The following is a 61,979-nucleotide window of genomic DNA, read 5'->3' on the forward strand; positions in this document are numbered from 1 at the left end:
TCCTCATGGATAAGTTTTCCTTTTTGTCCTATCCTAGTATGTTTTTATTGAAAAGTCTATCAATATACCTTATTACATGGATGCATTTGAAAATGAAGGTAAGATACAGCCTGTAACGCTTTACTGAGTTTTGGAAGAATTTCAGTTTTTTCTATATTTGAGAGCCATAATGCTCATGAATTACTGTATTTTCCATATTTCATGCATGAACAAATTGACAACTGCATTGTTAAAATCTGCATTTGCTCCCCACACAGAGCAATATATATGGTATATATCAGATGGTATAGGGCAATAGCATTTACTCCCACAAACCTTCACTGAGATGTGGCAACCTTAGCTGGTCTGCCCCTACAAGCTGTTGAGAATGCTGCATGAAGTACTTGGGCAGAAGCTGTGTAATACCACGTACGTGTGACCTGGAGAAATAGGTTTGTAATGGCTGATTGGAAAGGGAGGGTGGGTAATGGGAGCTCAAATAAACAAAGTCTCTGACACTGAAAAAAGTTCTGCAGTGTTCAGAATTATTTTTTTTTTGTAATTTGTCAATAGTTATTGACCAAAGTTTTGCTGACTTCAGATAAATAAGTTTTTCTTTTGAACAGTCATGAATTTGGCAATAAGAAGAAGTGTTTATGGTGCTTGCTGATGAGTTTACAGGACATGTTGCTCTTTTCACTCAAGCTGATTTTTGTATGAGATAAGCTCTATTTACCCAACTTCATCTTGTGTAAGCCTCTATTCTTGGCAAAAGGATGAGGGATTGACTTGTTTACTTGAAGACATTGTAGTAAAAAGGAGATGGGTTTTCACTGAGCAAACCACAATTTTTGAACAGGCATTTTTCCATTAGTCCCACCAGTCTTGCCTTTTGCCTGTTACGTGCCTCAGGGAGAGAAATAAGCATACATGAGAGCTAAATTCAGCTTTATGAAGGTAACTTTCCTTGGCTCTTTCATTATTCAGAGCTTCCACTGAATGTTAGAGTCTCAAAAGTGTTTTCACCTTTTCAGTTGGCATTCCTGGTGAAAGACATGGTGCTTTCATTCAGAGAGGAAGACCAGTGATTTTTCTGTGGAGTTTACTGATGAGGTTTCTAGTCTGTTTCACTAGACACAGCATAGAGACTTGGTCAAGCGTTAAGGAGATAAGGTGTTAGAAGGGAAGAGAAGCCAGGAAGGAGAGGATCACTTCATTCAGTAGCAGCTGTTCCTTACTCCTGCTTAATGTGATGATGAAAACACGAGACATGCTAAGGTGCGTGGTTATACAGTCTAATTGTCTGTCATGAAAAGGGACGTAGGCCCAAATATTCTCCCCTCATTGTAGGGCAAGATTAGAGTTCACTGTTGTGTCTTGTGACTCCATGGCATTATACCTGGTTTTGTGACATGCTGCTGTGATCTGACTTTCAACTTGCTTCTCACAGAAGTGGGCTAATAGCTGAACTGGCCCCAACAGTTCCGACTTTAGTAACTAAGTGATAGTCCTTAAAGCTCAGTCTGAGTTATCCTCCTCGAGCCTGGAAACCCATTCTTCTGATTCCCCTCTGTTTAGCTCCTCTCAGGTGAAAAAACTCTTATGGATTGACTGGAAGAAAGTCAAACACTGACTGACTGAATAGAAGTGCCTTAGTTTACCATGAAAGCTTGTCCCACCAAGCTGTCAGGCATGTAAATCAAGACAACTAGGTTGCAAGTGGGGCCTTGGTAAGCTACATTTCCGAGGGTAAAATGTGTTAAAAATTACCTACAGCTCTGCCACCTTCTCTCCTGCCTCATTCGGAGTAAAAGTGTTTGTATTTCAGGCTGTAAAAGTAGTCAGCAAAAAATAATTTGCAATAGTTTTAAGATTTCATTAGACTGGCATGGTGCAATACTGTTCTTTACCTGAGGTTGCAGTTAAAATGTTTTTTCAGTTTACGTAAGTTCTTCATTTGCAAATCTATAATGCTTGGTGCTCTTATTAGTTTAATTGTAGACATTGTTCTTCCTGCTTCACTGTTTGGACTTAATTAAATCTAACTAGCAGTAATAAGCACTGCTCTTACAAATGCATACTGTTGGACCAGAAGCATAGTGTGGTGATCGCACAGAGTGAAACCTCTATTTCTGGTTGCAGTTATGTAACTCAAGCTCAAAGAGGGTAGATTTAAGTTAGATATAAGGAGAAAGTCTTTTACAGTGAGGGAGGTAAGATACTGGAACAGGTTATCTAGTGTTGTAGTTGATGTCCTGTCTCTGGAGACTTTCAGGGTGAGGCTGGATAGGGCCCTGGGCAACCTGATGTAGCTGTGGATGTCCCTGTTCATTGCAGGATTGCTAGGTGGTCCTTAAAGGTCCCTTCCAACCCAAGGATTCTATGATTCTAAGATTTCAAGCAGAGCGAGATCTTTTTGTAGTCTAACTGTTGGGGCTTGCCATGTTAAAGATATAACATTCTCTTCATTGTATGTGTATATTGTATATTGGGACTACTACTCCTAAATAGAATTTATTTTGTTTTATTTATGAGAACTTTTAAATAAAAGGAATTGAAAAAGAGAAGTGAAAAGAATGTGAAGTTTGTTGCAGTGAAACAGACTGATTGTATATGGATAGAAGTAATTGTTTTGCTGGTAGGAGAGGGGGAAAAAAAAAAACAACCAGTACATCAGCAGAATAAAATATCTATGAAGTATTCACCAAATGCATTTTCCATAAGGATTTGTAATAGAAGTGAGACACAGCCTGAAGTTCTAATCTCACCATGTCCAGGTATTCAAACTGAGGTTCATTTGTGGCAGACAATAGTCTGAATATGAGTCTTGGATCTAGATAAACATATCCCAAAATCTTAGGAGTGTCTAAATTTAGGGCTATGCTTCGAGTGTGCTGTTAATGTTTCATCTTAACGCATTGTATATGTAAATGCAGTCATAGGAAAGGCTGTGTTTGAGGAGAAATCATTTAGGAGCCTGAAAAACTAGGCTTGAAACATTGGGTCAGTGTTTCAGTTCAGTATGGATGAATGTGCAAATTAATATGAGAGCTTTCTCTTCTTGATACAGCATTTAGCACTTTAGGAAGTTCAGTTTTGACGTACAAACTCAATGAGAGACCAATTTTTATTCACCGTGGGATAATGATTGTGTTTTGTGGAACTGACAACAAAAGTGTTTTAATGTGGAATGTATTACTCATATTGTAAGCTAGCACCACGTTTCACACATAGTTGTAACCAGTTTAAGAACAGTGCCACTTATAAACCTGTTAGGTTTTTGTTTGTCTCCTTGGTCTTTGAAGATTTTTTTGAAGTAAGAACTGAATGCAAGGAGGAGAGCTGTCAAATACTCAGTTAATTTCTGTTGCATTCCAGGTGGTATGCAAAGAAAATTAATTCTGAAAACATCACTTCTTACTGTGTTTCTCAGTTCTAGTGTTTCTGCACATTACAGTGTCTCTTGCAAACAAATCTTAGTATTTGTTGTGAGAGAAATTGTCATTTCTCTCCAACTATTTTCTCACTTATGCTACCAAATGAATTAAAGTAGCTAGCAATAGGAGATTTTAGAATTTTTATGCTAGATGGAGATCATCTCATATGGCCAGAAAGTCCTCAAACTGGTGAACCAAAGGATGCTAGGAAGTCAAGCATTGTGTTTAGGATTTACTCCTGTAGTATGCTGGTCATTTTCTATTCCTGCTGAGGTCTCAACAATATTAAGATTTGATTATAAAGTAAGTTTGCAGATGTGAGTGCAGTTAAAAAAATATATGTGTGCATGTTTATACTTTCCTAGGCCTTTGATTGTAATTGGAGGCTCTTCTGACAGAAATCAGGAAACCATGGGAGCTTTCCAGGAATTCCCACAGGTATGCAGACATTTCCATTTCTCCAAAATGGCTTCAGTTAAATAACTGGTGATATTTTTCCTTAGCATGGGAGTAACAATCCCAGACGCTGGCATTTCCTAGCAGATTTGATAATGCTGTTGACTTGCTCCATCTACTGGTTTAAAACTGTCACTGTGTACTTCACCGGACCAATTGGAATTTCTTTGTCCATAGCCATGCTAGAATTCGTGCTGGGTTTTAGATTCTCAGCTGGGATAAATCACCCTTGTCTGTCTCATCTGAGATGAAAGAAAGCAAAATAAACTTTCCAAGAAAAAGAAACACCACTTTCTGGAAACAAATATGGAAGAGCCTCAAGAAGAAGTATAGCTTGCCAGTTCATACCACAAGAGGAACTGCATTTTTCTGTGTGGCATTTGACACCTTGTTGCTTTTAATTTGACCTTTTTTCAATTTATTCATGTTGAAGCGAGTTGGAAAAGAGTGAATTACGTTGATAAATCAGTGTAATGGTTATATGCATTTCTTTAGGTTGAAGCTGCTAGGCTATACAACAAACTATCTGTCCGTCCAAGCAGCCTGGAAGTCATTCCTGCTGTTATTGAAAAGGTATGGAAAAAGTACTGAATTAACAGCAGAACACCAAGTAGATGACTCCTACTGCGTAAGGTCTGTGGGGTTTTTGTTGTTTTCGTTTGTTTGCTTGTGTGTTTTGGGTTTTTTGTTTCTTTGTTTTGTGAAGTTGTGACTACAACTACTTCGGTCCTGCAAATGTTTGGCAGTGGTTAACTGAGTAAGATCACAACCAGAGAGGTTCTTGTATTGGTAGCGCTATCGAATATGTTAGGAATAGATGCTGGTCTGATATTTATTTTTATGAGAAATGCTTCTAGGGAAATGTGCAAGAACTAGAAATACAACACCATAAACTTCAGCTCTGTTAGCTCTCAGGCTCTTCTATGAAGTGCTTTCATTATGTGAAGGAGATTTGGAGGGATGGGGGGTGAAGATGGTTACGTTTAGTTTTGGGGGCGTCTTTTTCGCTTGTTTGCTGGCTTTTTTTTGTTTGTGTCTGCATGAGAGAAAGAAAGATTCTTATCTTTGTGCTTCGGAAAGAGTTAGGAAAGTCTCTTATTTCTGTAGTAACGCTTCAACCACGTCAGCCTAAATTCTGCAGGCATCGTAGCTGTTTTCAGAAGTGCAAATTCAGCAGTGTGTTTACCTGTAACAGAAGAACTGAGAACGTAATAGAAGATAGTCATCTTGGTTTTTTTCTTTGTTCATGCTACTTGAAATAAAAAGTCAGCATAAAAGTTTACTTTAGTGTTTCCAAATACAACTGCTTATAATACAGTTGTCTTATGCCAAATTAATTAAAGAATATAAATCTAGTGCTGTTCACAGACAGAATTGTAAATAACAATCAAACCTTAAATGAGTTGGTATAAAACAATCGAAGGGAATTTTCCTTGTGATGATTCAGTAATCTTAAACAGCGTGTTCCTTCACTGCAGACTGTGATCTTCAAACTTAGAGGTTTCTAACAGCCATTCAAACAGTGGTTAAAATTCTGATCATCTTTTTTTCTAGGCTGTAAGAACCAGTATATATGGCCGCCCAGGTTCCTGTTACATTGACATACCTGGGGATTTTGTGAATCTTCAGGTGAATAAGAGCTCTGTCAAGTGCGTACAGCTTACATTTAGTTTCCTGTAGTTTTAAGTTATTTTGCCTTAGGAAAAAGATAACAAGAGATTAAATGTTTTACTATAAGGTAGCAATAAAAACATCAAAAATTCAACCTTGAATTTTAACTTTCAGTTATAGCATGTAATATGGATTGTAGTTTATGTTGAAATGTGTGAAAATAAATAAATTCCTGTGATGGTGTCTTAGTTGCATCGTTTCAGAGATTCGCAGATTGATGTATGTTTCTTTACTCGTGCAAGTAGCAACAAAAACTTCAGAATCTGTTTTAAAGATATGCTTGTCCTGTTCTGATAAATTCTGTGGGTAATGCAGGGACTTTTGTGCTAAGCAATAGGTTTTATTTTTTGTTATTCCTTGTTTTGATTTTTTTCTTTGGTTTTTTTTTTTTTTTTTTACCTGCTTCCAGGTATGTAGAATGCTGCCCACCACCTCCCATCAGCACAGCTGAGCACTCTGCTGTATCTGAAGCAACATCTATCATTGCTCATGCCAAGCAGCCTTTGCTAATCATTGGAAAAGGTAGTATGCTTTGACTGTGTAAGTACAGGATGAGAGCAATGACTAAAGATATTTCTTTTCCCCTCCATTGTACATTCTACATAAAAACATTGAAATTTGACGTTAAAATCTTCCTTTTTTTTTTTTTTTAAAGCATTTTATTTTGTTCTGTTTTTCATCTATGTTAAAAGAAGAATCAACTTATGAAATACAAGTTTTTGTTTGTTTGTTTGTTTAAAAAAAAAAAAAACAAAAAACCAACAACCAGATAACTGTGTTCTTAACTGTAGAGCCAGTACAGGAAGTTCGAAAGTTCTAGGCAAATTGTATCAGAATACAGAAGTGATATTTTCTACCATTGTCAAGAAACAAATTAACCAAAGGTCACTTTCCCATGTGGACTTACTGCAAGTGCCAGGCTGTCTGTCATGAAGCAGCACAGCAGATGTTGCTGTTACTGCTGCTTCGTAGATTTTCCATCGTACTCTGCCAGTCTGCTAGTGTATTTCATTTCTGAAAGAGGAGTGTCCCTAAAGACAGGGGATAATTATTTTCTGTGCTGGTTCACTTATTTTAGTCACTTCTTCTGGAATGTCAATCCACGCAGGGGCATTTCTATGAAAGATAGGGTTCATTAGGGTGCAGTAGAACTGAAATAACCAACTAATTTCACCCACACAGTTCTCCTTCAGACTTTGGAATAATCTGAATCTCAGAAAAAGGTTCTGTGTTTAACCAGAAACTGAAATAATTGAGATTAGATGGGTCTTATTATTAATTAGGTAGTGAAACAGTAGATAGTATTTCAGAAGAGTTTGGTTTGTATTTTCCTTCCTCTGACTTGATACATGTGAATTAACGGGTGTTCTGTGATAGGTAGAAAGCTCAGTGTGTTTTGTTGATGTCAGCAATTGAGAAATGCTGTTTCTTCTTCAAATGTAATCAACAGATGTGTCCAGATATTCTTTTATATATATTCTTGTTAGCACAAACTCATGGACTTAAGCAATGGCACAGGGACCAGTCAATTCTCAGCTGTCTGGGCAACCTTAATTCAGCTGTTTGTACTGCAGAAAGCACCACAGTAAATGTATGCACAAATACCTGTCTTCAAATCTTTTTTGAGCTTCTCCTGTTTTCATTAAAGGCTTACCGTAGACCTGCTGGGGTAAATCATTATAACACCTTGTGATACAAGGCCATAAACAGGGCAAGCAAAAAAGGACATGATGTGACACAAATGCCATCTCCCATTGTTGCTGCAGAGCTCTCTGTACTGTAATATAGAACTTCACCTATGGGAAATGTGAAACCAAATGCCTTTTTGGTGTGTTATCTTTTGAATTTTCCAGAGTGAAAAATAGCAGACAGCTTTCATAATGGGAAGTACTACTCTTTCTGCCACTAATGTAATCTAATTGAAATTCAGGTGGATGCAGTAGGTTTCTGTAGTGTTAAGCTTCCCTTTTGTTTCATTCAGGTGCTGCTTATTCACATGCTGAAAACAACGTCAGAAAGTTTGTGGACCTTTCTGGACTGCCTTTTTTGCCTACACCAATGGCAAAAGGAGTAGTTCCTGATAACCATCCAAATTGTGTAGCTGCAGCAAGATCCACGTAAGTATAAAGCAAGACTTCTAACATCTGAGGAAACAACTGGGAATTGGGGAGGTTTATAAATTCCAGGGAAGACAAAATGTATACATAAGAAATTGTTTCAGCTATATTTTATACTTCATTATAGAGGTCTGAGGATCTTGCTTGAAAAGAAGCAACAAATTTAGGTGTATTGCTTCTGACAATGCTTAAAATGCTGGCCAGGAAGATAATTCATCTGAGAGATAATATTCTGTAGCTAATAAAACCTATGTTGTTATCATGCATTTTATGACGTTAAAGGAAACTGATGAGCAGTTTATCTGAAATACTTAGCTTAGTGGTCTAGAAAAACTATTAGGCTTTTATTTTAACACCTTAAACAGAAGCATAAGAAGCACATATTGCAGCTCAAGTTCTGCTGTCTGCTATATTTGCATGGTGTTTGCAGTACACCTTTTACAGAACAGAAGCGGGGAGCAGTGGATGTCAGCACAGTAAGATGGTGGGTGGCAAAACACTGTTCATAAACAGTGGGTCACTTCTGCTGGTGCAGAGGTCTATGAGCACAGTGTGCAGGCTCATGTCCATTGCTGGCAAAAATGCATAGCTAATGGTGGTGACTATGTCAAAAATAGTGTTTTGTAGCTGAGATCTTGCTCTGTCATGTAGTGTTCTCGTGCTCTTTGCATCTGTTGTAGTTTCCATGGATATAAATAGGAATTACTTTCTAAGCAACCTATGTATATTCTTGTGCTTACTGCAATGGTTAGGATTACTTGTAATTTTGAAAACACTGTTAAATTTATCAATAGTTCTTCCATCTAATTCTCTTATTTACCTTGGTAGGGCATTACTACATGCTGATGTAATCATCTTGCTTGGTGCGAGGTTGAACTGGATTTTGCATTTTGGACTTCCACCGAGGTTCCGACAAGATGTAAAGGTTATTCAGGTGAGGAAGAAAACAGTTGTCAGTTAAAGGATGTCCTCTGTGTTCCAGCATTGCCTACAGTAGTTTTTGCTAATTATTTTGGTAGCATAGTTCATGTGAAAAATACTGCCATGCAGACAGTGCAGTTGAGTGCATATAGGTGTGGTAGTTCTGTAGCAATAGTTCTGATTTCTTTAATTTTTATTTAGTTTTTACTTCCTTGCATTTTTTCAAAAAACGGTTACAGAGTTTTTCCAGCTATTAAGGACCTGGTGTTGGTGTCGTGGGAAGAGCAGATGCTTGTGTGCAGTTGACTAATGCAGGATTAGACTCATGATGTGTATATGATATTCGGAGCACTGGAATTTCAGTGATTGAAAACAAATTGTCCTGAAATTTGAAACCTTTCTCACTGTTTGACTGCCCTCAGCTGGATTTTTTCAAAATACAATTAGCTTCAGATTCAGAGTCAGTCAGTCTTTGCAACAGCTCAGTCACTCAGTAATGCTCATGGGAAAAGAGAAGGAAAGGCTGTTTAACCAATTAATTATTTGGAAGTGTGCCAGCTCATAGAAAAGTTGTTAAACTGATTATGCCCTCAAAATCTTCTCTTGTAAGAGTTTATGACTGAGTAGTAGTTGGCTTATTTTGATGTGCCTCTCCAGCTTGCAGTGGTCTGGAGCTTTATCTCGGTTTCCCGAGGAGTAGCAAATTTTAAAGTAGAATTCCTTTTGACTTTTCAAATCAATATATTTTTTTATCTTTTCTTTTTCTTAATAAATAAATAAATAAATCTTTTTCTTAAAAATACTTTTTAAGCTCATTTATAGTTGGTTTTTAACTGTCAAAGGTGGATATTAAAATTTTATTTTCAATAAAAAACTTCCTGATGTTGTTTCAGCGAAGGAGAAAGAAGACTATCTGGCCAGAACAAGGTATAAAGAGAGTCAGACAATGTTCCTCACTTGAATTGGGGAAAAAAAATGTCCCTTTAATATCTTTGAGTTAATGGTAGTCTTTCTTTTTGAAATACAGATTGATATTTGTGCAGAAGAGATGGGGAATAATGTGAGGCCAGCTGCAATGTTATTAGGTGATATAAACGCCATAACTAAGCAGGTAATGTAATGTCAGATGTCTTCCTGTTTTTACTGTAGTTGTATCTTACATAATTAAAAAAAAAAAAAAAAAAAAAAAACACGAAGAAGCCTTTTTTTCATGCAACATTTTCATGCTTTGCATCTGGTTTAGTGGTAAAGATTCTGATTTGTGCAGGCATAACATTCTTGATGTGTGTGGTATTTTTTAAATACGTTGAAAGAAATCTACATCATCTCAAATATTCTTCCAGCTTTTAGAAGAATTCAGCAAAAGACCTTTGAAATACCCCTCTAATTCAGAGTGGTGGAAGAGGCTAAGAGAGAAAATGCTGAACAATGAGGAAAGATCAAAGGTAGTATTATGTTAAACAAATCCATTTTCTCACCTTAAGAGGGACTGATACACAGTTTTATCACTGCTCTGTACTCAAACTTATTTACTTTGGACATCACACAGGATGGATTCATTCTTTGTTTTCTTCTGTAACTGTGCTGTTTAGCAAGGCTGGTGGCAGCATAATCTATGTCAAATGCAAATAGCTTTTATGCCAAGATGCCACAGACACTTGGAATGTGTCTAGCTTTATACAACTCGTGTTCTTGATGATGCGCTTTTCCAAAGTGGATTTTTAAGTAGATTAATTGCAGCAGATCACCCTTCAGAACTATCTCCCAGTACACAGATGACAGTGTTTAGACTGATCAGCAGTGGAACATGTGGTTGAAAAAAAAAAAAAAATCATGCATCTCTCAGATTAAACTGCCAGCCAAGGGAGCAGGTTGCTGACCACAGTGAGCCTCAGATAAATATATTATGTCACCAGAATAGGTAAAGCAGACCTGGAAGTATAGCATGGAAGTCCAAATAACTTCATCCCTACCTAACATAGCACATTTCTATTTCCATAGTATTATTTACATGTCTCAGTTCTTCACCTTATTCTAGATTCTTTTATTTTTAAGGATTTAGCATTACAAAAATCCCTGCCCATGAATTATTACACAGTCTTTCATCACATCAGAGAACTGATACCCAAGGACTGCATTTTGGTAAGCGAAGGAGCAAACACCATGGACATCGGGCGAACTATGCTTCCTAACTATCATCCCCGTCAAAGGTGTGATATTTTCCTTGTTGTGCTGGCTCAACAGACTAGATTTATATATAAAACAAAAGCATTATGGTCCAGAATTTCTGTCATGCTTTTTAAAGACTCTAAGTAAAATAAATGTACGTATGTTGGAGAAGGTCTGAAGGATGTTATACACACCTATACTAATGTTCTTCTGTAGATTGTAATCGTTCTCCACGATCTGTCTGTGTAGTTTGCAACACAAGAGTGATAGTTTCTCCAGTTTCTTTGAAACAACACTTCAACAAACGGGAAAAAAAATGCCAGGCAAAGCGTAAGAGGAAGGACCTCACTTTGAAAATGGTGTTATACATTGAGCATACTTTCATGCAAATCTGCATGCTTAAGATGTAGTCACCCAAATTTGAAAGCATGGGTATGTCATTTTATGGACAGCTATCCCAAACTTATGATGATTGTAAGTGGGAATTAAGTGCTATTTTTTTGAACAGGAAGAGGAAGAGCAAGTTCTGACTGTTGAAGTGATGCTTCTGATGTGACTGGGAAGCTTAGAGCCGTTTTTGTGAAATTAGCACTGAAGTCTTAAGCGACCCTAAAAATATTTATTTGTAAGCAAAACAAAAACTAATCAACTGACCAAAGAAGCTTACTTCCAGTTAAGTTGGGGAAGAGTTTACATTTTTTTCCTCCTTTCATAAATAAGGACACCATAATGTTAATTGTTGCCTTTTTCGTACGGGATCGGACATATCTGAAAGCAAATTTTAAAAGCTAATCCTAGAATAATCTAGTTCTTCTTTTGTATCCATTATGTGCTTCTGATTGAAATGATCTAACTTAATTGCAGACTGCAATTTGATTTCTAAAGTTGAACAGAAGGCTGAAGTTTGGACAGCATTATTTAATTGATGGCCTTCAGACTAAATTTTCAAGGAATTAAATATAGAAAGATTTCGTGTAGTCTGCCTATCTCTGGAGTAACCAAATGTCTTTTAAAATATTGTTACTATGCAAGTTAGGAGCATGTAAGAATAGACTCTCTTTATTAGAATACTACTGGTGTATAATAGTTCTCAGTTTTAATTAGTTCTGGTATGTTTGTCTCAAGACATTTGCAGTCTTATCTGATATTTAACTGACTATTATCATCCATATATCTGGTATCTCTGTACATATGTTTATGAGACATTATTTTAATAATCTGTGAGGAATTATTAAAAGTTGAAATAAAGCTTGAGTAGTTAACTTGGAAAGTAACTGTGTGTTCTCACCCTTAGGCTTGATGCCGGAACTTTTGGAACAATGGGAGTTGGACTGGGTTTTGCCATAGCAGCTGCACTGGTGGCCAAAGACCGAACACCTGAGAAGCGAGTCGTCTGCATAGAAGGAGACAGTGCTTTTGGATTTTCTGGGATGGAAGTGGAAACTATTTGCAGGTAACTGCTTTTTTGCTCAGAGATGCCTTCTTCATATATTGCCAGTATCAATTAAACTAGAAGGCTGAGATGCTGCTATTAGACAGGGTGCGCTTAAAAGCACATGAAAACAACCCAAAAATATACAGAGTAGTTTTTCTGTTCTGCCATGTGATGAATAGATGATTTTTCAGATTGATGTGATAGATATATATATGTATATTCTATTAATCATCTTATTTTTGCTAAAAAGGGATTCTTTTAATGCCTTAAGAAAAGGCACAGGTATTTCCTAATTCTTCCAAATACATCTCTTTGTAGGTACAACTTGCCAATCTTGATTATCATAGTAAACAACAATGGGATCTACACTGGTTTGGATGCAGGCAGCTGGAAAGAGATGTTACAGTATGGAGATCCTGTTACAAGGTGAATGACTTCTAAGTATGTCTTGTTAATTAAAGTAGAAGTGGCCAAAATGGTCATTCTGTTTCACTTTTAATGCTTTGTGATCCAGATGGAAGTTTTTCATGAAGTTAATTTAGCCCTGGGGTAAGTTCATGTAAATAAGAACCTGTTACCAAAGGCGAGGAACTAATATTCCAGACTATTGTTTGGACAACTGTATGGCAGAGAAATTGCACACTCTGTCATCTCAGGTTCAAGCTCCATGGTATGGAGTTCATATTTGGTCAACCTCCAACATGCCAGTCATCTCCAAAACTACCTGAGGCTTTTGTTTCAAGTCTACATTGGACTTCCCTGTACAGGGGGAACTAGGCTAAAAGACTACTGATGAGTGTCTCCAGATTAAAATGCAGCCTAATAGTGGTATAGGAAACACACTCCTCTAGCCCAGAAGAATTTATCAGGCTGGAACAATAATAATCTCATACTTGAAAATCGGTGCTCAAGTAATTAAATTTGTCAATCTGGCAACTCTTCCCTATCTTTTATCAGAGGTTTCTATTTCTTCACAGTGTACCTCCTGTTTCCCTCCTTCCAAATGCACGCTATGAGCAAGTTATGTCTGCCTTTGGTGGTAAAGGATACTTCGTTAATACACCAGAAGAACTGCAGAATGCTGTGAAAGCAAGTTTGGCTGACAAGCGAGCACCTTCTCTTATAAATGTAATGATTGATCCACAGTCTGAAAGAAAGAAACAGGTATTTCTGTCTTCAATTTTTTTGTGAGCTTCATGTGGGGATACATCTTAAGTACTTAGGAAGCATCACAAAAGCTGCAGAGAACGTTGAGGTGATTGCAAGGCAAAAAGATTCTCTTCAGATATGGGAGATTTACACTGTGTTGTCTTTTTTCCTTGTTTTTTTTTTTTTCTTCACTGGCTCTTACCAAAACTCAGTCTCTTTACTGTTACCAGAAGTAGCAGTTGTTCCTTTTCCCTCTTGACAAAAGGGGATAACTTTTTTTGTGATCAGACATTGTGAAGTAGATTCCATCTGGTAGTTAATACATCTCTGTATCCTATTCCTCTTACTGTGTAACCATTCTGATGCATATTTTATTCTATTGTTGTTTTGGGTTTTTTTTGCTTCCAGGAATTTCCCTGGCTTACTCGTTCTAACCTGTAAAAGAAGATGAAGTTGGCCATGGTGCAAGACATGCATGAAGCAAAGCTAAATTGGTTTCTGGAAGAGGAAACAATGCAACTCTTACATAAACAGTGGAACAAAATGGAAATTAAAAATTGATATCAGAGTAATCTTTAAATGATGAAATTAAGTAACTGTGTAGTGAACAGGACGCATTTTAATGTATATCAGACTCCCTTAGCAGACTGCACAGAAAATACGGATGATGAGGCTGTATAACTTTTCATTTACTCAAACTTATAGTCATCAAGATTTGTGAATTAAAATTTTAGGCGTTCTGGAAGAAGAGAATATGCTGACAGTTTTACACTGTTAGAAATACAGAAATTTTAGGCAGTCTGGAATTAGAGTAGCTTCGTTTTTAACTGGTGCTACTTGTTTTGAGACCTTATCCTGTGATTACTGAGATGAAGTATTGTGCAAGTGCTCATTGGAATAATTGTGCTTTGGAGCCAATTGGGGAAACAGTCACTTAATGATTTTACATGATGCTTTTTTAGCTTCTACTCTAGGTAGAAGCAGTGTGTGAGAAATAACTTCTTTACTGTAAGGGTGATGCAGCAGTGGAGCAGGTTGCCCAGAAAGGCTGTGGTGTCTCCTTTTATGGAGATATTTAAGACCCATCTGGACAGCTACCTGTGTGACCTATTGTAGGGTCCCTGCTTTAGCAGGGGGGTTGGGCTTGATGATCTCTTGAGGTCCCTTCCAACCCCTGCAATTCTGTGGTAAGGACTGATTTTGTCTATTGCACTTGAGTTTGAGATTTTGAAGAGGTCAGATTGGTCTACTTGAGGCTGTATCTACTGCATCTTCATCTGTTGTTGCATCTGGCAACCTGAACTAGAGCTCACGCTTTAAAAGGAGCTTTTTCTCTGTGCTTCTGTCACAGTGACCTACAGCAACTATACTTCTGCAGTGCACTACCAAGCAGGTTACTTCATTTGTTCTTAAGTGCACTGGGAGGTTCTTTGTTATAGATGTATAAGAGAAAATTCTGGCTCTGATTGGGTTTTGGTGTTTTCACTGTCAGTAATTTCACTAACATTAAGTGTTGCTTAACCAATCAAAGACATTTGGATGAATGAAGATAGGGACTGGGCTGGCATGAGATCCTTGACTACAGTTAGGTTTGCTGTAAAAAGCGAACCTGAGTTCTTAAACTTCAGTCTGGGCCTGGCAGGAGGCTGTGGATTACTATTAAGCAGCATTATCTCCACACACTTCTCACAAGACAAAGATCACTGCAGATCACTGGAGATAAGATTATACGTGCAATGTGTTTGGTGATATTCATAGTGCTGCATGGGTACTTGAGTCTATGAAGGTAATATCCACAGGATGGGTAAGAACTGCAAAAAGATAAAATCCACTGAGGAGATGCAACTCATGAATAAGACAGGAGAGTTTTGTTCTGTGGGGCCTTCTGCAGGGAATGTGGAATGACATTGGATCTTGTCACAGATTTTCTTTCATTCTTCTTTCATGCTCTCCACAAATTGATTTTAATATGTTGCAGCAATTAAACACACTGCATTATGGTAATTCAGAATGTCTGTAAAAGATAATGCTGGTCGGAGGGGAGATCATTTGTATTAGATAAGCAAATACAGAGATTCTTGTTTTATATTTTTTAAATCAATAAAAAGTGATTTTCATGGTGTTTCTTCTTTAATGATAGAATCATAGAGTCATAGAACTAACTTGAATTACAGCAGCTTTTTATGTCAGCTGTTAGAAATCAGTTTAAGTTGGATTTGTAGAAAATCTTGTTGAATAGCCACAATAGCATGCACTGTTCATTTCAATAGTTTAGACAGATGGAAAATGGAAAGTAAAGAATAGAAACTGTGGAGAGGTGATAATATCAGTTTAGATGTCACTGAGCTTTTGAAAGTTCAGAAAAGAATTTGGCACAATTTCTGATAGTTGTTAAATAGACTAATGCATGACATAATACAAACTTCTACACTGTAACAGCTAAGGATATGTATTCTACATTTCAGTAGAGATGGAATGTGATTTCTTCACAGGGGAAGTGACATTTGTACTGCTTTGTTTATGTGGCGTAGCTGCTTGATGCTTTGTTTTACACCATGGAGCTGCATCTAAGGGGGATGTTAGGCAGATGAAACTGTATGAAGGACAGAGATGAGACAGGAAGATGGTATGTCTGAAGCGCCCCCATATTATTAAAGGGAGCGAAACCTCCTCAGAAGGTTTAGGCCTGAGTTTAAATAGGTACTTCTCTGGGCTTTCAGGTAAATACCGACCGTTTGAAATTTTGGTATACCTGCTTAGATGGGGAAGGAAACCCAGTGGTTCAGGTCCACAGCACTTGTCCTCTGTAAAGAGAAGACAGCGTGCACTGAAGGGGCCTGTCATGAACCTGTGACGTACAGGAGGTACGAGAAACGCATTACAGGTAATCTAAGCGTGGAACCACAGTTAATCAGCCAAAACAAAACCAAAAAAGAGTTGCCAGGTCAGTGGAAATGGGGAATAAGTGAATTTCCTTACAAGATACTGTCATGTGTTGACTGTGTTTCTGCAGTCTCTTGGAATGCTCGGCTTGCTAGCAGTTAGTCTGTAGTAATTTCTAATTGTTTTGTGTGAATTTTAGTCCCTAGTGAGTCGTGTTCTGCTTTGGAAACATTTGGGCATGTGATGAATGCTTGCCTTCACTTGTTACAGCCTTACAGTGCATATTCATCTTGATGAGGAATCAAATGTGTGTAGAATCTTTCTAAATTTGTTTTTAAACACCAATGCAAAATCCCAAATACACCTGAAACAAGCTGCAGTGAATCTTAAGGCCTGCCACAGTACCCAAGAAACCAGCAAATGCTGGCTGTAAGCCAATGGAAGACCAATTAAACGTGAGCAACTTCTGCCCTGACCAAATCATGGTGTTTTATGTAGAAATCAAAATCCCCATTGCAGCTTTTATGCTATTTACAGAGCTTGGTAGCTGCAGTTAATACAGAAAAGCATGTTTTGTACCCCCATGTTCTTAATGACCTTGTAATATCAGACACAGGTATCAGATCTGATCATTGTAACAACATACTGGCAGTGGGACTGCTGACTAATTTAATTATAACTGGGTACTGTAATGAGTGAGGAACAGTAATTCTGAAGGAGATGTATACTGTTTCTTTTGATGATTTGGTGGAAACCAGATGGTTAAGTTTAAAGAGGCCCTCAGTAAAGCAGACCCTTCTTGCTAATTATGGCACATGCTAATATAAATGGAAATGATTTCAGTGTCTGTTCTTTCCAGGAATATCTAGCCTGCCTGCAATAGTGTAGAAATAAGTAAGAGAAATTAATAGAATGACAATTGACTTACTTGAGCTAATAGGCCAAAAAAAGTTTTTGTTTTCATGCATCTTTTCAAGGCAGGAAACTACAGGAAACACAATACTGAAAAGGTTGCATGGAATAATTTATTTCAGACTTTTTGACTTTTTAAGTTGTCAGCTCCAGCAATCTGTGTAGCTGTGTAGTATCCTGGGTCAAATTCTAAATGGGATGCGATAAGGGATACTTTTGAAGACAGAGTTTGGTTACTGTGTTTTGGAGCTGACTAAATGCATTAGCAAATAGAGAACCACGGACCTGAAAGTCAATAATGGAATGTCTTTGCACCTAGCTGATGGGAGACTTGCCTGTAGAATGTAGTGTTTCTTATGCTGCCAAATGAGGAAGTAGTGAAAGGCTCATGTAAGCCAAATGTACACAGCAACACTGATTTTTTTGTCTCTTGCTCCCAGAAAACAATCACTATTTTTGAGCATTTCTGTGCAATGACTGACAGCAGCTGTTTCAGCATGAGACAGCATAACCTGCATGCCTACGTGAGAACCAAATATGTTGTCAGGTGGAGAGGCCCTCCTGCTCTCTATGTGGCGGCTGCTCAGGTTTGTACATCCCTACACCTTGCACCTACAGTGGTGACTGCCAATATGCACTCAGACATTCATCCAAGCCAGAGCTCCACACTGTCTGGGTAAAAGACTTTCTCTAATGAAATCAGTACATCAGAAGTATTTAAAAAAAAAAAAAAAAAAAAAAAAAAAGCTGGCACTTTTTTAAGTGCTTGAAGAATTTGTCATCTGTCTGACTCCTTGGCACTTGTCATTAAGGTAATGTGCACATCTGGTGTTTTGTAGACCTTGGCCGTGTGAGATGCTGATATATTAAGGCACACCTTGAGTTTCAGTCAAAGCAATACATCCTCCTTGCAGCAAGCAGGCATGGCTGTGGTCTATGTATGAAAGCCTCATTAACCAGGCCATAAACCTACTCCCTCTGCAACACTGGGATATCATTCAGGTGCTCAGAAAATAAGTAGAAATTACACTGGTAAAAATTACCATTTCAGCCCTAACACAGACGTTAAACTACCACAGATAGGTAGCTAATGCTGGGCCTCACTCTGTGCAGATGAAATAGTGAGGCCTTTTTACTGAATTTATTCAAGTGCTGACTTTATTCAAAGTTTTTATCCCTGTATGCCAAACTGCCTCTTGGCGTGGATGTCTTTGATACAAATTATGGAACCTTCAAGTATAGGACTTTAAAATGGAAATGTCGGCACAGCCTTAATAATAGCTCTCTAATTCTACAGAGGGAGCTGGGAAAATGCATTTGTCTGCTTTGATTAGGCTCAGCAGCATCCTGCATTTGGAATAGGACAGCCCTGGTGTACTGTAATGACTGGGCAATGTACAGAGCCCAACCACTTTGTGTGCTGCTTGGGCTTCAAAATGTGAACCATCATAAAAATGCAAAGCTTCTCTACCTGTTGTCTGACCCAGCAGCCTTAGAAATCAGCAATCACTTTATAGAAACAGCAGATTCAAGTTGTGGATGTTGGCTACCCATCCAGTACTGTGCCAGAGAAGTCTCTTTCATACTACATGGGAATTCTGCCTGCTATGCATAGCATCTTGGTTAGAGTTTATGGTCACCCATTTGTTTAAAAATAAACAAAAAGCATAGCTGGTTGGTCACATCCTGCTGCTCCTTCCTGCTGTTCTACTGAGATCTATTTACCCCATTTCAGTTTTATAATACAGGACCAGGGAGGTGGTGGAGACATTGTCCCGGGAGATGTTCAAGAAACATTTAGGTGTTGTACTAAGGGACATGGTTTAGTGGAGAAATATTGGTAGTAGGTGAACAGCTGGACTAGAGGATCTTGGAAGTCTTTTCCAACCTTGGTAATTCTATGATTCTGTGATTAGGCCTTTGGCTAAAGCAGGAAGCACTGTCTTCTGCTGCTGGTTTGGGGTTCTGTAATGCATGGGATCCCTTAGTATTCAGTGTCCAGAGGAGTCCATGAGAGGAGAAGAAAACCAACCACTGGAAAACAAGACTTCAGATACTTTGTCTTTAAAATACTATGAAGTTTTGTGGTTTTGTTTTTGGTTTTTTTTTTTAAGCTTTTATTTGGCAAAGACACCCAGGCACATCCTTGATTTCAGGAGCAGCTTCATTGACTTCACTTGGATTCTTGAGATTGTTACACTGATGACCAAGTCCTTTCCTGAATCTCCAGCAGGGATCCCCTGCAGAAGGCTGTGGAGCCAGTGTTAAGGTGCATTTTTCAAGATGCACATGTCCCAGTGTTCAGCTGCATGTTTGCCTACATCTTAATGATGTAATGGTCTGCAGTGCAGTGTGGAAATCAGGTGCAGGGTGCTGCATTGCCATCGTCTGTGTTGCACTCCAGAATGGAGAGTACTGAGACAGAGAGAGTGCTAAAGCAGTAATTCTGGTGATTTGTTTTGTTTTATTGGCTTTTTTTTCAAGCAAGAATTCTTCACAGAGGAAAAAGAGAGTGGTGCATCATGTTTTTCAAGTCACTGGGCTTCTTGCCAGGCTGAATGATAAATCACTAGAAGTAGGAGTCACGAGAGCCAATTATTGCCAGACACTTCTGTTCTCTGCCTCCAGCAGCAGGGCTAGCACAGGCAGAGACTTCTACTTTCTGAATAGAAAAGAGAAACAGTGAAGAGTTGAATGAAAAAAAGATGAAAAAAATTATCCTGAAAATTATTTCCATCTCCTCTGGATTCATGTGGGATGAGTGCACTATGTCTAAGGAGCATTGGGTATTGTACATATCCTGCACAGCAGTCTGCTCCTGAGCAGTAGGTAGAGCATGAGAACACACTGAAGGTGTGATATAGGCACCAAATAACCTTGTACCTAAACATCTTTAGGAGCCATCAGGCTTTCCATAGGTTTGATTGACACATTCAGCAACTTCATGGGATTCCTAACCGTGTATTTTTTTTTACAGCACATGCTTGCATTTAGCTGTGTCTTTCTACATGTCTGCCACATTAAGTATGCACGCATTTCTGCCTCGGACAGCCTTGCTATTGTACAAAATTGTATACAATTGCACAGCAAATGCTGAATGACTTTCAGTTTGAAGAACAAGGTCTAAGAGGCAGATGAAACAGACAGGAAAGGGGAAGAGGAGTCATGTTATAAAAGTCAGCAGCTGAATGATTGTTTGAAAATTGTCCTTTGTTGTGCCTTCCAAGATTACAAGGGTACAGTGCAGTTCTTCTCACAGCTTTGATGGAAAACACTTGGCATTATCCCTTAATGTTTAATTATAGCTCTTTAATGCTGTAGGAGGTTGCTAGGCATCAATGTGCTGTCCTTAGAATGCACTCATGCAGTGGCTCACCTCAAGACTGGGTGGTGCCTCACCCTCAAGTCTGCATGGGGCTCTGGTACCTGGCTGGGGGGCTGGCACAGGGCAGCTGGGAAGTCAGAGTTTGGTGAGTTTTCTCCATTGCATTTTGTGGGTCTGTTTCTGTACAGGCTTCCGTATTAAATCTAAATTCATCAGCAAAGACATGATGAACATTAGCTACACTGTCCAAGTACTAAATCCAAACGTTAGGCATAAACAATGCAGGTGTGTGAACTTGAGCAGATATTTTTACTGTGAAAAACTATTGTTGCTAAATAACTAACAAGTTTTGCAAGGAAAACCTAATTACAAAGAATCTTCCATCTCCCACGCTAATTGAATGAGCAGAATTCTTCTGTACTACTTTGCAGACATCATGTCATTGAATTATTGGATTAACACTGGGTTGCTGTTTTACCTTTGCCCCACTCAGCAGAAGACTGTTGAGTCTTTTGAACTGGAAAGCCTTGATTATCTTTTTCCCTTTCAATAGAACTGTGCTCATTCAGAACCCTGAGTTTAATGATATTTTGTCTCAACTCCTGCATTTTCTTTGTTGATAAAGAATCTGCCAGTAGAAAGTGAATAGGACTGAGAAACAGCCTTCTTTTTAACAAGTATTCATTAATTCTTAATTAAAACAGAAGAGAGGGGTTTGTAAATTCTATTTACATGGTAGATCAGCAGGATCTTTCATCTGCTTCTAAGGGCTCATCTCTGGGCTGAAAAGATCAAGCAACAACAGGTAAAGTGGTCAGGCTTTAAATGAGAATATATATGTAAAAGCTAGTTGGCTTTTGACGTTTTATTAGCTGTTATGGCATCTACTCAAAATAGGATTTTTAAAACTGCAGTTGATTCGCTGCAATAACACTATGGCATTCCATTTCTTTGAATGTCAGATTGGAGATGATTTTTGTTTCTGGGATTCTCACAGTTGAAAGATTTTTAAGCCAACTCTTCCAAACAGTGTTATTACTTTAGGCCATGGTGGTATCTCATAAGACTTGGAAACCACATGGTGTCTGTACTGTCCTGTGTTTCTTTCTTAAGCTAACAGCATCTGAAATAGAAATCCTACTGAAAACATGGCGTTCTATTTGATGATTACTACTAGCGTTAAAGCAACAGTTCTGGTGGGACACAAGTACGCACAAGTACACACTCCTCTTTTTCCTAGCAACTGAATAATTTCATGAAAAAAAAAAGACTCTTTTTATTCAAAAAAATGTATAGGATTGTCAGCGTTAGATCACTTTAATCACATTAATGTTGATCTTCCCTTCAATGCTGATAGCACTTGCAGTGAATATAGAAGGAAGATAAAAATATTATTGATTACTATATGCATGATAGAGACAAGGACTTCTGTTCTCAGAGCAGCGGCCTTCACTATGTCATGCAGCTCCCTCTGAAGGGAGCAGAAGCTTTCCATTGACTTTATGAGCCCATGGGAATAACTGAAGGCATGAACTGCTTGGCTGAGCAGGTTCACAGAGCATAGATAGCTCAAGGGCTGAAAAACGTACATCTGTCAAGCTTCTCACACTGTGTAAGACACTTTGCTATGTGGTAGCACTTCTCTTTGGGATCATCTCTGTCACGTGAGCAAATGCCCCAGAGGCCAGGAAGCAGCCCTGTGTGCGTGTGTCCTTGTCATCTACTGTGGAGTGAGTGCCAATTATCACAAAGTCATATAAAAAAGCATACAGCTGCTGTCTGCTTTATTTCTAATTGACTTCATTCTTCTCCTGCTGAAACTCTCAGCAGCTTTGCCAGCAATTTCAGCTGGTAAGGCCGATGCCTTAAAACCAAAACAAACGCTTGCACCTGCTGATTGCAACAAGGGCATTTATTTCTGATGACCTCATGGTAGTTCCCCTAAAAACTGTGGTGAACTACAGCTGCATCACAACAAAGAGATCTCTTCAAATTTAAACCTGAACATGTCCTTTCAGGCTTTCTTTTGGAAGATGGTGTGTTTGCCTCAGGTGTGCACCTACAGAAGGAAATCTGGCATTGACTGAGTTGGTTTGAGTAAAGCAGGCTCAGGCTTTGAAGTGGTGGAGATGTTAAGACAAAAAAGAGAAGAAAGCTGACAAAACATCTATTTTCGATCAGGGTTCTTCACTGAAGAACAGATGGACCAAACGTTTCTATTGAGAAATGACTGCAAAGTTGACTTCTTTTGGAGCTCAGCTGTAGCCCTCGTTTTCTGTTTTGCTTCTGGCCATTTCAGGAAAGCACTCATCCTTGTGAGGAAGAGATATTTTCCTTGTCCCTACCTTATTTTGTGTCACAAGGATGAATGTAGTTTGTGATGGAAATCCTTGCACTATTCCTTATGCAAGATGTCACTGCATTATTTTTTTTTTACCTGATCATGCATTTCCATGTTCCATTTCTAGTTCAGAGACCGAAGTACACAAGCTGATAACAGGGTGGTGGAAGAAAGGAAAAATATGTGTCCTGCTGTCTGATCTTGGTTCTTCATGGTACTACTGGATTCATTAATTTCCTTTTCAAGCAATGTATTTTGTACTACAAACTTCTATTTCTCAGTTTCTACCAGACTGCAGGAGGATTTCAGAGGGATTTGAAATTACTCAGTCACTGCTTCAAATGAGTGTTGAGCTGGTCAAACATTTCCAGAGGTGAATCTTTTACATTTCAAGGACTTTTTTCCATTGTTCATGCATCTTCTAGCCTCTTATTCTCATTATGAAGCTTATTTGCAAAGCCTTGCTGGCTGGACACCAGAGGGACCTCAGACTGCCGTGCAGGTGACAAAGGCATGGGTTGCTTTTCCAAAAAATGTGAGTTTTGTTTTCCTCCAGCGGTGCTGCCATTGCTACAGAGCTGACTGCATTTCAGCCAATCACAAGTAGTGATTCTTGTATAGTTTCTCTCACCTGTTGCATGCTGTCAGTGCACTGCTTGCAGTCGTACAATGCATCACTAGTAGGGATGCTGGCATCTTCACTTACAGCACCAAATACTGATCTGGTCTGTGTCTGCAGACCCTCAGTGGTATCGCTCAGCTCTGTGCGCGACTGCAAAGCACTGTCATCCATAAACACATCAGATCACAGTTAGTCTCGTTCATTAAGCAATTAATGACCTGTAGAAGATGATCATTCAGGGATTTTAGCCCTCCTGACGTTGGTGTCTGGTTGACGGCACCAACGGATGCTGTTTATAGTCGAGTTGATAATCTCTCTCTTTCCAGCTCGTTATTATTATCATCCAAATGATAATCTTTTTGCTTCTGTGACCCAAACAGAATCCCCCCCGCCACCGTTTTAGCAGCTAACATCTACAATGGGGGCAACTGATCCAGCGCGGGAGTTAAATATAACCGTGCCTAGTGTAAGGAGAAGAGTGAATGGGAAATGGTTGGCATTCCTTCTTCCTGAAGGCACGGCGAGAGAGGGAGCGGGCGAGAGCCGTGCACACACACAGCCGCACAGACGCGCGGCCGGCGAGGAAGAGGAAGCGAGCAGGAGGCAGAGCGGAGCCCGCAGCTCGCCGTGCCCGCGGCTGGCAGCAGCATGCCCACCCTCCGCATGGCCACCTGGGGACTGTACCTGCAGCTTCTCTCCTGCTGGGCTTTCTCTCACAGCCCCTACGCTGACAATGCCTTCTCACTCTCAGCAGGTAAATCGCTTTTAGTCTCTTTGCTTTGCCTCCCTCGGACCTGCACGCTGCTTCTTGCACTTCGCAGCAAGTGAGAGCATAGGAGTGACAAATTCCCTTGCAGATCTGGGACGTATTTCTTGCTTGGTGGCTTTTGCTTTATTACTTCTGGTTTTATGCCCTTCCCAGTGAGAAATAACAGAGAGGAGCCCCAGCCACATTAAAATGCTTTTTCTCTGACTGGTTTGGTGCTGCACTAATGCGTGCTGCCAGAGGACGTGGCCCAATTAATGTATTACTTGCACGTCTGCCTGTTTCTTTCTATTTTGGATGATCCTAGGTGGATTACAGCAAGGGAAAAAAAATGAATCTCAATGTATATCTGCTTCTATAAATAAAGCCCTGACCTCAATGTGTGCTGCTGGAGCTCGACTGGATGTTAGCAGAATAAACATCATCTGGCTCTGGCTATGACACTAACAAATATTCGGATGGCTCACATAGCAAACAAGAGTCCACTGCATGGAAAATCCCTGCTAGGCAAAGGCAAAGCAAATTACTTGTCAGCTGAGCAGGAGCACTGCAAATCCCACTTAGCAGGTTTTACAGTGCGGTCAGCAAGACTCCCCTCTACCCACGTTCTGTGCAAAGGAAGGAGAAGGGGAACGAGAACTCCAACCCCATCTCTGGTTGGAGGAACTCTCATCATGTTGTGGTAGAGTATTTATAGCTGAAAGATGCCTCTAGCTAGAATCCTAGATTTCTTTTGCATCAGATTTGGGATGGTTCAGGTGAGACTTGTAGGGAGGCATCAGTTTTGCCTTCAGATCCTCCCAGTGTTTCTGACATTAACACAGCCTCCAAAAGGGTGCACATTCCAAAACTGTACATAAAATCAACTTCAGACATAGAGTTAAAGGTGCACAATCTTTCTCTCTCCATCTCTCTCATGTTTCTGTGTTACCACAGCCAAGCTTATGGTGTATTCTCAAGGCATTTGTGGCACTGAGGGACATGGTTAGTGGGCATGGTGAGGATGGGTTGGTGGGTGGACTGGGTGATCTTAGTGGTCTGTTCCAACCTTGATGATTCTATGATTCTGACAGAGAATAATGATCAGGAAGACAGCCTGTGCAGGACAACAGATTTCTGGACTAAACTGCAGTAGTGAGACAAGTGATTTCACCTATGTTTGTTTGTTTGTTTCCTTGTTTGCTTGTTTGTTTAAGCAAAGCTTTTGAAATACACGGAACTAACACACTGTATTTAACCCCCCGTGGTTTGAACAGATCATTCATTTAGAAATATTTGAATAATAAGATTTTGTGGGCCAAAGGGTTGTGCAGTCATCATCTGGGGAAAAGTCCCATAGCATTTAATAACATAGCCATTAGATTTCCGCAGTCATTTCAGATAGCTTTTAAGATAGCATTTAGGGAAGCCTAATGCTTGAAAAAAGGCATCCCTTAAAAAACAAATAAATCCATCTGTCAAACCTCTAGAAACTGGTATGTTTTTCTGCTGAGTTCTCTGCAACGCTAAAAAGCATTTTCATTTGTTATCATCTCTATTATGTTGGGTAGGATTTCTCCAAAAAGTTCATATTAATTAATGCTGAGGTACAGAAACCATCAAAACTTATTTTCTCTGATGAGAAATGGCCTTGCAATAACATGTAAGTTGTTAGACCTCAAAAGTTGTTTTAATGGGCTTTACCTTGCCTTGAAGCTAGTAGATCCCAGCCAGACAAACACAAAGTTCATCTCTCTAATGCTCATATGGCCTGGTGTTGCCTATGCAGTGATTTTTCTCCTGTGGAATATACTTCAGTGCCCAGAGATGACATATAAATTGTTATCATTAAAAAAACAAAACAAAACAAAAAAAAACAGCCTAGGGGATAGGTCCTTCCGAGGGGCAAAGTTCCTATATCTTGTGGCAATGTAGTGGAAGAGGAAACAGGGAGTAGAAGGGAAATGCACAGCCTGGGGTTGTCAGCACCGGTTCTTTGGGGAAAAAAAGTTCATCAGCAACTTTATAGTTCATCAGCAACTCAGCTGTGTAGCAGGGAGATACAAAAACTCTTTGAGTCCTTAAATCTGCACCAGTCAAGACAGAATAACAATAATTGCAGATAAGGAGGAGTATTTTAGAGCAGTAGTGCCACATGTAAAGGTGTAACTCTCAGGGTGGCATAGTGTCAGAGTGTGTGCTTGGGGCTGACAGGCTTGTTTTCTGGCCAAATGTCTTTCAGGCAGCAGTAGTTTATGATATGGGCAACCCTTGATATGAGCTGCTGCAGGGCTCTGCTCCTCACAGCCTGCTAAATTCTCTAGTTGGTTCTCTATTTTCTAGTAGAAATCTCACAGTGTGCAAGAAGGTGAATTAATTCCATTTAAATTCTCAGTGATTTTAATGATTTTTCAAATAGTCTGTGACTGTCAGCTGATTGAATTATTTGAATCTGGCACCAGGATGTAATTTTGCATTTAAGGAATAGATTTCAGCACTATACTTGCAAACTCTAAAACAAACGGCAGTCAACAGCAAAGATGTTCTTCAGCAATGTTTTGTCTTTCCTACAATTGGAAGATTACAGAGAGGTATTTTCCAAATGTATCTGAAAACTTCTGGGCTGAAAATACTGTCTCACACATCTTTCTATAGCGTTAAGTCACAAATATAAGTGTTCACGTAGCACAAGCTGCTAACTGTAAAGCCAAGATAAACAACTGGTAGGGAGAAGCACATGTGTAGAATAATTAGGCAAAGAAGAACAATCTGCATCATTTTCTGTTTTGCTCCCAACTCCGAGTTATAGTCCCATCAGACTCAAGCAATAGCACATCGTTGCTCCTAGAAGTATTGTGAATGCAATGTCAGCACCAAACAGTGATTCCCCTGGTGCTGAAGCATCATCTCAAGGAAAGTGCTGTAGGGATTAACAGTACATTATAACACACTTAAGCACGTGGCTGTGGTGAAGAGAAGGCTCCAGAGAGATGTGAGAGAAGCCCCTCAGTATCTAAAGGGGGTCTGTAAGAAAGAAGAGGACGAGACAAGGGGATATGGCTTCAAACTAAAGGAGTGGAGCTTTAGATTGAACAGAAGGAAGAAGTTTTCTTACCGTGAGGATGGTGAGGCACTGGAACAGGTTGCACATAGGATTGGTAGAAACCCCATTCCTGGAGATGTTCAAGGTCAGGCTGGATGGGGCACTGCGCAGATACAGAGTTGGACTAGATGACCTTTAGAAGTTCCTTCCAACTCAAACAGTTCTATGATTTTCTGTTATCCTCTCCTTCCTCTTCCCCTTTTCTGCTCATCCATGCTACAGGTTTCTTGGGCTCTGCATGGAGACAGAAAGTATTTGATATACCTCCAGGAGCTGGAGAAGAGCAGTATCTGTGCTTTTTCTGACCCAAACTTCCTTTTATGTATCATACAAATGTATCAATTGATTGATTTTTTTCCTGAGATCAATATTCAACGCAAAGCCTTATGAAAAAAGTATGGTTGATTAATTTAAACAAATGCAACGGGACTGAATGTTACTGGCAGTGTTCCTAACACCTTCTCTGCCTTTGTCTCTGCTTTCCCAAAAGAAGGGAGCTCTGGGCTCCACAGGGCACGACCTATTTGAATCTGAATTACTGACTGAAAATACACAAATTGTAAAAAAATAAAATAACAAAATTGGCTAAAATGCAAATAGAAAGGGCTCAGCTATTTGCTGCTTAGGATGAGTATCATGAACCTTCACTTACTGCAGGAAATGCAGATGATCAGGTCAAAGGAGCAGGCGTTCCTATTTCACCCTGGTTTAATATAAAGGTCAGCACAGCTGGCTTCTAGTGGTAAGCTGATAAGCATCCTGAAATACCAAACCGGGACTCCCAAAGTACTGGCAGATGGGACAAGCTGGAGGCCAGTTCCATTTTATTTCTGTGGGACATGCCTTGTGTTACAAGCGAAGCAGGTGTCTGGCTTCAGGCTACAGAAGTTCCCCTGGAGAGGGCACCTCAGACTTGTTTGGGGTGAACAAGTTCTGCCACCTGAGGCAGATGTGAGCACAGGAATTGGCATGGTGCTGTTTTGGCTGGCAGTGCTGGGCACACAGGGCAGCATGGAAACCATAGGGGTGAGATGTGCACAAAGAAAGAAAATTTACAGTGTACTGGCTAAAATGGAAAGTGTTGAATGTTTTCTAGATCATGGCAATTTTTAGCATGGAGGCTTTGCTAACCTATTTCATGCTGTAGCATAGTAGGTAGAAGGAAATGGGAAAAGCCCTTTTAGCCCTCAAGGGGAAGTCTTTGAGAATGATCTAGAATAGGAGAGGGAGCAAAAGCCAATAGGAATTCACAGAAACTGTCCTAAATGTGCTTCTTCCCTTCTCTTCTCCAAGGAATCATCTCTTTAATGAGAAGGGTATCAGGGGAATGCTCTTTGTTTGCAGACAACTATAGTGGGAATAGAGCATTTGGAATAGAAGATGGATGTAGAGAAAGGTGAGTATAGGAAGAGTGCAAAAGAGTTCTGTCAGAGTGGGTGGAAAGAGAAAAGCAGCTGTTACTCGTTTTTTGCTAGTATATATCTATCCAGGCTTGCATGCAAATATATGGAGATGCTTCACTTAAGGTAGGGCTGCAGTTTCAGTTTTCTTGTGCCTATGGAAAAGTATCAGTGGACTCTTTTAGTCTCTCCAACCTACAAAGCCATGATTTTTTACAACACCAAGTCAATCAGAGCTATTTCTTTGTGAAAGGCCAGGGAATAAAGTCAGCTGGGCTGTGATTCTGTTGCTGTGAGGCAGTCACAAGGAATTAATGTAGTCCATGGCATCAAAGTTTCTAACAGGAATTTGAAAGCATTTCTCTGGTACCTTTCAGAGTATACAGCAACATCCATGTCCCCCGACGGATTGTCTGGGACTGTCTGAACACACAATGGACCAACATCAAAGTCAAGCACACTTCTGATCCATGCCAGCCCTGCAGTCTTGCAGTTGGAGAGGGATGGCACTGTTGTCTGCTCTGGTGCTACTGATCTCACAGATAAAGTGGGAGAGGAATGTGTGACAGTGAATAGCAGGCAGAAGTCTGACACAGCAGCCATCTTGCATGAAGACTTAAGGCTTCAGGCTCTTCTAGGGGTGGTACTAACCTCTTTAATACTCAATGTATTTGTAACATCGTTATAGTATGGCAAGAAATTGAGTTTTATAGTTGATTCATAACATTATTGGGATGAAGTATTGCAATTGACAGGACTGAAACTCTCATTCCCGTTCTGTTATCAAGTCATCCATAATTGTGGGGGTGTTGCTTGACTTTTGTGTGCCTCAACTTCTCATGCATGGAGAAAAAGCATATAGAGCTGCCAGCATTTGTGAGCTGTGTCTAGAGCCCTGGACCTCAGCAAGTGGAAGCCAATAGAAGCAAACCCAAACTGTCTGAGTGAATACTGACTAGGCAGCATGCCAGGGTCCATGCTATCTGCAAGAGTTTTTGAGCGCCAGCTCATTTTAAACATTTCTATGTATTTATTTATTATGACAGCTTCAGTCTATATGGCAGATGGTGAAATGCGTGTAAATTCTGCCACAACTGGTAGCCACCCTGGGGATTAGGATTTCTGACACAGTATTTTCGTATTTCTATCCGTTGCTGGAGTATTTATTGTTTCATCAAAGGGGAGGGGGAGATAGCTCCATCCTGGAGCTCCTGCAGCGCAGATATCAGTGCATAAGCTGTAGATTTGCTGCATTTCATTGCTATATTTACATCACCTGATACATAGAAAAGGGTATATTTAGGCCATAAGGCTTGTGTTCATGAGGACAGAGAGATGTACCCTGTTCCTGAGCTCAGCTGTCTGACCCAGCTCCAGACATGAGCTCATGTCTGGAGCACCCCAGCTCTACCTGCCCACCTTCACCCACGCCTCCTCATGCGGCTCCCTGCCCCGGGAACAAGCACTTTGGCAGCTCTTAATGTTTTCTGATTTCAAAGGGAAGAAATGGTCACCTTGAGTAGATACACAGGGTAACACATGACAGCCGCTGCCTGTGGCAAGCTGCCATCCTTGCAAGGCAGTTGAGAGGAGCCTGAATGAACAGCAGGAAAACAGATAAGCTCTCAGTTTCAGCCAGACAAGCCCACATTCATTGACTAACTCATCTACCCAGCTTGATTATTATTAATTCTGACCACCATCCAAGTGGGGAAGCACTTGGGGCTGGGTGTCAGTGGCCAGAGGTGTCCGGTGGGCTGGCCATGCCAGCCAGTGAACAAGCAGGCCGCTGTGCAGCTACTGGGGACACGGCTTTGGAGAGCAGCTCGGCTTCTGGTCAGGGTTTGTGAGATGAATGTGGCTGCAAATAGGGAGGGAAACACATGTTAAATATTTTTTTCATGCCATGCCCTTTTGTCCTGCCATTGTCCTTGATCCAGCTAGCCTACACCTTCGTGTTTGCAGCGCAGAGGTCACTTTCCCAGTTTACTTACCATTTATTGCAATGGAATCCTGTAAATCTATGCTGTACCTGGTGCAGCACTTCTGTTACCTTTGTAGTAGCCACAGGGGTTCGCAATGTTAGGTTAGCTCTAGGATCAGATCTAGGAGGGCTCGGGACCCTTGTATGGGCCCTGCTCTGGATGGCCCAGGCAGTGCCCATCTCTTCTCCGGCTCTGCTTTGGACTATCTCACATCACAGCTTTTGACTTCCAGCCAGCACCAGAAGTAAGCAGTATGCAGCAATGCAGTGAAACAATGCAACAGCCTATCTAAAATACCTTATTTCTTGAAGTAACCACTATTCCTATACCTATAAATTGAGGTAGTCACTTTCTTGAATACTTTTTGAACAGTAAAAATAATTTCAGTTTGAAAATGTTTAACACTTTCTGATTATTTTAATTGTTATGCTCTCTGAAGCCAACTGCCATTTAGATGAGTTCAATAAGGAGTTTTTCTTTTTGTCTTCCTTCTCTTACTGAATACTTTCTTTGGTATCAAAGCTGTTGGAAGGGCAGTTTCCATACAAGATGTGTAAACAAACTCCCTGTGTAGGCAGGGCCTTTGCATTTCACAGAAAACTGACAGCCCTATTCTTGGGCTGAGATTTTTTCCACTGATGGGGACTAGAGTGTTATGAAGCTGTATTTAGCAAACAAAGCTGACCTGGAGCCTAACAGTATAAATTGCATTTGCTTACAGCCAGCTCGCCTAACAAGGAAATCAATGGCTATTTTGCTGCCAACTTTGTTAGCTCTAATGGTTTTCATAATAAAAATGTTTCAAAGAATTTCAAACTTAGATTCCAAGAAAAGGAATATCCCAATATTTTATAACCCAGAACTTGACTTTACTCATGAGGACGTGGTAAGTATACAGTTAAAACTGTAGATGCACACTTACAGTTAATCTTATCCTTGCAAAATATTTGAGGTACAAAATATTTAATTTCCTAATTTCTTTTTTTAATATTGTTTTTATTTTATAAGTATATTACAACTGCAGCAATGCAAACCTTCTTCTACAGTGACTGTTAGCAATCTGTTAGCAATTAAGCCATGTCAGACCATCTCTGATATTCTTATTCATATTGAATGACAATAAACTTACTGAAATTGATCTAGAATAATGCATTACTAAGAAACAGCATATTGTTATGTAGCCTAAGATAATATCATAATCAAACTGTATGTCTTTTTAGATTACAAGCTGCACATAACAATATGCATTTTTTTAACAATATGCATTTTAGTCCCAATGCAACATGTTCAAATACAGTCCTGGAATTAAGAAAACCCCAGAAGTATGTAGGCTTAAAATTCAAGACCTCTGCTACAGCTGTTTAACAGTAATTGAAGTCAGGGTCAGGCTGTATTGTTTATCTCTGTATTTTATTGTGTGCATGAACTGAAGGTTTTTGTTGAGTTCAAACTTTGGAGGAAAAGTTGAGGAGAGGAGTCTTTATTGTGGACCCTTTGTCTCACCTCTCAAAGATATCATCTCAAATAGTTTTGTTAGAGAAAAAAGCCTGCATAATGTAAGTCACTTCTGAAGACTGGTGCCAGTAGCAATCTGTGGTGATTTTTTTTTTTTGAGAAAGGAAAGCAATAGAACTTTGTGATAAATATTCTTGTTAAGAAAGGTAACTGAAATGAAGTTTATGAAATGCGTTCCCTTGAACCCTGTCTCTACAGGCAGGGTCTGATTTAACCTGGCATCAGTGGAACCAGCTGCAACTGGCCTCTGTGTACAAGTGGCTACATGCCTGAGGTGACCCCTGCCATCGCCAGTGGGTCTGTCACTGACACCCAAGGAGCTGAGAGAGCACCTGAGCTGCTGTTTGGGCAGCCACTCTGAGGTCTTAACAACCACACTCATCTGGACAGCTGCTTTCTGTGCACCAGGACTGGGGAAATGCTGTCCCCATGAATGTGGGGTAGTGAAACATGATGTAATACATCTTCTGAGACATTTGAAAACCTGCAGTTATTTCTGCCCCTTAGAGAAATCTGTCTTACCTTAAGATGTGACAAAAGCAGGCCTGCAACCGATTTGCACACAAATGTAGCAATTTTGCCAAGTTTATCTTCCTATAAACTTAATTTGGGGATTTTCAATTAATACCAGATACTTCACCATAGGCTTTTCTTCCTACAGTATCTGGCTCCCTGCCACCCCTCATTTCACAGACACCCGTTCTGGCTGCCAGTGTTCAGAGTAAAAGCCAACAGACACAAATAAATATTTACTGCATTTGATGGGAACAGGAAGATGCTGCTTCTAATAGACTTTTAGAACAACAAGAGAGAGAGTGAGAGAGAGAAATAGGCCTATTTCATTGCCGTGTTAAGAGTTTGGGACTCAGCATAGCCTTCAGAATATGAGGGACATTGTATATTTGAGGGACTGCATGGAATCTGAAATTTTGGCTTAGATGCTTCAGTGGACACAGGATGTAGAAAAGTGGTGTGGAATGGAAGCTCACCTTATTCTGTGAGAAATATTTGTGGTGTTCAAGACAACGGATGCGTGTTTGTGTTGAACAGATCTCCCTTGTTTGGAACAGAAGCAGCAGCCTCCCCACAGAGCGTGCTGCTTCCTCATCCCGCCGCCGCCGCCCATGTTCCCGCCACCGCGCCTCAGGCACGACTGGAGCTCTGTAAGTGTGGCCGAGGGGCCTTCCTCTTCTTCTTACATGCATTTTGATGTTTGACAAAGACTGACACGTCCTTTCTGAGCACTTCTTCATGGTGTCACTCAGCAAACACCTCTGGCTGTGACAGCTACAGATCTGGCTACAGATGTCCTATTTTGCATCACTTTTGCCTTTGTTACATAAAGGTCCTGAAATCCTTCTGTGGAATCTGTTCCCACCATTATGCAAAAATGAAGGGTGTGTTTGAGTAGCTGGTATGGATTTTTCACTCACACACATATGGATATTCCTGCTTTATACAGTATGTATCCATCCATACACGTTAACATAAATAGTACATGGTATGTAGTGGGTATATGGTACAGCAGTTTGACCACATGCCCTTATTGCCAGGACCTGTTACCTCCAATATGTTTTCCATTCCAACATAATGAATTTTTCCACCTACTAGTAAATCCTGTTTCTTAATTCTACTCTTCATTTACCATATCCAAATATAGCAATTATCACAAGCACTATATACATATAGTGATCAGAAAAATTTCTGATGAGAACTAATTCAAGGAAAAATACAGCATAAAATCCCCTGTTGCCTTCAAAGATAATGGGACTGAGCTCAGTGTATTATTTCCCCATCCCAAAACCTTTACTCATCCCTTGCCTAACCCTCTCCTGCCTGTGCCATGGTTTCCTGGGAAGAAGACTCAGAGAAAAGATCCCCTTAGGAAACATGGTATATTGCTTCAGGCCCCTCAGTGAGAATGAGTTTGGGACCACAACCAAATATTCCAGAAAGTAATCTGAATAGAAAATTACTCCTGGCACCATCTCCCCGTAAATTAAAAATAAAAATAAAAAATTAATTAAGTGGTTACTAGGAAAGTGGGAGCTGTGTGAATTCTCAGTGAGGACTCTGTACTTTGAAGTTTATGGTTGGAATTTTTCTGGAAAATGGCTTTTCACCTGGTTGATGTAGAGCAACTTTATTAACCCAGTGTTTCTGCTTCAGTGCTTGCTTTTATTTCTAGGGGAGATAGGTATCTTTTCTGATAGGACATAAGCATACCAGTTTGCTCATGCAAGCCCAATTTTAAAGTCAAATTATTAGAGATCTATTGGTCTTCAAGGGAATTGCCTCTGGTTGGCAGTGAATGAGTGCCTGGTTGATATCTACTGGAACGAAGTTCACACTGCCCATGTCCCTTCTGAGTGCAGCCTGTATTATTAGAGCAAAGCTGCTATTTTTGGAGAGGAGTTGCCACTTGTGAAGCGTGATGGAGGGAGCAGGGTCAAGGCTAAGAATAGCCCTGGGTCCCACGCTGGCTCAGGGGGGATGCGATAGCCCAGCTGCAGCGCGCCTGGAAAAGGAGGAGGAAACATGGGACAGAACACCATGCTGAAGTGATAATGTTGAAGCATCCATGAAGATAACCTTGTGACAAATCACAGGCTTCTCCCTACGGCAGTGAATAAGTGCTCTTCAGGCTGTAGTGGCTGTGTATTTTTCCATGTTTTCTGTAAGTGCTCACTCGTACATTTTATCTTACGTAGAGGCTGCTTGATCTGGACATGAAGGAGTTGTGTCAAGAGCTCCAGACAACACAGGCCTTCTCTCTGCCTGAGTCACGTTGCCCTGCAGGGCCTCCTGGCCCCCAGGTGAGTGATGCATTTGTGACCAAACCACAGTACTCTCTCACTCGCTCCAAAGTCCTTATAATGCTGTTAAACGTTTTCTGTAAATGCCTTTTATAGCCTAATAAGCATATCAAGCTCTGGCTTAAATTCATTTTGACATGACTATGCATAAATCGTGTTGGTTTTTTACCTTGTGTTCTCATCCCTGCCCTGAATATTCCAAGTTTGAAGTTCAGCTTTCATTTTCATGGAGTTTTACAGTGGGTAGCAACCCTGAAGAACCCCAGAGGTGCCATCACCTCTTTCTGAGGCTCTTTGTTGGTTTATTTGTTTGCTTTAGACTCTCGTTACATGAGAAGAGAGCCTGCAGAACTGAGGTGCAATGAACTTGAAGGTTTGTGGAGTACCTCCCTGTAAAGGATAATACCTACAGTGCAGGCTAGGGACAAGGAAGGGCTTTTGGGTGGGGCTCAGGAGATGTAGGCTTATCCAGTGTGTCTTTGCCCCTGGCTTGCTGGGCAGCCCTTTTGATCTTTCATTTTCTACACTTTGTACAGTTAGGGCAGGAGGCCTGAAATCTACTGAGAAAATGTTCCACATGTAAGGGAGAATTTTCTGTAAAAGTCTCCAAACTGAGGAGAATGCCACCCACCTGCTTTTGCATTCCAGTCTGTACCATCCAATATAGAATAAAACATAAGGGAAAGTCATTTAGCATGTAAATTAGGAGACATGGAGAAGTGATGGTAAAAGAAATGTTTGTGTTGCCCAGTGCTGGGAAAAGTCTTCTCTGCGTTATGGAGCAGCCCTGTGGTGTGGCTGGCCACCATCTAGAGCTGCAACACATGTGGAAGAAGCTGTTGGTTTTTCAGTCTTCACCAGATTGTCTTTTTGAAAAAAAAAAACCTCTTTGTACCATCTCTGATTTGAACGGGAAGAACCATCATATCCATTCTGTTGTTTTGCAAGATCCAACTGATAATTAACCTCACAAATGAATTATCTGTGATCCCTCCAAGAATGTTTTTAAATGGAGTAGGCCAACAGATTGTATCACAGCACAGACAGTAGGATGGGTTTAAGATCGCTTTGGAATTCTTAAGTATGAGGTTTTTTTTCTAGAACAATGTTAGAGCCAGTAATCCTCTGGACAACAAACTTGTGTCAATGGTCATGGAAAAATAAATGTTACTGTTGCTAAAAATAATCTAAGAATTAATTCTGGATTGCTTTCTGCTATAAGTGTGTGAATTTGTCATAATAAGGAGAATTAATTTATAAATAAATTTATAATGATGTGACTCTGCGTGTAATTCCTCCCGTGTTTAACCTAGCATAAAATGAAAAAAAAGTAGATAAACTTTGATTCAGACTATAATCAGCTACATTCTGATTTACACTATTGAAAGCCTAAAATAACTCTGCCGACTAAAATAGTTGGAGTAATTTACATTTGAGGATACAGTTTGCTCCTGCTCATGTACAATTTGCATCATGTTTTGCATGGTATAAGACAGCGAGGCTCCAAACCTAAAGTGAGCAATTTGTATGGTGAACATAATGCTCCTTTCAGTGTGGCTCATGGGATTTCCCTTAGTCATTCGGAAACAAACGGGGATCTCTTGACTGAAGCACTCCAGAGACAAAGCTGTTTTTTTCTGAGCTGGGATTCAAGGTCTCCATGGGTTAAGAAATCTTCTGAAAGGGGAATATGCCTCACATGAGAGAGAGAAATATCTTAATGTTTTGTGGCTTAAACAGATGTGTGAGGCTTGGTCAGTCTTTATTTCAAAGACGTTTTTTGTCTTTTCTAACCATGAGTTTCAAATTATGTCATCCTTGCCCATTATTTATGCTTCCCAAAGCCGCATCTCTTCATTCAGTTATAATTTCGGGGAAGTAAGAAAAGATGTTCAAAAAGCTGCTGTTGTTTATCTTTGAAAGGCAGCTTCACACAACATGGGAAACACAGATTCATGGTTTTTTAAATTGCTCACAGAAAACAAGTATTTCCTCTGAACAGCTTACATCTGGGCTGCACACCAAGCAGCAGGAGGCTGCAGAGAATAAAAAAATTAAGTTTCCTGTTTAACTAGAAATTTATGATTTGTTTAAGCAGGAGGGTTGGATATCAGAAAAAGGTTGTGTACCAGAGGGAGTCTGAGCACCAGGGCAGTGGTAAGGGTCTCACACTGACTGATTTCAAAAAATATTGGGTCAAAACTTTCACTCATGGAATCTGATTTTTGGATGGTCCTGTGTAGAGCTAGGAGTTGGACTCAGTTTTCCCTGTGGGTTTCGTCTAACTAAGGATATTCTATGATTCTACGATCTTTCCTATGCCTTAGGTCCTTTTTCTTCCTATTTTCTTTGTTTAGGAGATGCCCCTGCACTTCCCATGTCAGTGCAACTCTCCAGTTGCCTTCAGAAATGACACAGACCTGGCATTTAGAGACAGTGTTCAAATAGCACATTCAACACCCTGACCTTGTGGGTTTACATCATTCCCCATTGACACCCACTGGGCTGTGGGTTGAGGGAAGGTGACGTCCTGGTGCCTTCTCACAGATACAGCTCAATAACAGCAGTTGTTTCTCTCCCTAGGGTCCACAAGGAATTCCTGGTATAATGGGACCAAAAGGGGAGAAAGTAAGTGCCTGTTGTTATGAAGTTTGGTGTGGTTTTGAGAAGTCAAGGAAAAGAATTGAAGGGAGGGTGTTGCACGTACTTTTTTTCATGTCTGTTTAGTCTATGATGGGACATAAATACATATGGGGATTTGCTTTATTTGAATGTAAATCTATGGATGGATTTGAAGCTATAATTTAAGGCTTTATCTTCCAATGTTGACTTTCAGTCTCAAAATATTTTTTTATGGCTTCTCATGACAACTATCTGTCTCTACACTATGGTTGAGAGAGCAGCTTGTGTGCCAAATCAGTGCTCTTACTAATCCCTGTACTTAAAACACCTCCTCCTCTGGGAAGACATGAGGGACAGAGCTCACCCACACAGCGTTGGTTGTGTGGGCCAGCTCATGTTAAAAGCAGTTTTGATATTAATGAATGGCTTTAGACTTGCAAAGCATTTGTACCATGATGATGCCTACCTGAAACTGGGCACAATTGCCTGCTTTTCTTCATAAGGAAGTGGCTGTAGATTCAGGGCTGAGAGTGCAGGAAAAGCCTAGGAGCTTTAAAGTAATTCTTCTCATTTTACTTCTGGAAAAAAAGTTCTGAATGCAAAGGTATTCCCAGTGCTCTTTATAAATGCATTGACTAAAGAGCCTCTGTGGTCTGTGTGATATGTCTAACACATTCCTTTTTCTGGCAGGGGGAGATTGGCAGGCCGGGAAGAAAGGTATGGATGAAGGTGCTGCCTCGGACACCAGCCCAACACTTGACATGCACAGGCAAACACTGAATATAAATTGGCAATTATTGAAGTTCACCCTGCCTGTGTTGCTCCAACAGCCAGGAGATGGCAGGGAGCTCTGGGTGCAGGGCTGGAGAGCTGCCACAGCTGGTTTAATTCAGTTAATTCCATTAATAAGAGCATCCACCTCCAGCCAGACAATAACAAGAGCGGGAAATTACCTGAACTACTTCTCTGTGGATAAGGGAAGCAGAGTATAGGACCTACCATAAAAGATAAAAATAAACAAAACCAACAAAGCCAAATCAAACTTTTTACTTCTTGAAAGCAGGGCCGGGATGGACCCAACAGCCCCTATGGAGGAATGGATATTAATGATTACACTTCCAGAGCTTTGGCACCGATGCAATATGCTGACTACAATCCTGTGCTTGTTGACATATGAGCCATGATACATTGTCAAAAATATGTGCCCCTAAGTGTGATGAAACAGAATATGTTATCTCAGTTACTAAAAGTGCTTCCATTTAATGTAATTAATTTTAAAAGAAGACAGAAATGCAGGATGAAATCAGAGATATGCAGGGGGTAGTCACTAACCAGGAAAAGAGATACTGTTCTAATAATAAGCAAAGGCAGCTACTGATCAATGATTCTAATAAATAGGATACATATAAACAAAGAGATTTGTAGATTTATCTGCATTTCAAACATCCCACAGTAAGCAAAGGTATTATCTGTATAAAAATCATCAAAATTAATGTCTCAGAGAGAGTCACCCATCAAGTTACAAGAGAGTGCAAACCTCAAACCGTGGTGTACTTCCACTTCTGACAAATACTGATAGGTCCCAAAGGAGAAGCTACCAATACAGTATAAAAACAGTGTAATTCCTGCTAAAAGCTGCCTGGCTCAAGGGAGGTCTCTGTTAGCTTCAAAGCTGTGATCAGATTTCCAGGATTGTATTTTCAAATGATATAAACAGTGGAATAGCACTAATCTGCAGCATTTTAGGAGCTAGCCAAAGAGTGAATTACAGGCAGTAGTTAAAAGAGATAAATAACTTCTTGTATTATTGCAAATCATGTAGTAGGTGATAAAGAACAATTGTATGTGAGTATGACTGCTCAGAATGAAAATATTGGAGGAATAAGAAGAGGAATATCTTAGTTAAAGGTTTGGGTCTGTTCTTACTATAAAATGCACTTCTTGGAGGTCTTTGTGATGCATTTGTTCTATATTGTTTGCTTTAAATGAGAGTAAGGTCAAAGTTAGTAATATTGGCTTTTTTTTTTTTCCCCTAGTGGTTATTTTGATTAAATGTAGATTTCTCTGTAGCTGATCTACTTATTTGAATCAGTATAAATTGATACTTCTGTGAGTCCGCATTTCATCTGGCGGTAATGCAAACAGTATTATGAATATAAAACAGTGTTTTTTTATAGTAAAGAAGCATTTGCAGATGTTTTCCTGAAAATACAATATCCTTCCATATCTACTTTCTGCAGTGTAGACCTGTGTGTAGAATGATGTTACATGAATTGTTGTAACCAATGTTTTCCGTTCAAGGGTAGACCAGGTCCCCCGGGTGTCCCTGGGATGCCAGGACCAATAGGATGGCCTGGACCTGTGGGACTGAAGGTAAGACTGAAATTAATATAGGATAATCTACTAAACTTCATGATCTGAACACAAGGGCTGCTTAGGAAGCCTGTACACCACTCTGCTGGAGACTGGGGAGGTGAAGCAGTGTGAGGACACTCAGTGCTTGCCTGATTTCTTACACTGCTCTGCAAAAACCTTACACTGCACAATCAGCCTAACCCCATGCAGCACTTAAAACATGTCACAGGTAAATTGAAAATCAAGTCTAATAAAGACTCACTGATAACCACTGTTGTTTCACAAACACGTGAATCAGTGTTTCAAAACTGGCCATTGTCTCTTATGACTGTTCTTGATGATCTCTTTGCTTGAATATACTTTGACAATATAAAGGGAAAATGTCAGGCTACTTTCAGGGGAAAAGGATTACAGACCACGTGGATTAATAATGTGTTCTTTGACCTCACTCCCATACAAGCAGACATTCATTCCAGTGAGTTTTTGTAGCTAATAGCAGTAGTAATGGCAGGACATACTTTACTATTGCAGAGTGATTACTCCATTTGTTATAAACCAAGCTGCAGAACAGTCCTCTGAGTTTTACCTAACACAGATATGCAGATCTACAGTGGAGCTACTAAACACAAGGTTTCTGCTGGGACACTTGAGATAGATAACCTGCTTTTATCTATCCAGGATGTATCAGGCAAAATGATGGCATATTATGCTTATTTTCAAACGGCATTTTTGAGGGAATCTTTGACTGTTCATTCACTCCATCATAGCTGCTAGCCCATCTCAGAGGACACGATGCCATACATTTTGCTGCTGCAGGAATAATAGTAAACAACTTCTGAATTCAAGCCATACCTGGGAAGCAGACCCTCAAGCTCCTTATGGTTGTGTTAGATGAGGAGCATCATATTCTGCATAGTATGTGGGAGTGTAGGCAAGGAACTGTGCTTTTCAGTCAGTGTACTAAAAAGGAGCCAAAGTTCACTTTGAACTGAGAGACAGGGAATGGTGTCCTCCCAAAAGCACTGCGGAGATTTCCTGCAGTGGGAGCAGTGAGGGCAGAAGGAAGATACTGCTACCTACTTTCCACACGGTCCTGAGAGTGGAGCAGTCAAAACTCATTCATTTTGCTTTTTTTTTTTTTTTTCTTTTCAGTATAAGCTCTAGTTATATTTCTGAAGACTGTCTAAATTTGTTTTTAATACCTCTTTGCTATAGCTTTTTTCATTGCACTTCCAGAAGCATTTCTCACATTCAGGAGTAATATTCGGTCGTATCTCTCTTTCCTTTTTCTTCTGATCTCTGACCTTCGCATAATCTGATAGCCACCTTCATTATAGTCATTCTTTGCACTTTATTCTTGCTGTAAATACCCTGCAAACTGTTTTGCTTTGTTTTAAGCCACGTTCTCATCTCTGCCTTCTATTTCTTTGGTTGGATCTACTTCCTCTTTGTCAGACACACTCTTGTCCAATCTGTATTTCTTCTACTTTGTTTCTTCGGGTCTTTTCTGAACTGCTGAGGCAGCAGCCAACATGAAAATCCTCTCTAGTGCTGGGAAAGAGAGTTAACTGTGTTCTGTTGGTAGGGCTGTTGCATGTCTGCAGAGTCTGCCCTTAGGTATAATTAGTGGCAGCAGCCAGAGAGGATATTGTAAAGCCTTTACATGATTTATTGTATCTAAACCACTGTAAAGCCCATTATATCTCAGAATGATGATAAAAGTAATCATGCCTCTTCAAGCCATAAAGGCTTGCAACAAAATACCTTTCTTTTCTGCAACTCAGTAGAAGTGATGTTTGGAAGAAACAGTGCAACTTGATGTAGAAAAAGGATGTACTTCTGCTGCTTATTTGCTTTCATGTCACTTAATGGCATCTACCAAAACTGAAGCACAAATTGCACACCCAAGAAAATAGGAGAACAAGAGAATACATGAGGTCACAGATAGAACACAAATGCAATAAGAACTCTGACTATGTTACAGGAAGGTCAGACTTGCCTCATGTATTTGTCACAAAACCCAGAACACTGAACTATCAATCAGACATTCAGCTATGACTTCAGCAGAGAGCCACAATCAGTAACTTTCTTTATTGACCTCCTTAGGGTGAAAAGGGAGATGTGGGTGTGATGGGATTGCCAGGTACCAGAGGACCAATGGGCTCCAAGGTTTGTTAAGCAAATGCTGCATTTTCAGACGTTGGTTTCTAACGCTCTGCTGACAGCTGCTTCCCTCATAAATTTGCTGGAAAGCATTTATCAAGACATAGCTTTTTAAATACAGCTAGAGGTGCAAGTTCTCCTTCAAGCAAGGCTGTGTTTTTTGGTTGGGCTTGGCTGCATTTTTGGCTTTTCATAAAAATGCTCTGGTGCAAGTTACTGCATAATGCGAAAATTTATTTTAAAAGCAAAGCAAATATGTAACAATCCCACTGGAATACTGCAGTTCTTCAGTATACCTCCGCCATTAACTCATACCTGCAATGGTTTTCACCCACCTCAGAAGACTGGAGAACGTTTGTATCTTCTACTAAAGCTATGTGTATGTGTTGACATTTGGATAGTAAGCTCAGTTTGGTCGGGAGGGTCTGTTATCTGCGCATCATTTTCTATAACATGGCTTCTGCTTTAACAAAATGTATGCCACAACGCTTTAAGGAACTTGATAAAAATTATGTATGTAGATTAGTCAGATGAAGCAATGGAAAGAACAGCTGGGCACAGCTAATTTGCTGTATTTTTCTTAAAGGGAAACTCAGCTTTATAGTAATCTTCACTCAGATGAGGGCTTAAATGTAATTTAAGGATGTTCTACAGGGAGAAAGAAAAGAAGATTATTTCTAAAATTAGTTTAGATTATTAATTGTAGTTTCATTCACTTTCAGTTACATTTGATTTCCCTTGTTTTAGTTTTAAAAGCAATATTGAATCGGCTGGCTTTAACTGGCTTTTTTCACCATAGCTTTTGGGCTGATTTGTCTTGCCTTTAATTCTTATTTCATAATTATTTTCAGTGCACTTCCATAAGCTATAAATATAATTTTGCTGTTACAAGTAGATGCAATTAATTACTTGTGCTTCATTTCTTCACTTTAAATCTGCAAGGTATGAATTTGCTTCTTTGGTAATCTTGAAAGTGAGAAGCATTAAAATATCTGTCATTCCCTTTAGGGTTTTCCAGGAACTAGAGGAGAAAAGGTCAGTGTAACAATAGAATAACGTGTAATTTGCAATTGGGAACAGTTGTCTAAAACCAGTAACTAAAAATAAAGTCGAATTTTGATGGAGTGATGGCTGAAGGTCTCGTTAAGAAATGCAAAGATGCAGTGCAAAAGGTGTACGGTCTTGTGACTTGGGGTGAGATGCTGAAGAAATGAGTCTTACACCCCGTTTTCTTGTGAACAAGTTACTACAGCGAGCCCCACTACAGTTTCCCCATCTCTAGCATGGGTATAATGATCCTTAATTGTTAATTGGGTTTATTTAGGCTATATTCTTTGACGCAGAGACTTATTTTTGTCATTCAGTGGGGTCTGAGTTTCAATGAAGATAATTCGGGAAACAATTAAGTCTCAAGTACTGCATCAAAGGAAGCCCATATTTAAAGTAATTATCTGAGGAGAATAAGTGCCTTTTTCTACTAGTCTGACTCTTAATCCTATTGTAATGTCAATGAAGGTAATAAGGGAACATTTTAGGTTATCTACTGTGCACCTCACCTGAAGATACTACTGCATTGTGCGCCATGACAAATAATGCCTCACATAGGATAAATGTTTTTCATTTCCTCATGAAATGATAGTAATTACGCTGTTGCTACCCTGTTATCTCTCACCAGGGTTCCAGAGGGGACAGGGGTGACAAAGGAGTCAAAGGAGACCAGGTACTTTTCCAGATGACTGTGAGTTTTAGCTGAATGAGTGCGTTAACACTGAGGTATTTCTGATAGCAAAAAAGAGGGGTGACATGGAAGCATGTTCCTGGGACGGTAAGAAGGCAGTGGTCCCACATTATGTGGTCCTCTGTGTCCATGTACCCCACCTACCCCAAGGCAAGTGGCACTCCTGACTTGTATAGAACAGAACAGTGATGGCTTGACAAATGTTTTTTAGCTGGTGAGATGATACTACTGTAAGGAAAAAGAAAAAAGAGAAAAAGAGGGAAAAGAAAAAGAAAAGAGAAAAAGAAAAATGAAAAGGGGGGAAAAAAAAAAGGAAGTCTATTTGTGGGTTGGGAGGTCTTTAACAAAGAAAAGAAAAGCAAATTCCTTTTGATGTAAACGGAGAATTGCCATTCCCAAAGACAAACTGTGGGCATTGTCCAAGTGGCTGCGGACAGAAGCACAACTGGTGTGGTTTTGGCCAAGAAGAAGCAGGCTGTGGAGGATCAAACAAAGGATCAGTGTTACTATCCGAGGATCTTTATAGAAAAATCTTGTAAATCCAGAACAATTCTAACTGTCACTGCTACTGATGAATCACATTGTAGGTTTATTTGTTTGTTTTTAACTGATACCAGTACATGGCATTGTTAATTTTTCCTTAAAGGCCTAAATTGGTGCTGCTTTGTCAAAGATCACTCCGATTATTTTGATGATTTTTCTCTCTTCATTTTGCAGGGAGAAACAGGCTCCCCCGGAATGCTGGGACAGAAAGTAAGTGGGCACAATATATTGGGGAATTGCAGTAAGTGCTGGCATACAGTCAATAAATGGCTTTGGAGACATTCTGGAAGGCATAAGGCATTGAAAGTCTTGCTTGACTCAATGATGAGCACTTCTTAGATGTGATCAAATTCTTTTTTTTTTTTTTCCTTTAGGAGAAAACCCAAGATTTATCTGCTTGTTTTTTCTCTTTTTTTTCTCTTTTTTTCACAGAATGTAGGTTTAGTCACAATTTTCTTTCTATTTAACATAGTCAGGCACATGATATATATTCATGAGCAGCCTAATTGTTTGTTTGGGTTTTATTTTTCACTTATTTTTCTAATCCTGCAATTCCAAATGTGCATCTTAACAGCAAACATGATATTGGAGAGTTTTGCTGGTCTTCACCTCCCTTTTAGAATATTTCTGGTCTCCCATTCAGCTTCCTCTTTAAAGAGGAATCTTTCAAGGAAATTTTGATAAAATAGATGTTTTTGGCCTTACTCTTGTTTTAAAATATGTTGTGAATTTCCAAGAAAAATACAATGTCAACATAATTGCAAGAATTGCATGAACAAAAACATCAGCCATCTGCTGTGCCATAGAAGGCAAGTATGCTCTACTTATGTTCTTTTTCTTTCCCTCCTCACCCACCAAGGGAGAGATGGGCCCAAAGGGACAATCTGGAGCACCAGGACACAGAGGACCTATAGGAAGACCTGGAAAACGAGGCAAACAAGTAGGCCCTTGGTGTTTCCTTTTCAGTTCCCTGCATTTCTCAGTGTGTGTATGATGGTGGGGTATGACTGTGTGGTTTGTGTGGGCGCCTTGCTCTTGGTCCCACTGGCAGGACTGTAGCACCTTGCATGCATGTCCAAGTCTTGTCTTCCATGCTCAAATCCCTTGCTGTGCAGCATAGCTCAAGTAGCTTTTTGCCTAGTTTGATAACTAGTTCATTGAATATAATCAAAGCATACCTTGAACCTAAAGAGTAGACCCTTTGAATCCTAAAAATCACAGAGCTACACTCTGAATCCCATCTGATAACTGGAGAGTGGGACAAACTGGATTTGTTCTGTCCACTGCATCCCATTTAATTCTATGAGGCTTTGGCCAGGCTTGGTGCTGGTGACACAGACCATCTTGCAGAGCTGCAAGGCTTTGAAGATGTCTGAAAGAGTGCAAAGAATCAAAGCACTGCAGCACCCCTTTTTCTCTCATTTAATACTAGAACAATATTTAATTGTTAGACAAGGATATTTATGTGATACTTCTCACTGTAGTACAGCATGCCAGGGGTCTGCTCAGGAAGACATGCACTGACATTAAGGGGCAGTGATATTTTATGAAAGTGTCTTAGAGATGAAATGGTTGCACATGCTCCTTATTTGGGGATCAAAATAATTGTGTTGGCTGAACTGATTTTTTTAAACTTTCAGATTAATTGTAAGGATTGGGAATTGTGTGTTGGCTTCTCCAACACTGCATTTTCCAAGAGGGTAATAGTGTTAGTGATAGCTGCCTATTCAAGTCACCAGATAAACCTCTTGAATTTCATCTTTCCTTGTATATTTATTAGAGGCAATGACATTGTGGAGGAAAGGGGAGAGTAGACACAAAGTCCAACCTGATGCCAAGGAGAGTAGTCCCTTTCCTGCTCTGAACTGCCATCTGTGGAGTCTATTTTCTTTCCTCTGACAGGGCAGGGAACAGACTCCTGCTGTATTGACACTGTTTTTAACATGTGTCTGCTCAGATACTGGAGCTCGTAGATGCTGTGGTTTTATTTGCAGTCTGGTTATGCCCAGCATTGCAGACAGAGGCACAAGCTTGCTTTGCTGTTGGTCTAATGTTGTCAGCTTATATCTGAAGAGAAAGAAAACTCAATGTGGGGAAAAATAAAAATTGGATGTTGGGTGCTAAGTCATCACATAAAGAAGATATGTGCAGTCTAAGTCTGTGCAATGTAAGCTGTGCTCATCTCTTCCTCACACAAGGGATGTGCACAGAATATTGTTCTGTAGCATAAGGCAGAGAAAAGACAGAGTGCCTGCAGATCAACAGGAAAACAGTGCAGTGTCCCTTTTTTTCCAAGAGGACTTTATACGTGATCTTAGGCATTTTGTCACATTACACAATGTGTGGATCAAAAAGCAGTCACATAGGATGTTGTGGGTCAGGGCAGCAATCAGTGTGACTGAAAGAAATGTAGTCTTGCACTGAAGTAGGGATTCATGGAGGCTTGGTTATACAACCCCTATCTGTCACCTTGAAAGCAATTTCAGCATTGATCTTCTGCAGAAAAACAGGGCTTCTCCTTCTGTAATTAATGAACTATTTATTTCCTTTCTCCTCTTAAAAAAAAAGTACAATAAAACCACAAAAAAACTTTAAAAAACAAAACGTAAAACTGCAGGTGGCATTTTAAGGCTGTGTAGATCTGACTGCTGCCTTTAAGTGCTGTAGTTATCTGGCTGTTTGTTCAGCTGATGTTTTCCATCAACATGGAGCCATTTCCTGTCTCTTGATCCAGCTGACATCTCCAGATGAAAGCAGCTAAATTAGGAAGGTGTCATTTCCACTTCCATTTTGAGATACGTCTTGATGATCGCATTCACTTCTTCAATTCTGCTGTGCCTCGGGGGCAAGTTCTTCCTAAATGGTGGCCAAGAGTTGGGAGCCACAAGCCATCACAGCCTCACTGTCCCCAAACAATTCATAACACTCAAAGCTCCGTGACTTGAGAGTTGACTCCTGAGGAGCAAGTTTAGGATTTCCTTTGTGAAGGAGGAATGACTTAAACTTTTAGTCAAGATTACTTCAGAAAAAAGGGAGAGGACTGTAAATATCAACTTTTTGAATGGTATGGTCACAAGTCCTTCAGTCTACCTATGCTAAGCAAGAGAGCATTAAGCAGGCATTCCTCCAAAACAGGAGTCACAGAGTTCAGCTAAATTTCAAGCAGCATATGTCAGAATAGCACTGGATTTCTCTGCTAGATTCTTACAGTGGGGGGGAATAAGATTTCCCAATGTTTTCTTTGAAGGTTTCAAAGTCTTGGTCTGCCAGTTTTCTGTATTGTTGTTGCGTGATGTAAGAAGCAATTAGTGATCAACATTGCTGACATTCACATAAATCCTGGAATATTTTAATGGCACAGAGTTTATCTAATAGAATTAAACAAAGCAAATATTCAATTAGTTTTTTATGGGCCATAAAAAAAAAAAAAATAACCTTCCTCTGTTGAAATGGTGCAAGAGACATTCAGATGTATTCGTGGGATGCGGGATATTCTGTAACAACAAATTATTTTGGCATATATTACTATGTATGCTTCATTACTCTGAAATTAGCTATACAACTGCCCATCATCTGTCCTTGAATGAACATTAACTCAAAATCACTCTGTTGAAGGAATTAATCTCAATGCCATTGAAAGGAGTATAGCACAGCACATTTTTGTTTTACTAAATGATACACTGTTACATAAGAATAAAATCAGTTATCTCAGCTTTAAGCTATGTAACACACTTCTGAAATATAAAGCTGAGAAATGCAAGCCTCGGAGAGAATATGAGCAGGAAGATAAATATAGTTATTTTTAATAAGTGTCACCATATTAAATTCTGGAGCAAAAATAGGGAGGTGTTGAATAGGTCTAGGGTAAAACTTTCAAATGCCTCATGGTATGGCTACACAAACAAGCTTCCCTGAGGCAAATTAGGGCTGATTTTACAGAATATTACATTATTGTGTGGTAACTCTATAAACTTGTCTTCTATAGATAATTTTACAGCATTTTGACCGAGTGATAAGGCTCCAGAGCAACATCATTTGTCAGCGTACAGCTGGGCAGTCACTGTGTGCTAGCTTACACTTTGCAAAAGCAATCCCTTGCTTGCCTTGCAGTGATTTGTTAACAAAGGTATATTCACAGCAACAGCCAAGGGGATACATGAATTGAGGTTCTAACGTACTTCTGAAAATACTGTGGGTCTCCAAGTAATTAGTGTTCTTCTGAAGATCCATGCCTTAAGACTGGGAAATGTCACTGTAGAAGCCCTTGTGGACTCCTTATTTAATTTTCTCTTTCTGAAGGTGCAGTGAATCAATTTCTTAGTCTACCCTGCAAACTCAGCCTATGCCCCTGAAGTCAGAGCCACTTACCAAGGATTTCAGCTCCACCAGCCCCTTGTCTCTGAGCTGCACTGCCTCCTAGGGAATGACAGGGATAAAAAGGCATCCTTGAAGGAAAGCCCCTGAATGACTGAAATAAGATCAGGGTGATCCCTGACTGCACACCGAGCAGATCTGCTGGTACTTTTCACTTTCAGAAGGAGAAGTCCTGCCTGGACCCAAGTAGAAGAGGACAACACCTCTCTTCTCTGGAATGATGGCTATGAAGTTCATTATGTATTCTCCTATTGGTAGATGCATTGGCTTTCTTGAAAGGGAAGCCAGTGCAGGCTGGGGGAACTTATGTGACATTAATTGCTTAGGAAATAAATGAATGTCTCCTCTTTCTTAGGGGCAAAAGGGAGACATTGGACCTGTGGGTATCATGGGCCCACCTGGAAGGCCTGGTCCTTCTGGCCAGCCAGGCCCCCCTGGACCTTCAGGATTAGGTAAGTGGGGATCAGCCCATCTTATGCAGTGTCCATCCTCCCCACCCCTCCCGACTCAATGCATATGCGTATGTAGCCTCTACAAAAAATGATCCACCAACAATAAGGACAGTTTTCTCTGCAAGGCACATCATGCCTTCGCTATCCATTATAAGGGCTTTAAATCTGACTCTAATGCCTACATTGTGACTTTTGATGCCTCAAATAAAACCAAAAACCTGGCCTAGATGGTTCATGTGGAATTTTGGCAGATGGGGATGATGAAAAGCTATCCGGCAGTCTTGAAGGGACTGGCTGGTCTCTATCATCTGCTGCTTCTCTAGATGTCCTGGCTTACAGTGAAAAATCGAGATTTCTAATCAGCCAGGACATATTTACCCCGTACAACTCTGTACAAGTAAAGTAGGTGAGACTCAAGAGAAGGACTGAGGTAAGAGTTAAAGGAAAAACCGATGATAAAAATATCTCTTTTTAATAAGTGCTGTAGATGTATGCTGTCTTCATTTCTGCGTATTGTGGAAATCATAAGAAAAGCTCATAGTTGATTATTGTACAACTTCAAAACTATGTTCACAGAAACTCTGAGCAGCTTGCTTTTTCTTGTGAGACCAAGAATAGACATGAAGGATTGTACACAAAATATTCAGTGAAAATGGAAGTGTTTTCCCAACCTGCATATATGCTCAAGTGTTGGTAAAGAAAGGCAAGCTCAGCTGGAAACAGCTGTTGTCACAAACGGACAAGAGCAGTTTGTACCTCGGCAATTTGATGTCTTCTTTCCATTTTCTTTTCCCTTTTTCTTCTCTTGCTCACATCAGTGGACAGAAATCCTCTTCCAAATGGTACTAATGGAAATGGTACATCTTCAAAGCTGAGGCTGCTTCAACATCTACACATCTCTTGTCTCTCAGTACAAAATACCGTTAACCTGAGTAATTCAGCTGGAAGTTTTCAGAGGACAGAATTTTACCATGCTGATGGGAAGGAGGCCAGGATCTTGAGATTGCTTTTAAAAGGATTTATTGCATCCCCAGAAAGTTTATGTATCAGGCTTGTTGGTCTTTTCCCTCTAGAATATAAATTCTTGTCCTAAATGACCTTCCTGTAATAATATCACTGCTTGCAATATGAACATGTTGGCTCATATTTAATTCTGCAGAGCACTACATCCTTCCCAGAGTTTGAAAGTCAAAAAGCAGTTGGTTTTTATGTATTTAGTTGTAGCACTCCTTTGTTTATTGTTCAGTTTTCCTATACAAAAGCCTTTGAAACAACACTGTTGAAGTGTCCACAATGTGTTGTGGACATCTACAGAGACTGACTTAATGTCAGTCTTACCAAACTCACCACAAAGCTGTTCTGACCAGGCTGATTTTTGCCTGGAAATCTTAAGCAAATGGCAATTCTCTTTCTCCAAAATAGTGGTTAAAGTGTGATCTGAAAGATGATTGTGGCACAAATTCTTTCTTCTGAAGTGCTGGAATTGGTGATTCTGGAAAGTACTTCCATTCTCAGTATTGTTTGTGGGAGAAACAAAACTCTAAACTTATGTGAACACATACATCCACCTGACCATACTTTTCCCACTAAGGCTGTGTTTGGGTTTTGTTTGTTAATTTCATAACAGTGCAACAGAGTTTTTTGCTTCCTAGGGCAATTTGCAATAGGACCAAAAGGGGAAAGAGGACTTCCAGGACCTCCAGGAAGATGCCACTGCAGACCCCCACAACATGTGAATAATCCACCATATGAGGAGTCTGTGTTTGGACACAGGTATCCAAAAGTCCCTGCGGTAAGCAGATTTCTGGGAGAGGATGTGAATGGTTCTCAACATGCTTTTATTATAAGAATCATTGTATTAACTACCACGTTGGATGTAACAGGAAGATGGCTGTATCTGGGCAATGCATTACGTCCAGCACCCGATCAATCTGTGCTCAAGTATATGGTCTCTCAACCAATCTGAGGGTTATGTTATGGAGGTGCTGAAATGCAGCAGTTTCAAACCACCAGTAATGCGGCACCTTTTTAGAAACCTTTCTCTTACCATGAGGATGCTCTTTTCTTACTGCACACACGATCTGTTCTTTTTATTTCAGTCAACTGCAGTATATTTCAGATTGGCTGGTGAAGGAAGCATCTACTTCTTGCTTATTTATCATATTTTCTTCTACACAGACAGTGATTTCAGAGTTGAATACTGGGGGTTGAACATTTCACATATACAACAGAACTGTCCCTCAAAATACAAACCCTCCACCTTGAAACAAAAAGAGAGTCAGAATTCTGAGTGCTGGCTATGGGCATGCACTTACAGAGATAATTTCAGTTGCTAGCCTTCTTAAAGGAATTCTACAAGCGAATTGCAGAAGGTAATATAAAGGATAAGTCACTGTTAAAAAGTGACGTAGCAGTTTTCCATCTCTGATATCTTTAGGTGTTGCAAATTTCTGGACTTTTCCTTCAGCTGGGCCTTGATTTTTCTATTTTGTGCACTGTAGCACTTAATTAGCAACGAAATGCCACCTTTCTGCTGCTGCTATGCACAGGCACAGCCCTGCCACTCAAGCAAGTGGCAATCGCCCGTTGTCTTGTCTCTGAACGTGCAGTGATTAGCTCTGTTAACTTTCCCATCCCTCACGTTTCCAGAGCTTTCTGTGTGAAAGGGACATGATGACCATACACCGTTCCTTTAACCAGGTCATTGAGCTGAATCTTCTGCATACGTGTGCTGCAAGTCTTGTCAGCTGCTTGCTCGTCCCTATTACACTGCAAAAAATGGCAGTAGAAGAAGGTGCATGAAATCAAGGTGCATACTGCATCATGCAATATTGCAAAAAAAATGTGATATAGTTCACGGGGAGCTCCTAGGCTAAAGAATAAGGCTCACAATGTTATGTGTCATTCTTATCGTCCTCCTTCTTCACCAGGCACTGTTTAAGAGTAGAGCTTAAAAGAGCATAGCTACCTTGAATATAAGTAACCCACATTATATACACCCTCACACGTGATAACCAAGTGCCATTTCTCTTGAGGGATGGCAAAGAGAAAAGCCAGCTCAGAAACCCTCCTTGTGCCACTTGCAGACTGCAGTCAGGGTTGCTATAGCTGTACGTGGGAAGATGCAGAGAAGGTCCTCCATCCTTCTGCACATCCCCAGCACAGCTACCCACTTGCCCATCAGTGCTACACTGCTTGGGGTGAGGGTAGGAAACAAAGGACTGCATTTCTGTCACTGGCTGTGATTCAATCAGGTTTTTTAATTCTTTGCATTTTCAAAGGGCAATATCTATAAGAGATTTTCAGAGGGCACAATCCGCTATTGATTTCCAGAGAAACTACAGCTCTGAGGCTGGGACTTCAGTTCCTGGACACAGCTACAGAGTTGGTTCTTTGCTGGCTCTTTATTTCTTTGCTCTCTTTCATTCTAGCTGAAGGCACTTTTATTCAATTGGCCTTTGTCGGGGGCTATGGGAATATTCTGCTATGCAAAAACTTCTGAGTAATTTGTTTTAAAAAGAGCCAGTTCTGATTATGCTGGTGGGAATCAGGCTTTGACCCAAATCTACTTGCTCTGAATCATTCAATTTGCTTTTTCTTAATTAAAAAATGGTTTGAATCTTACTAAAATAAATTTGATTCAGCTTCCAAGGGAAGGAGTTATTTTCTAATGCCCCTTACAGCAAATTTTGGTAAATGAGACATGAAAGCAATTTGCGAAAAGAGCAGCTTGTCCTAATTCTCTCAATTTGTTACTAATATTTTTTTGTTTAACAGAAGACTTGAGTTTAGACTGAAGTATGTGCATGTAAAGAAACACAAATTTCAATGCTCATGAAGTCTAAACAAAGTACAAGGTAGAAAAAGATAAGAGAAGGTTGCACTAAGCAGTGCTTTATTTTATTCACAGCCATAAACGAGCTTAAAAATTACACACAAACCTAGAAAGAATACTTATGCACACATGAATTTTGCAATTGTGCCAGCATCTAACTACTGGAACATCTGAAATTGTTCTCAGCAGTGACCGTTGGCATTGTTTGAGAGTTTGCATGCTCATTATCTGTGGGTGCGTAAGAGTTGGGGTCTCTGGAGCTTAGCTGGGTACTCAGGAGAGACCATGAGCTTTTGAAGACTCGTGTCTCTTACCAATTGCAAAGCAGCATCTTACATATGTACATTCTCACCCAGAGCTGGCCTGCCATTCTGCTTCAGAAAGCAAACTCTTTCTGTGCAATTCTTCACATATATTTGCAGATACATAATTCTGTCTGCAAAACTGGATTCCATGACAATTCAAAACACTTCTCAAGGCGGTTACCAATCACCTCTTTTTCTTGCCCCAGATTTTTGTGGTGAATAATCAAGAAGAATTGGACCGATTACACACTGAAAATGCCTTAGCTTTTAGAAGAGACCAGAGATCTTTGTATTTCAAGGATACCTTTGGATGGCTCCCAGTCCAGGTGAAAATATGACTGTGGTTTCAGAAAACTTGTGAGTGTATGTTTTATTTTTAAATACAGCACATATATTATCATACAGAATCACTCAAGTGAATGAAGAAAAATCTTATTTTTCAGCATTATCGACACTGCATCTAATTCTGTGGGTTTTGTTCACAGGAGTCTTCGTTACTTACCAGTGCTATAGGTTTTGCTGACCTTTTTCTGAACCAGCTGCTGAACCAGCCAGCTGGAACTGAGTTTGGGTAATCACAATTGTAACAAACAGTTTTGATTTAACACAGAATAAGGCAAAACTCAGCAGGGATAAGAGTTGTGGGAAGACACAAACCCTGCAAATCAAAATCATGTATGTTCTTACTGCTTCAAGGAGCTAAGTACCACTGAAATCAATGACAGGATCCTTATTTTTTCCACTGGGCTTTGAATCAAATTCTGTACAAATCCTGTTTCCCATTACATAGTGGGATATGGAAACAGGTTTTTGGTACCCACCTTCCTCATCTCTATTTGTTGAGCCCTGCTGCTGGTATTCCTACACAGTAATCTCAGTGTGGTTTTTTTGTCCAGCTCACCCCTTTCTACCCTGTGGATTACCGTGTTGAGGTTGGCAGTACGTGTGGAGATGGGATCGTTCAGGATGGGGAAGAGTGTGATGACGGCAACACGGTCGTGACGGATGACTGCATAAGTAAGTGGGAAGCAGCCTCTTTCTACATGGAAGGCACAGTAGTTGTTTCTGTGGAATAACATGCACAATGGCCACAACACCAAAATCAAGATCTTTCATGCACATGGATGCCACATGCAGGCAGAAGTCAGAGGTGATGCCAAATGTTTCACATGTATCCTCATTGAGAACCATGTCCCTGACTACAGAGGTATTTGGCACCAGAGCAAAGCCCTTGCATTCCAGGGACTGGATCCAGCCATTGTTTTACACACAGACCTTCAATGGGACGGGTGTCTTTTTGACCACAAGATGTGGTACCTTTGCAGCATACACAAAACTCCTTTGAATAAGCGTGTGCTCTGGCTCCTTCCATCACTTTCAGCCCACTGCCATTACTTAGCTTTACACTACATTTGATTCCTGTCTAGCTGATCTTCGTGCTTCCCTGGCTCTGGACAGCGAAGGCAAGGAGTGCAGAATATAAGCCTGGCACACAAAGAGCTATCACAGCCTTCACATCCACCCTTGCTTTCACTGCTTGGCTCCTTCCCCAGAATGCAGATGTATAAATGCCCCTTCAAGCTTGCCTGCCTACAGAGCAATCCAGTGAGACTGAGTTTTCCAGGCTCCAAGCATGAGAAAATGATTTAATTAGAATTTGCAGTCTGCCATGGGGAACAAACATGCAGGACAAATAGTGCTCATTAGCTCTAGTGCCTGTGAAATTGCACATTGTGCATCTGGAACCATCATGTTGCTGTGTGCTATGCACTGGGCAGAGTCCATAGCGGCCTGGCAGTACACAAACTTCTGACGCTGATGTGACCTGGAAAGTTTTAATTGAATTATAAAGTCATAGGATTATCAAGATTGGAAAAGACCTTCAAGATCGCCAAGGCTAATAATTAACTTGACCTACTGAGTCACATTACTATACCATGTTACTTAATGTCACAGATTACTTGAATATCAGCACCTCATCATCTTTCTGATCTCGGAACTATATCAAAAGAGGTTAAAAAATGCTAAGTGGACTTGATTGTAAAATCGGCTCATTGTTTTTAAAGCATTTTCCAATTATTAAAATACAGCCCACAAATTACGGTGCCTATGTACCAGACAGGCCCACACCAAAGTGTCTTAGTTTATGCTTTACCCTAAATCTAGCACCACTTGCCTCTCCAAAATCCATTACATATGGAGTGTGACAAAGGTATTTCCTTCTGTGTTTTTCACTAGGATGTCGCCGTGCTTACTGCGGAGATGGCTACAGACATGAAGGGGTGGAAGACTGTGATGGAAAGGATTTTGGATATCTGACATGTAAAACATATCTCCCTGGGTATGTGTGAACTGTCTTCCCTTTTGTTATTTTCTTTTTTGCCTTCAGCATTAAAAGAAAAGAGGATCACCCACATAAACCTTGTTCCTCTGGGACCACAGCAGGTAGTGAGAGAGACAGAGCCTATCACCTTATTTTTGTTATGTTAAGTCTATATTTCATTTCTCAGTTATAAGTACTTGCTTACACAGTGAATGATCATACAGATATATGTTTATCCATTGTTTTCAAAGATTTATTTATTTGCTATCTTTATTATTGCATTAATACTCACCCTTAACATACTAAGGACAGGATACACCATGATGAAGAGATGATCATGTTGGAGGAAAGAAAACCAACCAACCAAACCACAGCCTCCAAACAACCTCCTGTACTTTTAATGAGTCCTCTAGAGGTATTTTTGTTTCTGAAACAACTGTTCATCTATCAGCCTTTTGAAAGACCAGGAAATTCACTCAGAAGAGAGGGTATACATCTGCTTAGCAACACCCTTCCTTTCAAACATCTGTGCACAGTTGACTTGCCTCCTCTGCCTTTGTTCAAGCAGCCTCCTCTGGTGAGCATTTTGCCTCAAGCAGCAGCACCTCTATTTAACTGTCAGGTATTGTTACCCCATAACAGGAAACATTTAATTTGCAAATGAAATTATGTGCAGAGCCTTCATCATTCATGGAAGAATAATGTGCTAATTGACAGGAATAAGAAACCACAGGACATCTTTGTAAATCAAGTGCTGTGCTAATCCTTCCATTGCAGTTGTTGGAGCATGCCTGGAGTAAGAGATTACTAAAATTGAGACTAGTAAACCTGACAGCCCAAAACATTTTAAAGAGCTCCCATCTGCAGACAGTGTGGAGCTGCTCGCCTGTGAAAGCTGTTCCATCTTAAGAATAGGAAGTTTGCTGCCGAAACGAGACCCACAAAAGCTTGAGAAAGTTTTATAAATTTCATTTTCCACATATAATCAAGTAGTGAAAAACCATTTAGATCCTTTATCTTTGTGTTTGCAGTCTGTAGGTTACTTGCTTAATCAAAGAAAGAGCTGTGACTCATCAGTGTCAAAATGAGGTGAATACATGAGCTTGGCACTGCAACAGGAGCTTCACCCTCTTCTCCAACACCTCTTCTGCAACTGATTTTCCCATTATCTGTACTTTTTCCAGTCCCAAGTCCCTCCTCACGTTTCATAGATCTTCTCTTCAAATTTTTGTTGTTTCTGAGGAAGTGGTTTATCCAAGGACACATTTCAAAGGACTGGTGCATTTACTACAGTTTGTGGATTATCTGATGGATGAGTTATTCACTTGCACTCATAGCAATATGTATGGGAACTGCTGAGTCACAGCCTGAGCCTCTGATTGACCACCTGAGGCAAGCACTGAGTCAGCCATGGGAGCACAGGTGAAGGCGATTCAGCTGTGTGACCAGAAGGGGTGGAAGCTGGCTGCACCTCTCCTAAACTGCAATTAAGGGCTGACTGCCACTAGGAAGGATCTCTTTCTGGAGATCTTCTGGTCTTTCCTGTGAACCTAGATTTTGGATACAGGTGAGCATTGCTTCCCTGTTTGTTTCTTTTCCTGTTTTCACCACAATAGTCTTTCCAGCTGTAACACAGTAAAAACTCAGCAAAATTGTTTTTTTTTTTATGTCATTAGCATCACTGGTTGGATGTTCAGTAGGTAGTCACGGCAGCTCAGTGTAAGCAAGCAGAAGGACAAAATCAAAAATGTTTTCTCTCATTTTATAAAGGCCCTTTGAAAGGCCTCCTTTTAGTTTAAAGGTATATATCTGTTGCTATGAAAAATAAGTTAAAGGATGAGTGCAGTCATGCCTGCTGGAGCCATTGGAAGTAACTGGAAAAACACTTAACTTGGGTTCTCAGTTATTTAGTTATGCTTTTCCTGTAAGTGAGTCCCAAGGGCTTCCACCTACACACGAGTGTTTGTTTTAATTCTGATAATTGGTTTTGTCGTTTGTTTGTTTGTTTTAATTCTAGTAATTGACGATTAAGACTTTATTCATAGTGACAAGGGGGAGCCTCAGGAAATCGCTTTCATCTTTTCATTGCCAGATGTCACTGCACTTGGTGTTTTCTGATGTTCTTGAGTTCTTACAGCACACAGAGAACATGTGATGTGAGCTACGGCATGTTTTGAAACTGAGATATTCTCTTTTATTTTAGGTCTTACGGAAAATTGCGATGCACTTCTTACTGCTACATTGACTCTACACAGTGCCGATACTTCACATGAGGGGAGCAGAGAAGGGCAGCATCCCACACGTCGTGAGGTGCGAGGTGCTATGCTATTGTCTAGCTGAGAAGGTCTGGGATTTAAAAAAGAAAAAGAAAAAAAAAAGAAGAAAAAAGAAAAAAAGCCATCTCTGTGAAAACAAACAGACTTCGTGCTTCTGATGGCCATTTTGAGATGTTTGTCTTTTTTTTTTTTTTTAAATTAATTAAGCCAGATTCTGAAAAACTAGGACCACTGTATCCTGTCTTAATAGATAAACAGTGTTTGCCAGTAAGACTCGTGGGCTGTGTGTGGGGACTTCTCTGTCACAGATGCTACAGGAAACCAAATGCCACTAACCAGGAATACTGTGTACAAGACAACATTACCTCGGCTTAGCACTGTTCAGCCTAAATTAAGTTCTTCAGGGTTTTTGTTTTTCAGCTTTTTCAGCATAAACACAAAGCATGTGTTGGACACAGTGTTTATGGAGACTTTCTCTTTTATTACAATGTGAACTTCCTTCATGTTGTCTCCAGGGGGGTGTGATGGTGGCTTCAGCAGCACTGTGGTTAGCTGCACACCTTTGTGGCTCAGAGGAGCAGGGGCCTTCCTGCAAATGCTTTAAAGATGAGCAGATGAGGCAAAAAAAACTCCAGGAAAATGGTTGGCTATCACACCAAGCCACAGGCCACGAAGGCCAAAGGGGACAACCAAATGGTGATGCAGCCAAGGTGCTCTCACTCCAGGAGGACATCAGGCTGGGAGCAAAGATGCAGGATGAGCTGATTTCACTTTTTGCCTTTGCCAAGCCAGCTGCGTTCTGTGTGAGCCCAACAGGACTGCGGAAGTGCTGGGTCAGCAAGGCTGCCCACCTGGAACCTCAATGCAGCCAGGCCGGCACTCTGGTCATGGTGCTGGAAGGTCTTGTTCTTCTCTCATGGTCTACCCAGACTCCATCCTTCCACGATGGCTGTACCCATCCTGTGTACTGACTCCTCTGGCCTGCTCTCCTGCTCCTGTTGTGCTTGAAGCACGCTGCAATGTGCCGCCTCATTTTTGTATCCCTGTGACACCAATCCTGGCCTAATGTGCTTGTGGGTGCTCATTCACGCTGTATGATGTACGTATATCTCTGTTTTTCAGGACATTTGGTCAATTCTGCTAGCTCTGATAGGAGTCAGGGTAATTACCTACTTATTTATTAGCACGCATTCAAGAACAGATTTCATAGGGGAAGCATATTTAATACTGTATATACAAAAGAGTTCATAACAGAAGAAAATGGTACAAAGATGTGTGGAGTTCAGGACTAAGAGCTCAAACCAAGTGTGATTTTTTTTTCATGCAGGCCACTCTTTGCTGCTTTGCTGTAAATGCTGTACTTGAATGTTTCAAGTGTGTGAGTTACTTGTCACAATAGGAGCACCACAGCAGCTGCACTTACTTGGTTACCTCTTAAAGGTTGAGTAAAGGGTGGATAATGCATTAAAGCAAGCAGGAATATATGCAACTTCTACCACTTGTATAGGAGACTTTAGCTCTGCATGTCCAAAGTGATACTGGAAATCGTCAATTAAAAGCTAAATAAAATTAATGTATTTTACTGCTATTGCTTACCTGGGCTGCTTGTGCTGTGAAGCTCAACCACCAACAGCTGTAGCCTGTTTCAACAGTTCAAAGCCTTTCTTCTCATTGCCTTGTTATTGTTATTATTTTTTTATTTAAACAGAGGTCTTAATAAAAGGTCAAAGAACCAAAGGGGTGAGGAACTTGCCATAAGCTCTAGAAATCTGTGCACTAGGGTAGCTGCCTTGTAACATCCCATACTGGTGCAAAGGAATGGGTTTCAGCTGGTGGGATCCAACACTTTCTCTCTGGAGTCCATCTCCACTTGCAGACCCTGCAAGGCTGGAGCCCTTGAGAAATTTGGAAGTCTCAGTGGCCTTTCACTTTCAGCTTTAAGTCCTGTTGTTTTTAAAAGCTCCTACCTCCAAAGGACATTATAAAGCCAAAGTGCACCAAGGGCAGGAAATGAAAAACAAGTCATGATCTCACATGTTAAATTGTAGTGTGCTGCACACAGAGAAGAAGTACAGCATCAGCCTGGTCACAAAACGAAGCGTGGATTTCAGAAGGACTGTATTAATACAGCACAAAAAGTTCAATATCTTAACAAAAAGAAATGCAAGTTGGAAGGGAAAAAAAAATAAAAGTCATGGAACAAGTTTCTTACTGCCATTATCATCTTGTGTAAACCATCATAAAAAACATTTGAGGAGGTGTTAAGTATTCATGTTATAAAAGACTGCAAATACCTTCCTCCTTAATTCAGACGTATCTATTATTGAGGATTCATCAGCTGGATGGTGCCTGGAATGCTATGATTTATCTTCCCTCCTTCCGTGAGTTTCCTAATGCATTGTGCCAACTGTGGCTCAAAAGTGGATTGAGGTACTTCAGTTCCTCGGCCTTTTGTAGCAGCAAATGCCTGTGGGAAAGGTTTCTAATCGTTAGTGTGCAGCTGTAGATGAACACAGAATTAGTATGAGCTTACATCATACACTGTATTTAATGTACACTAAAAAGCCAGCTTGCACTTACTATGTGATTAAATATGTGTAGTTATCTACTGCATGTATTAACAGCTTATGTCAATAAATCATGCTACCTTCGTTCTGGCATTTGCTTGATTTTGCTTATATCTGGCTTTCAAAACACAGCTTGCAGGTGCCTAGCTGTGTGCAAGCTGGGGCTGTGTGTACTGAGAACTGATGTCATCCTGAGCATGGGGAGAACAAAGCAAAGTCCCAGCACGTACTCCTTCATGGATAATATCCAATGCATGTGGAAGGCATGAGCCTGGAGATGGGGAGCCAGGATAAAGTGCACTACAGAAGCACAGTCCTGGAAATCACATTAGTAGCTGCTTCCCTCTCCCCTGCAACCCACGTCTTGGAGCTTAAAAAGCATTGAGTCACAGCTCCATCCTTCCAGCACTCTTAATCAGCCCTGGCAGTGTCCTGTGCGGCTGACAGAGGGTCCTTGTCAGATGGTGGGTTCCAGTGGTTCTGCTGCTGGCATGCACAGGCTGTGAGAGACATTGAAAACAGGGTTACCCATTGCTCTCTGTGGGCTTGCTCCGTGCTGGGACTTTCAGAGCAGTACAGCTGCTGGCGTGAAATACTGTGGGATTACAGCATCTAAATAAAGCCACGGATCTGTACCTGCTCTGCCCAGGGATGAGCAGGCTTTGCTTTGGACTGCCTGTCACTGAGCTGCTGCTGGGCTGACCTACAGACATCCAGTATTTAATCCTCCGTTCTGTGTGCAGAGGAGGCTTGGCTGAGGGTTGCCCAGGACAAAGAGCAGTGGGCAGCAACACCTGGAGCAGTAGCTGCAAGCCCGGTTTTATGGCTGGCTGGTTGTTATAATTCAGCTTCCTGGCAGCCTGATGAAGCTTCATTAGGCTCCTGAGGCACAGTGGGAAACAGGTGCCATGTGGCGAGTGCCACGGTGAAGGAACTTTGGATAAATGTCGAAGGGCTGCCCCTGCATTTTGTAGCTGTAACATCCACGTTGGAGTCAGGGCTACAAGCAGGCAGCCACAGGCAGCCACCCCAAGAGGCAAAGGTGCTCCAGCTAAGGACTAAGGAGCTGAAAACCCCTGCTAAGTGCAAGGCTGCCTTGGTTTAAGTGTGGGCTGAGGGCTTGGTAGAGCAAAGCCCAGAGCTCCTCAGGGAAAAGGCTAGCCAGTCCCAGGTGTCACAAGGCAGCTAGCAGTACATCGACAGTAGGGTTTCAGCAGTGCCATACAGTGTGGTGACACTGAATTCTCCTCCCTGCCTGGCACATCCATGCCCAAGTTTCACAGCAGAACAACCTGTACTGCACAGCATAGGCACACGAGGGCTGAAAACATTGTGATTTTTATCATACAAAGAGCCCATGTGTAACATCAGCACTTTAGAGTGGAAGGCACTCCCACTGCCTACAGTTCAGCTGGACATGGGCACTGAGGCTAAAGGACAATGTG

At 40.4% G+C, this 61,979-nt stretch overlaps 2 protein-coding genes across 2 annotated transcripts in view; both read left to right on the plus strand.

The window, feature by feature from the left end:
- Positions 1–14,398, plus strand: part of HACL1 (2-hydroxyacyl-CoA lyase 1) — an 18,914-nt gene extending 4,516 nt beyond the window's left edge. Inside the window, exons 5-17 of the mRNA XM_042817355.1 lie at positions 3,782–3,854; positions 4,368–4,445; positions 5,427–5,521; positions 5,953–6,065; positions 7,525–7,660; positions 8,489–8,594; positions 9,609–9,692; positions 9,925–10,026; positions 10,637–10,791; positions 12,045–12,203; positions 12,504–12,611; positions 13,163–13,349; positions 13,743–14,398. Of these exons, the coding sequence (XP_042673289.1) occupies positions 3,782–3,854; positions 4,368–4,445; positions 5,427–5,521; positions 5,953–6,065; positions 7,525–7,660; positions 8,489–8,594; positions 9,609–9,692; positions 9,925–10,026; positions 10,637–10,791; positions 12,045–12,203; positions 12,504–12,611; positions 13,163–13,349; positions 13,743–13,775 (1,429 nt within the window). The 3' untranslated portion in view covers positions 13,776–14,398. The remainder of the gene's footprint in view (positions 1–3,781; positions 3,855–4,367; positions 4,446–5,426; positions 5,522–5,952; positions 6,066–7,524; positions 7,661–8,488; positions 8,595–9,608; positions 9,693–9,924; positions 10,027–10,636; positions 10,792–12,044; positions 12,204–12,503; positions 12,612–13,162; positions 13,350–13,742) is intronic.
- A 9,501-nt stretch (positions 14,399–23,899) lies between these two features.
- Positions 23,900–60,601, plus strand: COLQ (collagen like tail subunit of asymmetric acetylcholinesterase). Its single transcript, XM_042817229.1, is given in 18 exon segments — positions 23,900–23,967; positions 23,969–24,171; positions 33,216–33,328; positions 34,877–34,981; positions 37,565–37,609; positions 38,294–38,320; positions 39,905–39,976; positions 42,065–42,127; positions 43,130–43,156; positions 43,797–43,841; positions 44,577–44,612; positions 45,262–45,342; positions 49,132–49,228; positions 50,881–51,020; positions 53,575–53,694; positions 54,265–54,385; positions 55,607–55,709; positions 57,895–60,601. Coding segments are annotated over 18 exon segments (1,536 nt in total). The 3' UTR covers positions 57,965–60,601.
- The last annotated feature ends 1,378 nt before the right edge of the window (positions 60,602–61,979 follow it).

The sequence above is a fragment of the Centrocercus urophasianus genome, unplaced genomic scaffold, assembly GCF_019232065.1.
Source record: "Centrocercus urophasianus isolate 14NV4802_14NV808 unplaced genomic scaffold, USGS_Curo_1.0 seq_16, whole genome shotgun sequence".
NCBI classification, from domain to species: Eukaryota; Metazoa; Chordata; class Aves; order Galliformes; family Phasianidae; genus Centrocercus; species Centrocercus urophasianus.